The sequence below is a fragment of the Pristis pectinata genome, chromosome 5 (genome assembly GCF_009764475.1).
Source record: "Pristis pectinata isolate sPriPec2 chromosome 5, sPriPec2.1.pri, whole genome shotgun sequence".
Classification (NCBI taxonomy): Eukaryota; Metazoa; Chordata; class Chondrichthyes; order Rhinopristiformes; family Pristidae; genus Pristis; species Pristis pectinata.
In genome coordinates this window covers 100,488,067-100,556,643 of record NC_067409.1, presented here as the reverse complement: position 1 = coordinate 100,556,643, position 68,577 = coordinate 100,488,067, and the positions used below count along the sequence as shown (strand labels likewise).

At 40.0% G+C, this 68,577-nt stretch overlaps 1 protein-coding gene across 1 annotated transcript; it reads right to left on the bottom strand.

Annotated features, from left to right (window-relative positions):
• Positions 1 to 9,813: 9,813 nt before the first annotated feature.
• LOC127570254 (sodium- and chloride-dependent transporter XTRP3-like) lies at positions 9,814 to 60,908 on the bottom strand. The gene is made up of 11 exons (XM_052015598.1): positions 60,785 to 60,908; positions 54,685 to 54,825; positions 51,408 to 51,499; positions 49,493 to 49,720; positions 46,745 to 46,855; positions 37,029 to 37,270; positions 30,646 to 30,808; positions 25,448 to 25,655; positions 24,314 to 24,473; positions 17,438 to 17,603; positions 9,814 to 10,048 (listed from the first exon to the last, which is right to left on the bottom strand). Exons 1-11 carry the CDS (start codon positions 60,903 to 60,905, stop codon positions 9,908 to 9,910), a joined length of 1,773 nt encoding a protein of 590 aa, XP_051871558.1. The 5' UTR covers positions 60,906 to 60,908; the 3' UTR covers positions 9,814 to 9,907.
• Between the last annotated feature and the right edge of the window lie 7,669 nt (positions 60,909 to 68,577).

The window sequence follows — 68,577 nt, the reverse complement described above, 5'->3', positions numbered from 1 at the left end:
GTTGTCTTACATCTTGTACAAAGTGAGTTGAGCCTTCATATACAGATTACTATTTGAAGGGGTAAAGATGAAATCTGAATTTCAACATTGCATCCTCCAATGAAATGCAAATGGTGTTCCAAGTAAAATAGCTGGAGCATAGGATGCATGGAAGATGTATTAACATTTGTGAGGCAAGATCATTTTGTTGCACGCATTTTAGAATAGACTCCCAAAAGCATCAAGCCTGCACTAACCCTTCATTGCAGTCAATCCAGTTTTCTAGACTTTCTCCACATTATGTAATTTATTCAATGTATATATTCATTTCTCCCTTGAAACTGTTTACACACCTGTGCAGAACATCCCAACTCCTAACCATTTAATCCACAAAGTTTTTACTCATTGCTTTTGGTTCATTCCTTGATCATTTTAAAACTGTGCCATCAGCCGTTGTAGAGTTCATGCACTCTGTTTGAACCATTCATGATGTTGAACAATTCCATCATATCTCCTGGCTTTTTTTCCTTATGAAAACCCAGGTTATTTTTCTCCATGTAACAGTAATCCCCTCATCCTTTGAACCATTTTATTAATTGCCACCTAAGCTTTCACATCCTCCCTGAACTGTGGTGCCTGTAATTGGACAACACTCTTCTTGCTGAGACTGAGCAAGAGCAGGCAGTATTTCTGCCTCTTCAAAACCATTCTGTATCAAGGTTCAATATGAGTACAACTATTGAAGACTGCAAAGATAGTGTAACTACTTTGGAATGTAGCTAGACTATAAAATCAAAACATTAAAACTTTGTAAGGGATTCAGCAGTTTATCTCAAGCAGCAGGTAACCAGACTAATATTAATTTGGCAATTCCCTTTATAGTGAGGAGCTTGCAATGTTTTTATCTCCATTAGAGTGAATTTTGTCTCGAATGAAAATTGCTTTTTTCAGATTTCCAGCATCTGCAGTTTTTTATTTGCTTTTCAAGAGAATTTCTTTTACAATATTTTTATTAAATCCACGAAAAGAAATACAGAGTACATGCATCAAAAAAGAGGATAAAAAATTACTACTGAATACATTGTGTTAAATCATAGCTGAGATCACGATACTCTAAATTAATAATCACGTGATAATTAATAGAGAAAAAAATTGGAATAATTTTATTATAAACAAAATCTACACCCACTACCAAAAACTGAAGCTGTTTGATAAAAAAAGACAAGGAAAAACCCTTGAAACATAACAATGTCTACCAATGTCTGTATTTTAGTCACCAAATCAAAGGTTTTGAAAATAATTCGAAAAAGGTCCCCACAGGGTTTGAAAGTCTAAGTTAGATTCAAGAATTGAACAACGGATCTTCTCTAGATTCAGGTATGACATAACATCCCATAACCACTGAGCATGAGTAGGCGGAGTAACTTCCGTCCATTTAAGCAACACAGCCCTCCTGGCTATAAGAGAAATAAAAGCCAGAATGTGTAGATCAGAAGCCTTCAAAGTTATATCTTTTACTCCAACAATCCCAAATAATGCAGTCAAAGGATTAAGTTGAAAATTTATCTTAAAAAGCACAGAAAAAGTTTGAAACACCTCTGTCCAATATTTTTTAAGACTGACGTGTCCAGAGCATGTGAATTAAAGAAGCCTCTCCGTTACTGCATTTGTCACAATAAGGAGATATATCCAGATGAAAACGGGATAGTTTGTCTTTAGTCAAGTGCGCTTTATGGACCACTTTTTAAATTGAAGGAGAGGATGACGGGCGCATAATGACGAAGCATTAACCAATTTAAAAATTTCATTGCAAGTTTCCTCAGAAATTGACATCTGCAAATCTTGTTCCCAAGCATTTTTAATTTTATCTAGTGGAACCTGACTCATTCCTAATAACCTGTCATAAATATTAGATACTGAGCCATCGTGAAAAGGGTTCAAATTAAAAATTACATCTAACAAATTTTTATCAGGACTCATAGGAAAAGAATGTACTTGAGATCGAAGAAAATCTCTAATTTGTAAATATCAGAAAAAATGAGTTTTTGGTAAATTATACTTGGTTGACAATTGTTCAAACGAAGAAAAATTCCCTCCAACAAACAGATCCTGAAAACTCTTTAAAAATTACTTCATTCATAGAAGGTTTAAAAAAATAATTAGAAAAAATGGGACTGGACAAAGAAAAACTCAATAAACCAAAATATTTTCTGAATTGTAACCAAATCCTCAAAGCGTGTTTAACTTCTAAATTATCAGTTAGTTTATTTAATGATAGAGGAAGTGAAGGACCAAGCAGAGAAATAATAGAAAATTTTTTAACAGACTTAACTTCTGAAGAAACCCATACTGGACAAGCCTCTTGATTAATGTAACGTAACCAAAACGTAAGATTTCATATATTGACTGCCCAGTAATATAACCTAAAATTAGGTAAGGCTAAACCTCCGTTCTTTTTAACCTTCTGAAGGTGAACTTTATTTAGTCTTGGATGTTTGTTATTCCATATGTAGGAAGATATAATTGAATCAAGAGCGTCAAAGAAAGACTTAGGAATAAAAACAGGTAAAGCCTGAAAGAGATATATGAATTTAGGTAAAATATTCATTTTAATAGAATTAATTTGACCAGTCAATGATATAGAGAGGGGTGACCAACTTGATAAAACCCTTTTCACATAATACAGTAAGTTGAGAAAAATTTCTTTAAATGTTTATAGTTTTTAGTAATTGATAGCCCCAGATAGGTAAAATGATTTCTTACAATTTTAAAAAGAATGTCAATATCAAGTGGTACCAGGTTATTCAAAGGGAAAAGTTCGCGCTTGTGTTAAGTTCAATTTGTATCCTGAAAACTGACTAAAACAAGAAAGTAAAGCATAGGAGGTAACGAGGCTTCAACATTAGATATAAAGAGTAATAAATCATCAGCATATAATGAAACTTTGTGGTTAATATCTCTAGATTCTCGAAAAGAAGTAGCCAAAGGTTCTAAAGCCAAATCAAAGAGCAAAGGGCTCAAAGGACAACCCTGTCTGATTCCACGTTGAAGTTTAAAAGATTTAGAGTTTTGAAAGTTAGAACTCGAGCAGAAGGGGATAAATAAAGTAATTTAATCCATTGGATAAAATCGGGCCCAAAGTTAAATTTCTCTAAAGTTTTAAATAAGTAATTCCATTCAATCCGATCAAAGGCCTTCTCAGCATCTAGAGATTCACACATTCTGATATTTATAGATAAATATCGGAATGTGTATTTATAGATACACATTTATAGATAAATATCGGAATTTATAGATATCCATAGAATAGATAATATTCAATAAATGACAAATACTAAAATGAGAATATCGATTTTTAATAAAACCAGTCTGATCATCGGATATAATTGAAGGTAAAATGTTTTCCAATCTAGGAGCCAGAACTTTAGATAAAACTTTAACATCCACGTTAAGTAACGAAATTGGTCTGTATGAAGCACATTCTGTTGGGTTCTTATTTTTCTTAAGAATGAGTGAAATAGAGGCTTCATAAAAAGATTGTGGTAATCTACCCAATTTAAAAGAATCGGAAAAACAGCACATAAATGAGGTATGAGCAAAGAGGAAAAGGCCTTATAAAATTCTTCAGGAAATACATCAGGACCCGGAGTCTTTCCAGAGTGTAAAGATCGTACAACCTCGGTGATTTCCTCATATGTAATAGATTGATCCAACTGTTTTCGGTTATCAGTAGAAAGTATAGGAACGTTAAATTGATCAAAGAAATTATTCCTTACAGTATCATCTTTAGGAAAATTAGAAACATAAAGTTTAAAATAAAATTCTCTAAAAGTATCATTTATTTCTAAAAGATCAGTGGCCCTCTCACCATTGGCTTTCGAAATTTAAAAACTTCCAAAACTAAAATTCAGATGCTTTTTGTTGGTTAGGAGCATTTTGGGTTACAGAACCAAGGTAGTTAGAGTTATGATACAGATAAGCTATGATTTAATTGAAGGTTGTAACAGGCTTTGAGGGGCTGAATTCCTCTTGTTCCTACACAACAAGTAACATAGTTAAGTGGAAAGTGAGCTTTGTTCTCTTTCTCTACTCAAATAAGGAGTGGAATGAAAGGAGATTTTGGAAGAATTAAGTTCAAATCTACAATTGAGGCAATGCCACGATTTTTATATTTCCTTTCCATCACCCCTTTCCCATTTCAGTCACTGAAAATGGAATTAAATTACATTACGGTGTGTTTGAGTTTCCACTTGGTATAATGATGACAGTATCAGTGAGTTGATGGATATGAACTTTAAGTAAAATATTTTTGGAGGTGTACTTGTGCATTGCAATTTCTCATCAACATGATTTTGCATAAATTACTTTTCCAAAGTGTCACACTGCAACCCAGGCTCAAACAGCCCTGTCACCTGGCAAAACACTGGAGAGATTTTCAATGAGTCTTTACGTTGACAACTCCACAGTCAATGAAAAGAGGAGAACCTTCAGTGGGTTTGTTAGCTACTAAGTACCTGTGGATCCTCAACACTAGATTCTGAAGAAAAGAGGAAACCCTGTGTATGGCAAAATTATCTAATGACAAATGAGCTGATTTTGTGTTATGTGCAAGCAGCTCACATCAATGCACTTGCAAAAGTGAGCCTGGATCTCAATAAAATATACATCCCTGGGCTTGGTCCTGGTCTTTAGCCTGCTAAATCTGAGTTCCTTCTTCTCAGGCAGTCATTTGTGGTTAAGGATGACTTAATTTCACTTCAGTTCTGTGGGTTTTGAAGTGATTGGTGAGACTAAAATAGGACCTGCAGACCTTGCCATAGGTTGGCAGGAGGTGTTTGGTCTTTTTCACTTTTGAGTGGTTGTAGGCCATGGATTCCCACATGTGGTGCAGACTTTCTCATTGAAGTTTTGAGAAATCCTTCACCTCTTTGTTCCTCTGTCCACCTGGTAATCTCTTGCCCTTGTCGTGGATTACCGAGATTCGAGAATGACCAGGAGACGCAGAAGATTCTTCAAGAAGTTAAACCTTTATTTGCAAACAAAGGCTGTGACGGTCAGAGAGCTAGTCACTGATCGCCCCTGGACAAAGCCTCACAGCTCTTTTTATAGCCCCTTCCTAGTCCAGTTGGCATAATCAATCATGTCAGTTTCAGCTGCACAGTGACATCTAATTACAGACCCCCCATTCCTCAACCCACTGCATTCTGCCACAGTTGTATTCACAGATGTTTTCTAATCTAATCACAATATGCTTGTACTTCGCCACAGCTTTTCTAATCTAGTCACAATATGCCCTAGTCATTTCTGCAGTGCAGACATTATTACCAGACACAGGGTTGCGCTTAGATCATCGTGCTCAGTCACCCGTGAGTTACCTGACTCTTCCCATGTGCAGGCTTTCTCTTCCCTTCGATGAAGAAGAAGGAGCCAGCGCCATCTTAGACACAGAACAGATTATGAGTAAACGTGTGTGTAGCCTCTATTTTCTATATATTCTATATCTATATCTCTATTTTCTATATATTCTATACCTTGAAGAACTCAGTAGAGTATCTGTTTTGGGAGTCTGGTGCTGGGCATGCAAATGGTATAGAATGCCTATCAGAGCCGACTTGAGTGTAATTATCGCATCAATGCTGGTGATGTTAGCCCAGGAGAGGGCGCAGGTGTTGGTTTGTTTATCCTGCCAGTGGATATGGATGATTTTGCAGAAGCAGTGTTGGGGGTACCTTTCCACTGCTTTGAGGTACCTAATCTAAGTAGACTATGTCTCAGAAGCATTCAGGAGGACAAGGATCACTGCTGCACAGTAGACCATTAGCTTTGTGCTACAATTTATGTTGTGATCTTCAAAAACACTTCTCAGAATGCCAGAGTCTGCAATGGTGCACTGAACATGATGGTGAATTTTATCTCTGACATCTGCCTTCATTCATAGGTGGCCCCTGAGATATTGGAGGTAGTCTATGTTTTACAGAGTCTTGTAGATTTTTATTGTTGGGTGCAGTCTTATACAATGACAGTAAGTTGGGAGTGGCCTTAGTTTTGTCAATGTTTGGTGTGTTCTCATTTATTTCAGTCAGTGAGTTGATGACTTGGATGTTGGGCTCCGAACACACACATATGTAAGTGCTGCCTCAGTACTCCAAAGGTTGAAGTTGGGGTGACCTTGGTTCCAGAGCAGAGACATATGTTGAATAGTTTACCATTTGTCCTGTAAATTAGTTCCATTCCAGTGTGAAGTTCAGTGAAGGTGAGGTGCAGCATTGCTGTGAGAAACATGATGAAAAGTGATAAGGTGATGATGCAGCTTTACCTGACACCATTCTGCACTGAGATTAGATCTGTTGTGACCTGTTATTTAAGATCAGAGTATGATCCCGTAAGATGGAGTTAAATGTTTGTCAGCAACAAAAGTTGGGAAAAAATGCTCCACATTCACACTCAATAGACAGAGTTAACAGTTTTTAATTACATCAAAAAGATCCATATACAGTGGCATGCAAAAGTTTGGGCACCCCAGTCAAAATTTCTGTTACTGTGAATAGCTAAGTGAGTAAAAGATGACCTGATTTCCAAAAGGCATAAAGTTAAAGATGACACATTTCTTTATTATTTTAAGCAAGATTACCTTTTTATTTCCATCTTTTACAGTTTCAAAATAACAAAAAAGGAAAAGGGCCCGAAGCAAAAGTTTGGGCACCCTGCATGGTCAGTACTTAGTAACACCCCCTTTAGCAAGTATCACAGCTTGTAAATGCTTTCTGCAGCCAGCTAAGAGTCTTTCAATTCTTGTTTGGGGATTTTCGCCTATTCTTCCCTGCAAAAGGCTTCTGGTTCTGTGAGATTCTTGGGCCGTCTTGCATGCACTGCTCTTTTGAGGTCTATCCACAGATTTTCGATGATGTTTAGGTCGGGGGACTGTGAAGGCCATGGCAAAACTTTCAGCTTGTGCCTCTTGAAGTAGTCCATTGTGGATTCTGAGGTGTGTTTAGGATTGTTATCCTGTTGTAGAAGCCATCCTCATTTCATCTTCAGCTTTTTTACAGACGGTGTGATGTTTGCTTCCAGAATTTGCTGGTATTTAATTGAATTCATTCTTCCCTCTACCAGTGAAATGTTCCCTGTGCCACTGGCTGCAACACAAGCCCAAAGCATGATCGATCCACCCCCGTGCTTAACAGTTGGAGAGGTGTTCTTTTCATGAAATTCTGCACCTTTTTTTCTCCAAACTTTCCTGCATCCTCACCACAAAATTCAGTGTCAGAAGTTTGCAAAGGAACATCTAAACAAGCGTGATGCATTTTGGAAACAAGTCCTATGGAATGATGAAGTTAAAATAGAACTTTTTGGCTGCAATGAGCAAAGGTATGTATGATGGAGATAACAGAGCGGATTAGGCAGTTATCAGTCTAACAGTCATCGGTATCTGTCACAGTGACGCAGACATCCTTGCCATCTCCTTCTTCAGTGATGATATTATCCAACAGGTGAGAGTGCCTGGACTGGAGGTGTTGCCATCATGTCTAATGCTTGTCTCTCTAATGAAACGGTGTTGGTTATGACAAGAGTGTGCTCGAAGCACTTTGTCGGGAGGAGGACACTGTTGGCATTATCTTTCCCTATTCCCTCCTTGCCACTCACACCAAAGAGTTCTTCTTTTACGACCCTGATGATTGAAGTCACCCTGGAGGATTAGTTTATCTCCCCCGTGACATGAACTAGAATTATTTCCAAGCCAATGTAGAAAACTGCCTTGGCCTTATCTGTAGCTTCCATGCTGGGATATGTGCTGATGGTTATAACATGTCAGGTTCTCATTTGTGTGAGTCCAAGGGTAAGGTGGCATTCACTTTTTACACAGGGGTAGTTGCTGAGACACCAGACTAGCTCATCCTTGACAGCAAAGCCCATGCCACAAAGACAGTATTACTCTTCCATTTGGCTGGGGTCCCTATCCTAGCTGTGAAAACTGGAGCCTGGGTTCCTCCCACCATCCCTAAGCTCCTGTTGCTCCCAAGACCCACCTATGAATCTCACATGCTTCTGTGAAAGTGGGGAAGACAGCTTCTACTGAACTCAAGGATGCTGACCTCAAGTCCAACCGATTACAAAAGCTAGTGTAAAATGTCTAGATTAAATTTTGAACTGAGCAAAAATGATCACTCATACTAAGTGTTAAAGAGTGACTTTAACCACCTCGCTGACCTGCTGCTGAAACCCACATCTGTGCCTTCGTTACTTGTAGACTTGACTTTTCCAAAACATGCACAGCTGGACTCTGCAACCTGTGTCCTAACTCACACCAGTCATCCATCATCTTGTGCTCACAGGCTCACACTAACTCCTGGTAAAAAAAAAATTGATTATAAAGTTCTGATCCTTGTTTTACACGAGTAATACCTCTGGTATTGCTCACTCCCTATCTCTGTATTCGCCTGCAGCACTGCAGTGCTCCGAGGTCTCAGTTCTCCTCTGTTTTTGGCCTCTTGCTCATTCATTAATTTAGTTGCTCCATGAGGATGGCCATATCTTCAGTTGTCAGGACCTGAAGCCCTGGAATTCCCTCCTTAAGTTTCTCCACCTAGGCTTCTGCCCTCTTTCTTTCCAGTCCTGGTAAAGGGTCTTGACTCCATAGATGCTGCCTGACCTGCTGAGTTCCTCCAGCATTTCGTGTGTGCTCTATGTAGCTTTTCATATTTTAAGCTCCTCCTGTCACAAACCAGCAACAAAAGAAACACACTGAGCATGATTCAGTGTTAAAAACTATTTTATTAATCACTACTTATGATAATACGTAAAATAAAAGTAAAAATGTTAGTATGTTAGAATTCAAAAATGTTAAACCTCGAACGTTAACCCCAAAACTAAACTCTTCGTGTGTGTGTGTGACAAAGTCCAAAACTCCCAGTTCCTGAATGGTTCTTAAAGTTCAGTTCCGCAAGCCATAAGGTGAAACATGAGCAAGGGCTTCTTCAACAACCACCGTTGTCTGAAGATAAGATGTAGATGTAGAAAAACATAGAGAGAGTACATACAAAATCCAAATGTTCCACGATGGAACCCAAACGACACTCCAGTGTTTACTCGGTAGTGACTTCCTCACCCCGAAAAGCATCCGAACCGTGGTCGTCCACACACAAATACCTGTTTCCTTCTACAGGTCAGCAACAAAGTGAACTCCACCGGATTACTTCCAACTTCCATACATGGATTTCAATGGCAAACACAGTTATTGTTTCTCATCCATCGATAGAGAAAACAAGCAGGCTGGTGTCTCTCTCCCTTCTCTCTCTCTCTCCTTCTTCTTCTTCTTACTTCTTCAACAACGTCATTACGTCCTTTATCTTCTATTGACGTAAGCACGCCCCACACACACATACACACACACTCTCTATCTTAAAGGGACTTTCACTGAGTCCGTAACACTCCTTAAATCCTAGCTCCTTAACCCCATGTCTCCTAATGTTTTCTTTTGTGTCAATTTTTGTTTAATAATATTCCTGTAAAGTAACTTGGACATTTTAAAATTTTATATGTTTTATTTAAGTAGAGACAATAGTAGTTATGAGGTAACATGCTTGGCAACCCAACATGTAGAAAATTTCAGAGCTGCCCAGTCTCCCAAGATCACAAATGCAGTTGAATAATAGTAAAGCAGAACTTGCATTTATGACCGTCCCAAGTTTACAATGCTTCCCTTCCAAAATTTCACACAGTCCATCTTACAGCAACAATATAATTTCCAAAATATATTAAAATAAGCAGATATAACTCTTTTTAAAACCAATTTAAAGTAAGTAAGAAGTAATTAATATTTGCTCCATAGAACTTTCCAGTTATTAATGCCAATATTTACAGTAAATTATAGTTCGGAAGGAATGCTTTTTTAAAATACAGTTTTAAGATACCCAAGTTAACTTTTTAACTATAGCAGGCTTCCTTTTTTCAGTTGCTTCCTTATATACACAACTATTGCCATCAAAGGAATGCAGCTTATTGAAGCAACAACGAGAAGTCCAATGATAGCCAAGGCATAAGTAGGATATTCCAGCGTCACAGATCTTCCCTGGAAAATACAATATCACAGCAACTGTCATATCTGCTCAGAAGTAAGGATCTCAAAACTCAACACCACCCACCCCCCCCACCCAAAAAGTTCACAAATTCATTCCCAGTGTAAAAATTATTACTGAAATTCCACAGACTTCAATGTCACAAAATCCCTTTTCCAACTGTGTGCAGTTCTACATAAGAAATAGGAGCAGGAGTAGGACATCATAGGACATCAAGAATACATTGGATAGATACATGGAAGGGAGAGGTCTAGAGGGTTATGGACTGGGTGCAGGTCAATGGGACTAGTGGAATAAAGTTTCGGCACAGACCAGAAGGTCCAAATGGCCTGTTTTCTGTGCTGTAGTGTTCTATGCTTCTATCTGGCCCATCAAGCCTGCTCCGGCGTTCAATAAGGTCATGGCTGATCTGGCCGTGGACTCAGCTCCACCTACCTGCCTTTTCCCCATAACCCTTAATTCCCTGACTATGTAAAAATCTAACTGTGTCTTAAATATATTAATGAGGTAGCCTCTCCTGCATCCATGGGCAGAGAATTCCACAGATTCACTGCTATCTGGGAAAACCAGTTTCTCCTCATCTCTGTCCTAAATCTATTCCCCCAAATCTTGAGGCTATGTCCCCTCGTTCTAGTCTCACCAACCAGTGGAAACAACTTTCCTGCCTCTATCTTATCTATCCCTTTCACAATTTTATATGTTTCTATAAGATCCCCTCTCATTCTTCTGAATTCCAACGAGTCTGGTCACAACATCACAGAAATCAGGTGATATCTCCTGAGAGGGTGCAGAGCAGATTTATAAAGATGCTACCAGTGCTAAGGAAATCTGGCTATGAAGAAAAATTGGCGACCCTAATGGTTCATAGAGTCATACAGCACAGAAACAGGCCCTTTGGCCCACCACCTTCACACCGACCACTAATTCTATTTACCAGCACTCGGTACGTAGCCTGCTATGGCTTGATAATTCATGTGCTTGTCCAGATGCTTCTTAAGTGTTCTTAAGTGCTTCCACCATTTTCTTAGGCAGTGCATTGTAACCAACTTGGTGAAAAATATTCTTCCTCAGATCCCCTCTAAATCTCTTTCACACATTAAAGCTATATCCTCTGGTCTCAGGCATTTCTGCCACGGGGAAAAGTTTTTTACTATAAACCCTCATTTATGCCTTTTGTAATTTCATATTCCTCTCTCAGGTCCCCTCTCAGCCTCCTCTGCTCCAAAGTAAACAAATCCAGCCCATGCAGTCTCTCCTCATAACTACAGCATCCTTGCTATGGTATGGTGAGCAGAACTGCACACAATATTCCGGCTGTGGTGACACCAATATCTTTGTAACAGGATTTCCATGCACTTACATTAAAGGAAGCAAGTTTGCTGTATGCTTTCTTCACCTCTACTTGTGCTGCCACCTTCAGGAATCTTTTGACTTGTACACCCTGGTCCCTTTTTCTGCTCAACATTGCCTTGGGCTCTACCAATCATGTTGTACCCTAATAAGACCACCGGAAATGCCTCACCTCACATTTATCGGGATTAAATTCCCCCTGATGTTGCCCCACCCAATTTACCAGTTAATCAATATTAGCTGGTGAGTTCCGGCTGAAGACTACCTTCCTCACTATTAACACCACCGCCAATTTACTCATCATATCTCCTACATTCATGTCTAACTCATCAATGTATCCAAGAAACAGCAAGGGTCCAGCAACAATCCCTGGGGTACAATTCTGGTCACAGGCATCCTATCACCAAATCAACCCTCCACCATTACCCTCTGTATCATATTACCTCACCAATCTTGGATGCAATTTTCCAATTTGTCTTGGATACAATGGGCTTTAATCTTTTGGACCAGCCTTGCACGTGGGACCTTGTCAAATGCCTTACTGAAATCCACGTAAACCACATCACCCACACTGCCCTCATCATTATATTTAGTTACCTTTTCAAAAAAACTGTTAAATTAGACAGGATCTCCCACCAACAAATCTGTGCTGACTATACCAGACCTTCCAAGAGTGGGTTAATCCTATTCCAATAATTTCCCTACAACTGACATCAGACTAACTGGCCTATGATTACTGTATCTGATTTTTCTTGCTGCCCTTCTTGAATAAAGATACCACATTTGCTGTTTTCCATCACCTTGAACTTGCCTGAGGCCAGTGAAGATTTAACTCTATCTGTCAGGGTCACAGCCATCTCCTCTTTAATCTTCCGTTGCATTTTGGATTACATCTCATGAGGTCCCGGGGATTTATTCACCTTTATACTCATTAAGACATCTCATATAGATCCTTCCTCTTCATTCCATCCAGGGCACTCATAACTTTATACAATTGAGTTAAATCTCACCTGAACCTGTGGTTTTCCAAAGAAAATAACCAAAAGGGAATAGATTTTCTTTGGAAAACCACAGGTTCAGGTGAGATTTAACTCAATTGTATAAAGTTATGAGTGCCCTGGATGGAATGAAGAGGAAGGATCTATTTCCATTTGCAGAGCGGTCAGTAACTGGGGGATGTAGATTTAAATTAATTAGTGGAATGTTCAGAACTGAATTAAGGAAAAATATTTTCAGCTTGGAATTCCCTGCCTGGTAAGATGGCAGAGGTCAAAATCCAATCACATTGCGAAGTATCTGGATGAACAATTGGTGAATTCAGTGTTGCAGACTTGGAGCTGGATAGTGGGAATAGGCTCAATAGCTCTTTGCTGGCTGGCATAGCCACAAAGGGCCAAATGTCTCTGTGTTATAATTGTGCGTAAATGGATGGGTACAATGGTCAGCATGGACATATGGGCCGAAGGGCCTGTTTCTGTGCTGTGAGACTCTATGACTGTAAATTCTATGCTTCTGTTCCACATCTCCCAGTTGCTCCTGGGAAAAGACTTCATGAAACTCAGTCTAAGGTATCTTGGAGTAAAAGCAAGGAACAAGCAGCAGTGACCTTGATGATACAAGTAAATGAAATGTTGGCGGGCTGAGAAAACAGAGAATTTCAGAAAAGCTGGTCATGAAGGGACATTACAGCAGTGGCCTTGGGAGGTCTTGAAGATACATGAAACATTTTAGAGAAATGAAAGTTTTTTTACATATATACACCTGTATATCCATAGGATGAGGATTGTATTTAATCTCATATGATTAAAGTTTTGGACACCAAGGGATTAGGCAGGATTGTTGTGTAGTTCTAGCTCAGAATCAGCCATGATCTTGATGCATGTTCCAGCAGCCTTGAAGGATCTTGTGTGGCTAGATCTTGCTTTTATTTCTTATGTTCTTATGTTCATAACCAAAACAAACTTGAATAAGAAAGAGACTATAGAGATGTGACAGATAGTTTGGATGAAAATGCTATCATGTTCATGCCTTTTTCACAATAACATGTCATTCCATTATGAATCACCACTGATAATATTCCTGAGTTTTGGTCTGTAAAGAGCTTGTTTCCCTTTAACAAGACACAGGGGGAATTCATAAGTAAGTGAAAATCAAAAAAAAACTGCATTTGCTGGGAGAGACATTACATCAGTTCTGATGAGGGCTCCCAGACCTGAAATGTTAACAGTTTCTCTTTCCACAGATGCTGGCTGACCTGCTGTGTGTTTTCAGCATTTCCTTTTTCATTACTATAGCAAATTCAGTTCAAAAGCAACGACAAGGATATAGGTTAGAAATACTCCATTGTCACCTGTGTTAAATGAGCTATTTGGTAATAGCGTATTCTTCTCTCGTAATTCAAACTTTGGGAGTTGAGTACTGTATATGTGTCAATGTGTGACAAATTTAAATAAATAAAGCAAGGACAGTTTAGGACATGGCAGGGCAGTTTGAGTGCCTGGATTGCAGCAGGGAGTTTGTGGATGATAAGATGTCCCCAAGCAAACTAATCTGCAGGAAATGTTTCCAGCTTGAACCTTTCAGGTTCAGAATCATTGAGCTGGAGTGCAAATTGCAGACTCTCTGGTGCACGAAGGAAGAGGGGGAATTATTTGGCCGATATTAGACAGTCATGCACCAGATGAAAGTATATTTATGAACGGCAGGGAGTGACTGTTGGTGAACTGAATAGTGGAGGTTTATGAGATACTGAGAAGGGGGTTCTGTCGATGCTGGTTCTGTCTAAGGATATCCTGAGGAGGTCCTGGAAGTGTTCCTTCCAGTGGGTGCTGATTGTCTCTCTATCCTCCATAAGCTTTCCTCTGTTCTTGCTTTTGCCTTCTTAGTTAGACCACTTTTATACAACTCTGGTGATTGTATGAGGCAAAAGGGAAGATGCAGAGAATATTTACCTGAAGTGGACAACGTTGTTGAACAACTATGGAGATTACAGGGTGATATTTAACAGTATCCATTGCTTACTCACAGGGTTTAAATGCAAAACCAATTGGAGCCAAACTAGTCCAGTCACATGCTGAATATGGATGAGGAAAGTCAGCAATATTAGATAATTAGTATATGAAGGGACCTGTAGTCATATAACTGGATTACCTTAAGGTATGGATTCAAGCTACACTAGACAAGATATGACAAGTATGGATAAACGTCTTTGCACACACCATGATGTAGAGACAAGTACCAAAGAAGTGGAACATTAACTATCAGAAGGTCTAATAGATCTCATTCTCAACCAGGTCTCTGAAAAGATTTTAAAAGGATGAAGTGAGTTGGACAAATGTGTAGCTGAAGACATGAGACTGTACTGTATGCAATGGTATTAGTTGCCAACAGTAAAAGCTTCTATTAGGTCAAGACGCAGAGCTGTCACATCAAGAATATTGAGAAGAAATATTTCAGAAGAGCCTCATGCTGAACATTCTGGACTGTGAGCATGCAGACAATTGCCAGAAGTGTTGTACCTTGGCCTAGAAAGATAATGATTTTGAAAAGCAAGTCAGCAATGCAGTATCTGTCAAGATTGAAGAACCAAGCCAGCAAAGGCAACTTTATAAAGTTGTCAAGGAAGTGGCCAAGGAAGCCTTTCTAACAGTACACATTTTTTTATATGAGAAGGGAATTGATAACTTCTTAGTATTTCGAGACAGTCACTTGAAGTGGATTGAAGCAAAAACATTGGCTCCTGTACTGTAACAGAATGTACAACAGAAAAGCTGAGAACTATTTTCTCATGGGCAATATGAAGAATTAATCTCAGATAATGATTAATTTCCATTTGAGTGCTTTATGAAACAAAATGGTACACAGCATACACTTCACCATATCATCTAAAATCAAGTGGCGTGGCAAAGAATTCAATGAGAATTGTCAAGGAAGCAGAAAGAAAACAGAATTTTAAGGGTACTCAAATTTAACAATAGGACATCCATTGGAAAACCTTTTGTTCAACTCCAGAACAATGCCACAATGGGTTTTACTTTTGCTGAGTGACTACTGCAGAGAATATGTAGAAGATTCAGAACACAGCTGAGCTTAATTCAGCCAGATCTTGAGTGGAGAGTACAAGAGAAGCAGTTGGGGCAAAAACAATTATTATTCAAGCCCTGGAGAGAGACAATACAAATAACATTTTAGAGTTTTTGTGCTAACCCCACCTAACAAGTCTAAAGGTTAGAAGTGGGATGTTTGAATGATGGAGCAAGTATGCTTGTGATGAGTGTGTGACACTTGCACACATGCACAATGCAGTTGGAGGGAGCAACATGTGTTTTAGCACTTCTCCATGTCTTTCAGTGATTCATCATTTTTACCTCAAACAGTTAGAATAAGAATTCACACACAGATCATAATCCTCTGTTCTGAATTTGCTGCATTGATGGAGGATCGCCTTACTTCTGTCCAAGACGATGTCATGGAGTCATAGAGCGATACAGCCCATTCAGCCCAACCAGTCCATGCCAACCACGTGCCCACCCAGTTAGTCCTAATTGCCTGCGTTCAGCCCACATCCCTCTAAGTCCCCCCCCTCCTCGATGTACCTATCCAAGTGCTGAAAAAGTTGTCCCTCAGGTCCCTTTTAAATCTTTCCCCTCTCACCCTAAATCTATGCCCCCTAGTTTTGGACTCCCCTACCCTGGGGGAGAAAACTGTTATCATCCATCTTAGCTATGCTTCTCATAATTTTAAACACATCTATAAGGTCGCCCCTCATTCTCCTACGTTCCAAGAAATAAAGACCTAGCCTGGCCAACTTCTCCCTATAACTCAGGCCTTCTAGTCCTGGCAACATCCTCGCAAACCTTTTCTGTACTCTTTCCAGTTTAACCATGTCTTTCCTATAACAGGGTGACCAAAACTGTACACAGTACTCCAAGTGCGGCCTCACCAATGACTTGTACAACTGCATCATAATTTCGCAACTCCTATACTCAATGCCCTGACTGACGAAGGCCAGTGTGCCAAATGCCTTTTTCACCAACCTGTCTACCTGTGACACCGCTTTCAATGAAGTACGCATTTGTACTGCTCGGTCCCTTTGTTGCATTACACTCCCAAGTGCCCTACCACTTACAAGTCCTACACTGGTTTGACTTTCCAAAATGCATCACCTCACACTTACCAGCACTGAAATCCATTTGCCACTCCTTGGCCCACTTCCCTAACTGATCAAGATCCCCCTGTAATCTACAATGACCTTTTACACTATCAACACCACCTAATTTCGTGTCATCTGCAAACTTATTGATCAAGCCTTGTGCTTTTGAATCCAAATTATTTATATAAGTAATGAATAACAAGGATCCCAACATTGACCCCTGCGGCACACCACTAGTCACCGGCCTCCACTCCAGGAAACAACCTTCAACCACCACCCTCTACTTCCTACCTCCGAGCCAACTTTGAATCCACCTAACCAGATCTCCCTTGATTCCATGGGACCTCACCATCCAGACCATCCTACTATGCGGGATCTTGTTGAAGGCCTTGTTGAAGTCCAAATGGACAACATCTACTACCCTACCCTCATCTACCCTTTTGGTTACCTCTTCAAAAAATTCTAAAAGGTTTGTCAAGCATGACTTCACACCCACAAAGCCGTACTGACTCCTTCTAATCAGGCTCTGTCTATCAAATGCTGGTAGATCCTGTCCCTCAGAATCCCCTCTAGTAACTTCCCCACTACTGATGTCAGAGTGTGTCAATGTCATTTAGTTCTCCGCATTACTACTGTTTATAAACACTGCATGCCTGGACCTGGCCAAATAGAGAAATTTGCAAATTTAGGTGGTCGTATTGATTGGCTTACACTCTGCGCTCACCATATGGGCTGGAGGGTGGTGGGGGAAGCTCATCAGTGAGAAGCCATGAGCTATTGCTATGTAAAACAGCAGGCCCCATTGTTGCTGGGCTTGTAGTATACATGGCTGATATTAAATGCTTGGACACAGCTAAATCAAGTCAGATTGTGCACATACCTCGGATGAATCCCACGCAATGTATGATAACCTTCCACTTGTGGTGTAATCAGCGACATAAAAAATCAGGAGGCTTACAATTAAAGCAGGGCTTATGAAAACCCAGGTAATGATCCAGTACAAATTTGGCTTGCGTCCCACCATCATTTCAATCTCACCCCGGAATCTGTAAAAGAAACCCTTCTCATTAATTATTATTCCATGATTACTGGTAATATCAAAAATATTTGCAATTGTGATTAATTGTATAAAACAGAAACGTGTGCCTTTTATAGTGCCTTTCTAGGCTAGAGATCACTTTGAAGCACTGTGAAAGCGTTGCCACTGTTCTGGTACAGAAAAAGAACCAGCAGCCAATTTGCCCACAGTAAGCTTCCACAAGCAACAATGTTATAACGTAGATAATCTGTTCATGATGCTTTTTGATGGGTAAATATTTATCATGACATTGGGGAGAATGCACTCTGAATAGTGCAACTGGATCTTTTATGTCTGCCTGAGAGAACAGAAAAGCTCTTGGTTTAAAGCCTTATTCGAAAGGTGGCACTTCCAACGGTGCTGCACTCCCTCTGTACTGCGTGGGAGTGTCAATCACGGTTTTTGAGCTTCGGTCTCTGGAGTGGGATTCAAACTCATAACCCTCTGCATTTGTGGTGAGGGCATAGCAGGAAATGTGTCATGAACAGGTACCATGATCGACAAAATGTCTGACAGTATTATTAGAACTCTCTTTGTTAACTTACTGAATGGTCACTTACTTCCACACAAGTCCACTTCCACATATATGCCAAATTATAAATGCAAAAAAAATCTACCCACTGCACTTTATCATTAACTTTATCAATTCAGTCTAAAGCAGTTTTTTTGAAGTGACAATGGAAGGATTGCATAATGAGTCCTTTAGCTCTGAGCACAAGAACAGCGCTCCACAGGGAAAAGTTTCTTATTATATACCCTATTGATCCCTGTCATAATTTTGTACACCTCTGTCAGTTCCTCCTTCAGCCTCACTGTACCAGGAAAACAAACCCAGCCTGTGCAGTCTGTCCTCAACTGAAATGTTCCATCCCAGGCAATATTTCTGGGAATCTATTCCACACCCTTTCCAGTGCCATCATGTAATGTTCCAGATGTGGCCTCACTAATGTTTTCTAAAGTTACATAGAACATAGAACAGTACAGCACAGAACAGTCCCTTCAGCCCACAATGTTTGGCCAGCATAGCTATTCCCTCCTGCCTACAGAATGCCCATATTCCTCCATTTTCCTCTCATTTATGTGCCCATCAAGGGCTGATCTTAAAAGCCCCCAATGCATTTGCCTCCACCACCCTATCAGGCAACGCATTCCAGTCATCCACCAGTCTCTCTGTAAAAAATGTGCCCCTCACATCTGTTCTGAACCTACCTCCTATCACCTTAAATGCATGCCCTCTGGTATTGGATTGCTCAATAATGGGAAAAAGATGTTGCTTGTTCACCCTATCTCTGCCCCTCATAATTTTATACACTTCCAACAGATCACCCCTCAGTCTCCACCATGCCAGAGAAAAAAGCCCGAGTTTGTCCAGCCTCTCCTGATAGCACATGCCCTCTAATCCAGGCAGCATCCTAGTAAACCTCCTCTGCACCCTCTCTGAAGCCTTGATATCTTTCCTATAGTGAGGTGACCAGAATTGCATGCAATACTCTAAATGCAGCCTAACCAGACTTCTATAGAGATGTATCATAACTTCTTGACTTCTATACTCAATACCTCGATTAATAAATGCAAACATTCCATATGACTTCTTCATTACCCCGTCAACTACACAGCCACCATCAGTGATCTTTTGACTTGTACACACTTTGTTCCTCAATACTCCCTAGGGCTCTACCATTCGTAGTATACTGTATGTTGGACACTTTTAGGACCCCTTAAAATGCATCACCTCATATTTATCAGGATTAAATTCCCCTCTCCATTGCTCTGTCCGATTTATCAGCTGATCGATATCATTCTGCAGCCCAAGACTACCCACCCCTCATTATCTACAACATCACCAGTTTTCATGTAATTTGCATGCCTACTACTCATACTTAGTTTATTCATATCTAAGTTGTTAATGTATATTACAAATAGCAAGGGTCCCAGCACCCTCTGATAACAGGCTTCCAATCACAAAAGCAACCCTCTACCATCACGCTCTGTTTCCTATTACCAAGTTAACTTTGGATCCTTTTTTCCAACTTACTTGGATCCCCTGGGCTCCAACCTTTTGAAACAGCCTTCCACGTGGGACCTTGTCAAAGGCTTTAATATTTAAATGGGAAGAGATAGCTAACAAGTGAAGAAGTACAGAAGGATCACGGTGTTCTTGTACATGAAGCACAAACTGTTAGCAGGCAGATTCAGCAAGTAATCAAGAAGGCAAATTTATTGTGTAGAGATTAGAATTTATTGTGTAGAGATTAGAATTTAGAAATAGGGAAGTTTTGTTAAAATTGAAAAGGGTGTTTGTGAGGCCACACCTGGAGTATTGTGCCAAGGTTTGGTCCTCTTACCTAAGAAAGGATATGGTAATATTAGACAGTCCAAAAGAGATTCACCAGGCTAGTTCCTAGGATGAGAGGATTGTCCTATCAAGAGAGGCTAAAGAGGTTGGAGTTTATTTGTGATCTTGTTGTAATATATAAGATTCTAAGGGGGCTTGACATGGTAGACATTGCAATGTATTCACTCGTGGAAGAATCCCACATGAGGGGATATAGGTTTAAGAAAGAGGGACGGGGTGCAGACGGTGGTGCGTCTCTGGAATTCTCTGGTCTAGAGAGTTGTGGAGGTTTGATTATTAGAAGTATTTAAAGTGGAGGTAGATACATTGTTGAAAGATTGGGTGATTGGGGATTTGCAGATCTGGCACAAAGGAGGCCTGGGTGGATATGTCATGGTTGTATTAAATGGTGCGGTAGGTGGCCTACTCCTGCTCCTTGTTTCTTGTGTTCTTGTGACAGCAACGAGGTTTGGGGGTGAGAGAAACAGGTGAAGGGAGAGGGTTGGGGGCTTGTTGTAGGGGAGAAGAGGGTGTGGAGCAGAAGGGGTGCACAGTGTGGACTGGGGAGGATATTGAAGGGTGAGTAAACTGTAGCATTTGTAATTAAATCCTCTGCATTATGGGGACAATGTAGATTGATTTTTAAATAACATTCACCCTACCAGAATAATAAAGTACTTCTGTAATATATGCTTGAAATAAATAAAAAGACAATTAGATTTATAGCCAATGGCTGAGCCAGGAAGAGTGTGGTGGAAATGAGCTTTCCTGAAAAGGGACAGCTTTCAATCAGTCAATTATTTACTTCTTTATGGTCATCATTTGCCCTACCCAGTCTTGATATCCACATAAAGATGAAATGATTAAAAAAAACCACTGCATTGACAGCAAGTACTCTGGGACAAGAAGGAATAAAGCTCTTTAAAATATTCTAACACAATGTCATGAAAGCCTAGAATAGTGTTGAAATCAAGTTTGCAAAAGATCCTGAGTATGTTTGTGTGAATTTTGTTATCATTTTCCATTCTATTCCTTGCTGGAAATGCAAACTCAGGCAGTAGTAAGATTAAATTCCGCCTTATAAATTATCAGTGAGAGATCATAATTTGACAAATTGCCAGAGGAATGTCTTAACAGAGTATTGTAATGGAGAGGCAGTACTTTTCCATTCTGAAACTGATTAAACAAAACATCAATGACAGGCCAGGGAAATATATGGGACACTTTTATACAGTTGGTGGGCTGGGGTGGGGTGGTAAGGGGGTTAAATTGAGATTGAGTGTAACCTTCATGTGAAGGTTTGTAAGGGAAGTAGAGTTTTAATCTCTTCAGTTTTGCATACAGTATGAACTTTGGTTCACCAGGCAGCACATTTGTCTCTGATGTGTGTGAATATGAATGAAATAAGAAAAGGGAATCACAGTGAATTTAAACATTGAAAGGCTGGAGTTACATAGTTCTTTAAGGGTAAACTAAACAATAAGTAACCTTATTGTAATAGTAGTTTTAAGTATATATTTCTGTTAATCAAATAGAGGATCCAAGGAATGCACATTCTGCACCATGTGGGATTTTCAGCATGCTCCCCATGAAGAGGACAACTACAGGGGCAGGGAACGTCTTTTGCTTGAACTTGAGCACTAGGTTTTGGAGCTTGAACAAGAGTTGAGGTCACAATGGTTAATATTTGAGTCTGGATTCAGGAGGTGGTCACCCCATGGGTCAAGTGAATGTAGGCAGAAAAGGAATGAGTGACAAATGAACAAAAAGGAGCAGGGAGGCAGTTCAGGAGATGGCTAAGGGCATTTTATTCTCTAACCAGTATTAATTTCTGAGTACTGATAGGAAGGAAGTTTCCCTTGAGGACTGCAACTTCAGACCATGGATGGCTGCACTGGACAGAGAAGGAAGAGAAAGATCAACATAGTTGTAGGGATTCTATAGTTAGGAGACGAGACAGGAGTTTCTGCAGTTGATGAAGTGATTCCACCATGACATTTTGCCTCCCTATTCACAGGGTTAAAGACATCAATGAGCAGCTGCAGAAATTCTGAAGTGGGTAGGGTGAATATCCAGATGTCACGGTCCATTATCAGCAGCTATAATGTTTTTGGGATGAGGTCCTGCTGGAAGATTGTAAGGAGTTAGGAAAGAAATTAGAAGCAGAGCTTCAAAGATAATAATCTTCAGCCTGGTCCTTGTACCATTCACCAGTGAGTATAGAAAGGAAAATAGCTTAGATAAGCACATGACTGGAGAGATGGTCGAGGAGGGATGACTTTAGGTTCCTGGGCATTGGGACCAATTCTTGAGCAGGTGGACCTGTATAGGCTGGACAAACTGTACCTCAACAGAGCTATGACAATGCCTTCATGAGAATGTTCACTAGTATTGTGGAGGGGATATTCAATCGAATTTGACAGGCGTTTGGGCAAAGAAAGATAATGTTGAAAAGGAGAAATAAACTACAAATGTTGGGAGAGATAAACAGCACAAGGACAAAAAAAGAGAGCACTTTTAGACAGAACCAGAATATATATGAATGAAAGAGAGAGAGAGAGAGGGAGAGGGAGGGAGGGAGGGAGAGAGAGAGAGAGAACACAAGACAGAGGACAGGTACATAAATGCAAGAGACTTGTTCGACAGGGTTGGTGGGCTGCAGATCTAATTAAGCACATGGGATTATGATAGTATGGAAATAACAGCAACCTAGCTTTAAAAAAAAGGGAAGGGATGAGTTCTACATACTCCTGTGTACAAGATGTTTAGGAAAGAATGGGAAGGGAAGAATGTGGGGAAAGTTGTTGGGGGGGGGGGTGGAGTTGTTGATTGGCACTATTGGTTAAGTAGAACATTGTAAAGTAGGAGACAGGGTAGTTCTAGAGCAATCGATGATAGAATCTACCTGTTTAGAATGATTTCAAGGATGAGGGATGTTAGTTATGTGTATAGAGTGGAGGAGCTGACATTATTCTCTTTGGAACAGAGGAGGTTGTGATCTGATAGAGGTGTTCAAAGTCATGAAGTGTGTTGGCAGTTAGAGAGAGTACATTCCTGTTGGCAGAACTGTCAAGAAACGGGACAGAGGGTATAGGTAGCTGGCAAAAGATTTTTTTTTATATGCAGCATGTGGTTAGGCTCTGGAATACCCTGCCACAGGGAGCAGTGGGGGCAGAATCAGCTGTGGGATTCAACAGGGAGTTGGATTAGTATCTGAAAGGACTTTGGGAAGACGGCAGAGGAGTGGGACGAGCTGGGTTGCTTTACTATAGCGATGGAACAGTTTGAATGGGCTGAATGGCCTACTTCCATGTTGTAACCATTCTTTGAATCTGCTTTTTGAAGTGTGGTCTTTGTTGTAAGATGGGAAATACAGCAGCCAATTTTGTACAGAGAAAACTCCCACAAACAGCAATAAGGACCAGACAGTCTGCTGTTAGTGACGTTTGTTGAGGAATAGGTAATGTCCTGGAGGATATGATATAACTTACAATTTCACCAGTCATGATTCAAGTTTTCAGAAGTGTAGAAGTCCCTTTTGGAGGCCTATGTGTTGGAGCGAGTGGGGAGGCAGAAAACTGGCAGGAGTAGAGGGTGGATAGCATCAAAACATGGTACTCAATAAGTTGTTAATAAGTATCAATACCTTTAAAGTCTTTTTTCTGTATCGTACTATGCTTGCTCATGCCCGGCAGTGTGCGATGCTCTGAGTACTGGGACTAAGAAATTTACAAGATATACCCTTCATTCCTGTGTGTCTACTTTGTTTCCCTTAGTTTTACAGATACAATAATGGCATTCTTTGATAACAGATTAACTTAGTCCAATTGGTGACCATGGCTTTGAGTCCGAAGGATGTGGGTTCAAGTTCCACTCCAGAGACTTGACTATAAAACAAGGACAATGCTCTACTACAGCAATGAGGGAATACTGCACTGTTAGGGGTGCTGCATTTGCAATAAGATTTTAAAGATCTAAAAGCACAATAGCGAAGAAGAGTAAAGGAGTTCTCAGTTATCTAGCCAAAACTTATCACTGTAATAGAATATTCACATTGTTATTTGTGGAGCTTGCTGCGTGCAAATTGGCTGCTATGTTCCCTGCATTGCAACTGATACTGCATTTCAAAAGTATTTAATGTGGTGTAACATGAATTGGAACATTCTGAAAAGCATTTTAGATATGCAGGTACGTTTTTTAGTTAATTTTCCTTTACTGATCTCTAAATGTGAATGAAAGTGCCATCGGTGTAGCCTTAAACAGAAATAGTTGTCCAATCTCTACACGAATTGCATTCTGAAGATGCATTGTCATTGATCAGGAAAAAAGCTTAATGTGCTCACCTTCTTATTCCGTGGATGTAGCAGACTCCAATGATTTCAGTCAGAACTATCAGTAGAAGTGCCAGGGTTGCTGCATAGTCATTGAATATAACAAACCAATAGTTGCCTGCTTCAGTGGTGAAAATAATTCCTATAACACAAGCTATAAGGCATGTAATACCTTAAAAGGAAAGAAAGACAGTGCATGATCATTAAAAACTGTAATATAAAACACATCTACCCCAGCCTGATTTATCATGGCTCTTGTTATGCAGTAATCTATGTAAATCTCCAGTTTCAGTAATTGTGAAACTGTATCGAACACCCTCTTTTACAGTCAATGATCTGAATTATAAAAGCAATTCAGTTAAAAGCTTGCTCTCCTTTCCATAGTTTAGAACTTCTTTTGTTTCCATAGCACTGTTATTGAGGGGAAAAGTGCCATGATACTCCACCAGTGTATTATAAGATAAATAATTTATGCTGAGCCATATGAGGAGACATTAGGGCAGACAACTGAAAGCTTGGTCAACCAGAGAGGTTTTAGTTTGTTACTGGGAATCACAACAAATGAGATAATCATTGTCACATTGCTGTTAGTAGGAGCTTACTGCGCACAGATTAGTTGCGATGTTTCCTCCATTCCACATGGCAACATTTCCAAAATGCCTAATTGGCTGTAAAGTCCTTTAGAATGTCCTGACAGTTTTTTTTTGTTGGTTTTATTTGAGCTTCTGAGTGAAACCATCACAATGAATATGTTCATGCAAGGATTGTAGCAGGCATAGGAAGGTTGGCAAGATCTTGCAGAAGATTATTTGACACGTGTTTTGCCAGCATCAGGAAAATTTGCTGCAATTCAAGTTTTGTAGATTTGAACAACAGGTTAATTTACATTTAAAACTTGGAGCACTCCTACTCTATAACACTCTGGCTTATGTAAACCTTGAACATTTTACAAAGCAATGTCTATTATTCATTAAATTCCAGTCAAGAGACTTGAGCACAAAAAAATAGACCAACATTCCATTGCTGCACTGTTGGAGATGTTGTCTTTTTCATTAGATATAAAACAAAGTCCCTTTGCTCTTTTGGGGGAAAATGAAAGATCCTGATGCCCTATAAAAATCAGAGTGTGAACAGATCAAGGCTTACCTATCATGAGCTCCCTTGGAAGATACTTTGAAATGATCTTCATGTCACTGAGTGGAGTGATGACCCCCGCCATGTTTCCCAGCATGCTGCCAATTCCCAACATCAAGACCATCGAAAAGTACAATATCGACCAGATCTGCGATGGTCCTGGCATGTGCACAATGGCTTCAGTGTAGACTATGAATATAAGCCCAGTACCTTCAGCAGCCTAGTAAAAGAAATGGTAAAATTCCATTAGAATACAGAGCACTGGAAAGAATCAAGGAATCATAGAAGGATAGATTATGGGAAGAGGCTATTCTCCCCATTGTGCCTGTGCCAGAAATTGCTACCTTTCTAATTTTGTTTTTGGCCTACAAGTTTTCTGTTCATCTAATGAGGGAAATGGACATGGGATCTGGCTGAGCACACTGATGGATGTGACAAATTGGAGAGTTGCAGAACATCTTGGAAAGGGATGGTGAAGAACCAGAAGTTGCAGACAAAAGAGACTGCAGATGCCAGAGCCTAGAGCAACAAACAATCTGCTGGAGGAACTCAGTGGGTCAAGCATCATTTGTGGGGGGAAATGAACAGTTGACATTTAGGGTCAAAACCCTACAGCAGGACTAGAAGTTGCAGTCTACATCAGTACCAAAGACAAAGGTAGAAAAAGGAATGAGGTCCCTTAAGGAACTAGGTAAGAAATCAAAAAGAACTTCACTGATAGTAATATCAGGATTACTCCCAGTGCCACAAGTACAGGAATAGGAGGATAGTACAAATGAATGCATGGCTGGAGGAATGGTGCATGTAGGAGGGCTTTAGATATCTGAGGGTCTGGGACTGTTTCTGAGACAGGTGAAACATGCACAGACTGGATGGGTTACACCTCATCAGGACCAGAACCAATATTCCCGTAGAGGTGGGTTGCTAGTGCTACTGGGGAGGAGGTTCAAACTAGCTTGGGTGGAGGATGAGTACCTCAAAGAAAATTCAGGAAGGACGGAAACAAAACAATGGAAGGTGAAAAAGTAGTAAGTGAAATAAATTGTAGAAACAAAGGCAAATAGTAAATGGAGATCAAAGTGTGGAAAAATGTTAAAATGGCAAAATTAAATATGCACTACCTAAATGCTTGAAGTACTTGTAACAAAATAACTGAATTAATGGCACAAATTGCCATTGCAGAAATGTGGCTGCGGGTTGTTCAAAGAAAGGTACTGAATACTCAAGGATATTTAACATTTGGGAAGGAAAGGCAGAAAGGAAAATGAGGTGGGGTAGCACTATTACCAAGGGATGAAATCAGCACAGTGGTGAAAAATGGATTGGGTCAGCAAATCATGAAGTAGAATTGGGTCATTCTAAGAAACAGCAAAGGGCATGAAACATAAGGAGAAATTATTTATTGGACACTGAATAGTAGTTGGAATGTTGGGCACTACTCAGGAAATTAGAATAGTGTGTAACAGTGGTAATGCAGTAGACTTCAATCTACATATAGGTTGGACAAGTCAAATTGGCAGTAATAAGGTGAAGAACAAATTCATGGAAGGTATATGACATAGGTTTCTAGATTAAGATATTGAAGAATAAACTAAGGAGAAGGCTATTTTAGATCTTGTTTTGTGCAATGAGAAAAGATTAATTGATAATTTTATTGTAAAGGGGCCTTTAGTGAAGACTGCCCATACTATGTTAGAAATTTACATTGCATTTGAAAGTGATGGAGTTCAGTCTGAAACTATGGTCATAAATCCAAACAAAGGAAACTATGAAGGTATGGGGACAGAGTTGGCTGTGGATGATTGGGAAAATAGATTTAAAGTTATTTTGGTGGTCAGACAATGGGTAACATTTAAATAAATAATGCATAATTTGCAGAAAAAAATACATTTTATTGAGGACCAAAACCCAAAAGTTAAAGTAGTCCATCCATGGCTGACAGGAGAAATTAGAAGTTGTATTAAATCCATGGAAGAGGGCTATAAAGTTGCCGGAATTAGCTGTTGTCCTAAGGATTGGGAGCATTTTAGAACTCAGCAGAGGAAGATCAAGAAATTGAGAAAGAAAGACAAGAGAGAATATGAGAGTAAACTAGCTAGTAACATAAAAATGTACTGCAAGAGCATGTATGGGTGCATAAAAAGGAAAAGACCAGCGAGGGCACGTGTAGGTCCCTTAACGTCAGATGGGAACTTCATAATGGGAAATAAGAAAATGGCACAGGAATTGAAGAATTTGGGTGTATCTTCAGGGAAGGAGACACAAAAAGCATGTCGGAGATACCAGAGAAACAAGAATCTAGCACAAATGAGAAACTGAAAGAAATGAGTATTAGAGGAACGGAGTTGACGACATAATATTGCTCTGTTTCTACTGAGAAATTTTAGTCCAGTTTTTTTTCTGTGTTTTTTGAATTTTTTTTCTTTAGCTTAGTTGGTTTGATATATTGTTTATAATTTTTCTTATTGTTTTGGGGATTTTTTTTCTTTCTTTTATATTTTATGATAAATCTTTTTCTTTTATATTACATTCATTCACTAACAGATCGTTGGATCTACAGTTTTTTTATACTTCATTGTTCTTTATGATTATCCATGTCATGATTGTTCTCCTGATCTCTTTGTATTACATGTATAAACATTGATATATTAATCTGTATTAATTTGAAAACTAATAAAAAGATTGAAAAAGAAAGAAAGAAATGAGTATTGTCAACAAAAAGTATGAGCAATGTTGGCGAGACTAAAAGCCAATAAATCCCATGGACCCAAAGATCGACATCCCAAATTTTTAAAGAGGTGACTATAGAGACAGTGAATGCACTGGGTTTCATCTCCCAAAATTCTACTGAGTCTGGAATGATTCTTGCAGAGAGCAGCATGGCAAATGTGATCCTACTATTTAAAAAAGGAGAGAGCAAGAAAACAGGGACCTGCTAGCCTATCATTGGTAATAGGGAACATGCTGGAATCCATAATGAAGGATGAATTACTGAACATCTTGAAAAGAATGATAGATTTGAGCAGAGTCAGCACTGGATTTATGAAAGGAAGATCATATTTGACTCATCTACTGGAGTTCTGATTTTGCGATTAGTAGAATAGATAAGGAAGAATCAATGGATGTGGTGTATTTGGACTTTCAGAAGATTTTCAAATCCTCTGCCACAGAGCTATTTGGAGGTTCAGTTGCTGAGTTCATTCAAAACAGTAATAGATTTCTGGATATAAAGGAAAGAGGGATATAAGATAAGATAAGATTTCTTTATTAGTCACATGTATATTGAAACACACAGTGAAATGCATCTTTTGCGTAGAGTGATCTGAGGGCAGAGCACGTGTTGCCACACTTCTGGCACCAACATAGCATGCCCACAGCTTCCTAACCAGTACGTCTTTGGAATGTGGCAGGAAACTGGAGTACCCGGAGGAAACCCATGCAGACACGGGGAGAACGTATAAATTCTTTACAGACAGTGGCTGGAATTGAACTGGGGTCGCTGACACTGTAATAACGTTACGCTAACCGCTACAATAACCTGCCGGTGTTGGGGTAGATGACAAGCCATGATATTGACAAATTATAGAACCATGCTCAGTGGATTAAATGGCCTACTCCAGCTCCTAATTCTTGTTTTCAAATTATATCTATGGGTTTATAAAAGAAAAACCTCCATTGTAATCAATGAGCTTGTGGAATGTTGCAGGTGACCAGCCTTCAAATGCCACTATTGCCTAACTGCTTAAAAAACAAAATTTCTTGATGGTGCAATTTCTTAGTATTTCCTGTTAGCAACAAGTCCTCAAGGGTTTACCAACTAAATGAATAATTATCTCACAAAACAGATAGGTGTGTGTAGTGTTAGTGGTCAAATAGGGAAGCATGCCAGAGTTCTTCCTACTGTCTCCCTAATATAGGAGAATTGCAATAAATTCCTTCCTAATTCAACTGGTGCTACTTTGAATGGTGTCAAACTTGGCTTTGAATACCTTCACTGCTGAAGGATATAAAAGGTTTAGAGGGATATGGGCCAAATGCGGAGAAATGGGACTAGCTCAAGTAGACAACTTGGTTAGCATGGATGAGTTGGGCTGAAGGGCCTGTTTCTGTGCTGTATGACCTATGACTCTGAAAATATGGAGTCCCTTCCCATACTGTTTACAATCATTCCAGAATGGCATAATCCAGGAAACTGCCATTTGTGTATGTTTCATCTTTGAAAGAGCAATCAAATTGGTCTCATTTCTTATTCCATGTGTTTTTGTCAAATTGCCTTTAAGAATTCAGGTGGTGTATGCCAGGCTATAATTTAGGAAGTATTCTCACCTCACCGTTTTTTTAATTGGCACCATTCACTAATCTTCTGCCACTGGAAGCAGCTACTATCAAACTCCTCTTGATTTTGAACATCTTTTGCCCTCCTCTGCTCTGTGGAGAACAACACCAGCTTCTACAATCTCTCTATGTAACTGAAGTCCTGCATTTGTGATACATTCGAGCAAATTTTCTCTGCACCATCTCCAAAGCCTTGATAAGTTTTCTGAAGTCTGTTGCCTAGAACTGAATACAATGTGTACCAGTTGAAGCAAGCATAACATTTGTTTTTGTACCCTATATCTGTGTATATATAACTTTCTAAATAGCTGCATCAACTTGTCTTTCCATTATTAAAATTCCCTGTACCAGTAGCCCAAGGTCTCCTTGTACTGGTACATTTAAAATTGTCCATTTTGGTTTACTGCCTCACCTCATTCTCGTCTCAAACTACATCTCTTGCTACTTTCACGATAGATTCCAACAAGTTCATTACAACTCCAAGGAGGATAGAATAGTGGAATAGCACTGCTGTCTCACAGCTCCCGAAGTCTGGGTTTGATCCTGATCTTATGCGTTTGTGCGGAGTTTGCACATTCTCTCTGTGACTGTGTGGGTTTCCTCTAATTGCTCCAGTTTCTTCCACATGCCAAAGATGTGTTGGTAGGATAAATGGCTACTGTAAGCTATGATTACTCAACAGCAATCCACTGTTAAAGTCAAACCAGAGCTAATGCCTTTTATAGGTGTTTTGGATATCAAAGAATATAGGGTTAAAGCAACAATGTGACACTGAGCTAACAAAGCAGCTATGATGTTATTCCATGGTGGAGTAGGCACAAAAGGCCGAGTAGCCTATTCCTGGTCCTATTTTTTAGTTCTTACAATGCTATTACCGTATCTAAATGAGACTGCAGGTCGCAGGTTTCAATTTGTGAGGAAATGGTGGCAAACTTGTCTGGTGCTGTTGAATTCAGGTGTGCTGTCCACTTGTCGAGTGTGTCTGATGTTATTGCTGTTTCCTCCAGGTCGAAGGTGTTTGTTAGTAGAAGAATCATCCTGCAATTAGAACAACAATGCTTAAGGTTCCAAAGTTAAGCATCCAAGTATTTTTTCAAAATTACAAGAGTAAAACAATAACCAGCCATGATTACTCAGCAGCAATGCACTGTGAAAGTCAAGCCAGAGCTAATGTCTTTTATAACTGTCCTTGAATAGATTACAGTCTGAAAACAACTTCTTGATAACAATGCTGTTACCGATTTTATCGTGACTATGCACAACTTTACAATTGATCCATTAGCCTCGTCCTTATACACTTTGCAGACTTTGTCTGCAGCTCAGTGGGTAGCAGTCTTGCCTTTAGCTGAACTTGAGTTTCTCTCCAGATAACACGGGTTGAGAGAGTCCTACATTGCTGGAGATGCCAGCTTTTAAATGAGTTGCTAAACACAGGGCCTGACTACACTCTCAGGTGGACACAAGAAAGGTGACATCATTCCAAGGAGCATCTAATGTTCAGCCCTCTGGAATAAACCTGTTTTCATAGTGATGCTGTTTCCACCCTTGAATTTTTGTTTTCCTCAGGACCTTTCCCCAGCCCCACCTCCCAAACTACATCCTGATACTGTGGCAACATCCATCTAACCTTGCCTTCTGATGAGTCTCAGCTCCAGACTCCTAGTCCAAGTCCCAATCTTGCACCACCCACCCGCTGATCTCCAGGAACCACCTTTACATGCACACTTCAAGGCTTTGATTTTGACCCTATTGCCTGCCATGTGAATTTTATTCCTTCACAGATACAGACATCACTGAGCATCTTGAAATGTTTCTAAACTGAAGAGGAAGTTAAGAGTCAACCAAATTGGTGAGTTCATAGTCACATATGGGCCAGCCCAGACAGGAAAAGCAGATTTGCTTCCCTGAGCGCCATGAAGTAACTAGACAGATTTTTACACCAATCTAGTCATTTCATGTTCACCATGACCAAAACTACTTTTTTTTAAATTCCAGATTTTACTTGAAATTAAATTCCCAGATGCCATGGTGGGATTTGAACACGGGTATCTGGATCAATGTCCAAAGCTCCAGTTGCTGGTCCAGTACATTAACTATGATACTTTCAAGCCATTATTTGATCATTATGATATGCCCGTGTGGGAAAATGTAAGAAATAGAAGCAGAAAGAAGTCATTGGCCTGCTGAGTTGTTTTCAACATTCAATAAGATCAAGGCTAATCTGATACTTCAAATCCAGGTTCTTACCCAATTACTATCCTTGTTAATTCCCTTAGTGTCCAAAAATCGATGGATCTCAGCCTTGAATACACTCAGTTATAGATATCCGTGGCTGCCAAGGCAGTAAGCTCAAAACATTCACAATATTATGAAGAAATTTCTACCTATCCCAGTCATAAGTGGCCAAACTGTTATTTTGAGACTGTGCCCCCATCCCACCTGTGACTCTCCAGCCAGAGGAAACAACCTTTCACCATCCAACATGTCAATCCTGCTCAGAATCTTGTTTGCTTCATAGTATTCATAACACATTTATATTCATTGGAAATTTGAGTCAGTTTTACTCAATATCAGCCCATAGGATAAACCCTTCAATTCTGAAATCAGTCTGGTGAATTTATCTTGTGGTGTGCATATTTACTGCCACGTTTCCCAAATTACTTCAGTAACTCACTTCATAAATGATTTGGAATATACAAAAATTGAATTGAAAGGTGCTATACAAATGCAAGTCTTTCTTTTTACCTTCTAAAATTATTGATGAATAAAGGTTGGCCAATTACATTGGTGTACACATTGAGGAGTCAGCCCAGCTGGTCTGTGCCAGTGTTTGATTCCCTGAGGCCTCTTTATTTAACACTAACAGCGTCATCACTTTTCCTTTCTCCCTCAAGTAGAAAAGCTGATATTAAGGTCAGATTTATTAAGGAGTATTCTGCAGTTTGGCAGAATACTCTTCAATAAATCTGACCTTAATATTTGAGTTTAATATTTGAATTATATTTGCCTGCCATGTGAATTTTATTCCTACACAGATACAGATATCACCGAGCATCTTGAAATATTTCTAATCTGAAGAGGAAGTTAAGAGTCAACTAAATTGGTGAGTTCATAGTCACATACGGGCCAGCCCAGATAGGAATAATGTTTGAATTTCGGTGTGAAATGTTTGGGAGAAGGGGACTAATATGCAAATTCTGTTATGGGTTTCAATATTTATGCTTTTTTTCTTCAGATTTGCACTGTTTAATGCACCCAAAATATGCTCATTTTCCTTGGTTCTTTTCATTTTAATTACTAGAATACACGTTCCAGGGCAAAATCTCTGAGAGCCATCTACAACTAATAATGTGCTGGAACCGCCATTGTTCTCTTCTGCCTGCTGCACGAATAAGAAAGAAACTGGTTGCTTGATGCCACAGCAGCTCTTAGTCAGGATGCAGAGATGGTGGACAATACTTTGCCAGCTATATTTTCCCCTCAGATCTCTTTTACAGGGCAAAGAGCAGATGAACATTGTTAGGGGGCCAGGATATTGCTTAAGCACCTTAGAATATGGATCACACTGGCAAGGTGCTATTTTAATTTCCATCCCTGACTGCTTTAGGGGACAACAATGTCATTTGGGTCCACAGCCACAAGAGAACCTTTTGGGATTTTATGATGCTATCTCAGATTACAAATTATTTCCATATAATTATAGGTCATTACAAGTCCAAGGAGGTGACTTGGCCTTTTGAGTCTGTGGAGACTCCCCACCTCCTCCAAGTCTCTGCCTTTCCTTCGACTTCATGTATTTATTCACTTCCTTTTTAAAGCTACTATTGAATCCCGGCTAGGAAACAACTTCTTAAACCTAACCACTTAATTTTTTTGCTGTACAGGTCCTCCCCAGGTTACGATAGGGTTCTGTTCCTGAGAACTGTTCGTTACCCGAACGGTTTGTAAATGGGAAATGAATAAGAACGGTGTGTGGGAGAAGATCACAGAAACTGCTGTGATGGGAGTGTGAGCCCATGTGGGAAGCACGCCCATCAGCCAGCCTCATTAACTCAGTGAAGAGGACATGAGTCTGCTCTGTGCTCCCAGCTCTGCTCAACTTGGTTGTTGCAGCTCGGGGGCGGGGAGGGCTGGGGGGTGGGAAGAGAAGGCACTCAGAAATGCCCCATTATCTCCTAGCAGATCCCTGGAGCCCTGTAGCAGCAGGCAGATCCATCCTGCCAGTCTCCCAAATGCTTGTTCATATATATAGCGCGTCCGTAAGTTAGGCAGTCGTAACCTAGGAAGACCAATTTGGATCTGCCTTTCGGTAGTCCAGATCTATCCCTCAGTCCTGAAGCAATTGAAATGTGGAGTGTTATGCAGCAGTTTTAAGGTAGCAAAATGTGCCAAGGCTCTTCACTGGAATGCTATCAAACAAAAATAGACACTAGACCATGTAAGGAAATAATAGGCTGGATAAGTAAAATCCTTGTTAAAGAACATCGTAAAGGAAGCAAGAGGGTGAAATGCTTTCAGTTGTAACTAAGCGGGAGTGGTGTAAAATAGTCATAACTCAAAGTTGGTCAAAGCTTTCATGATTTGGAATTTGTCCTCTTTTGTGTCACTTTGCCCTTTGTGTCATGTGCACCATGTATATAAACAAAATAGCACTGACAACATGCAAAAGATAAGAAGACTCTGACATACAACAGACTGGAACTGATGTTGCCAATTCCCTTCCCTTTGAAATTAGTGAACTAATAGGGATCTTCTGGAGCAAATTCAGATTAACTGATTCACAATAACGTAGCAGAGGAAACTGTTCAGTCCAAGAACCTGAGCCAGCTCTTTCTAAATGCAATACAGTTAATCCCATCCCCTTATATTTTCCACAACCCTGCAATTTATATTAGGCACTCTCAATACAGTGAAAATTAATCTTTTTTCATTACAAAACGTCACTCTAGTTCCTATTCAAGGTCACTAGGTTTCACAGAATGTACTCTAATCAGTTTAATTGTCTTGATTATCTATTTCAATTATTTTATAGTTTATCTAACATAGCTGTTAAAAACAAAATAGTCTCATGTTCTTCAGACAGTCAATTAATTGATTACTATTAAACAACAAAGGTAATGCTTTCAAACAATAAACATGTTGAGAGACTGCAGGAGCAGCCTTATCCTGATGCCATTTCTGTGACCTACAAGTTATAAAGGAATTGAAGCATGTGTCCAAGTCAGATTAGCAAAGTTCAGATGCTGTATGAATCGGATAGAACTGACAATCTTTTGTAAATGTGAAAGGCCAGAACTCTGGATAGCTTATTGAACAAGACATTTCCACAGGTTTCATAAGGAACAATGAACCCTGTAATTTCATTATCCTGTCACCATAATTTTCGGTGGGAGAGTAGCTGGTAAAAAAGAGGGCAGTACCCCTTATGGAATAAAACCTCTGGCTTGTCCCTCTCTATCTATGTAATCTGCCCCACGTCTACAACTTGCCACGATATCTTTAAATGTTGGTTTTTGATCATCTCTGAAATTAATTGTTCCAGCGTTGGTGGCCATGTCTTCAGCTTTCAAGGTCTAAGCACTAGAATTTCCTCCTCAAATCTTTTCACCTTGCTTTCCTCACTTTTAACTTTTAATGAACACAATCCCGTGAAATGTCTAAGGACATTTTATGAAGTTAAATGCACTAAATAAAGAGAGTGTTATTATTAGTGGGGTGGAGGATCATCCAGAATTTCCCTAAATGAGGATTAAAATAGACAACACTGGGAACACTCAGAATGTCAGGCAGTATCTGTGGAAAGAGAAACAAAGTTAATACTTCAGGTCCAAGACACTTAATCAGGTCTTCGAACTGAGACATGAACTCAGTTTCTCTTTCTACAGATGCTGCCTGACCTGATCAGTAGTTCCAGCATTTTCTGTTTTTATTTCAAATTTTCAGTACTTTCAGTTTTTTTTATTTTTCTTCCTACATCAGGACTTCCTACCTGCATAGCTCAGAAAAGCCAGCCTAATATTGGAGTGGAGAACGTCAAGTAACATGGGATGCAGTGCCCTTCAAAAGGGTGAAAGTGTGTGGCTTCTGGTTCTGGAGTTCAATCTATAGAAAAAAGGGAGATTTTAAAAAAAGTTCTTAAGCCAATACTGGGCCAATGCAGCTTTTGCCTCCAGTGATAAGCAGGGATGTAAAGTGGCCACTGCCCTAACCAAATTAGCTTTCTTTCACTGAGGCCACAACTTGGCAATGAAGGCCAGAACTGTTGGGGTCACATCACCACGATTTTCAGGCCTGTGCTTCCAGCTAACTTTTGTATTCACAGAGTGAAGTTTAATAGATTTTATAGATGGCAAACCTCTGAAAGACTGCGAAAGTTTTCCCCACTGTTCCTCAATCAATGTTGTTAAAACAGATGACCTGGATATTATCACTTTGCTGTTTGTGGGAGTTTACTGTGGAAAAAAAATGCCTGGTGAATTTCTCACATCACAGCAGTGACAATACTTCAGTATGTATTTAATTGGCTGTAAAACACTGGAGGATTGAGAGGTTATGAAAATTTCTGTATAAACAGTTAAATATTTCTCAACAAGGAAATAACAAGGGGAGAGTGTTACATGTCAGTAGTCCATCACTACTCTCCAGGACACTTCATAATAATGAGAAATGCTTTTAAGACTGCAAAGATACAGAATGCAAAATTGGAGTATGTGAGATACTAGACAAGTTCTCTAATATATTGAAATAACTTGCAGGCACTGAAATTATTAATGGATATTGTTGTTTGTACTTTATACATCTGGGCAAAATGTTATTGTATCAAACAATATTGTTTTTATTGCTCTCACTTAATGACCTGGGCAATTTTTATTATTTACTATCTCTCCAAACTGACACCTAGATCTTTCTGGTGGCATAGCGAAACGGGGTTGGGTTGGGGGAATGAGAGGGTGAGTCAATCTGGCCATGCAGCTGTCACCCATTCAATCTAGGCTGGCAGAAACATAGGTTAAGTATTGCAACTACTTTACAACGTTGCAACACTGTACAAGTGGCTTTTGAGTATCACTCCTGTACAGCAAGGAAACAGAGACAGTGAGAAAATCTGTAAAGAAAATTAATTGGGTAAAAAAGTGCACACACACACACTTCAGGAATGTAAAAAAACAAGAAAATGATAGAAAAAAAATGAGCAAGGAAAGATGAGAGAGAAAGAACTAGTGCAGGAATTGAGATTCTCCCTAAATAATACTCTTACCTTTCAATACAGCTTTCATAATTATATGTAGCTTTGAAACCATATATGGCAAAAGTGACAACGCTGGCAAATACAGATGTCAGACTGTTAATTAAAGCAATGATTACTGCTTGTATCTCACAGTTGTTGTTTTTCTCATTGAAACTGGCAAACGCAATCAGGCTTCCAAATCCCAGGCCGAGTGAGTAGAAGATCTGTGTGGCTGCATCAATCCAGGACTTTGGGTCTGTCAGCTGCTCAATCTGAGAATGAATTACAATGAGCTTCATTGAGAGGAGCACATCATGACATGAGTACACATTAAACAAAAAAAGTTGAACACCAAAGCCTGCCTTGGAAACTAATAATTCAAAGAAAAAAATAGGCAGAATAAAGTTAAATATGGTTTTTATCTTTTTAATAAGTATACCTAAAGTAAGGAAAACAGAATATGGTGGAAATATGTAGGCTACAGGGAAATAAGTAGGGGAAGGGGAAGGGTTGCCCTGGGAACCAGCATAGACTTGATGGGCCATAAAGAAAGGAAATATGGAGATTCACTGCTCTGGAAAAATGAGTGTCAAGGGACTCAAAGACCCCACACAGGAATTAATCTAGGCCACGCAGACTGCCTGGTGACTTCATGAACCTTTGTTGCATTTCCCTCTGTCACAAATGTATCCTTGCTTAGGCAGGGACACCAGAGCCATACACAATATTCCAGATTCAATCTCATCAGGGCCATTTATATTTTCAGTAATATGTATTTACTCAAATCCTCTTGCAATAAATGCCAACATACAATTTGCCTTGCTTACTTTACCTGCTCCTTAAGTTTCAGTGATTGGTGTATAAGGACATTGCAGTCCTCTGAACACCGATACTGTTCTATTTTTTTAACATCATAGATGACTTCACATTTTTCCACATTATTTTCTATCTGTCATATCCTCGCCCATTCACTTAACATCTCCAAGAAGCCCCTCTGCATCCTCCATGCAACTTGCACTGTTGTGCAGTTTTGTACCATCGACAAACTTGGATATATTACATTTAGTCTTCTCATCCAAGTCACTGATGTATGTTGTTAACATCTGGGGCACCAGCATCAGTCATTGCAGATCACCATTGTCACAGTCTCCCAGTCTAAAAATGACTTGTTTATTGGAGATACAATAGACTGCAGATGCTAGGATGCGGAAAATAAAAAACAGCAGGTTAGGCAGTATCTGTGGAGGCAAAGAGCTAGTCAACATTTCAGGTCAAGGACCTTCATCAGGACTGAGAGTGTAAAGGAGAGAGAACCAGTATAATGAGATGGGGGTGGGGGGGGGGTGAGGCACGAGCTGGCAAATGATAGGTGGATCCAGATGAGGAGGGGTTGAGGGGCAAATGGAGCCAGGTGGGGGAGGGAAGGGTGGAGATGGCAACAGAGGCTGGGAGGTGATTAGTAGAAACAACAAAGGGCTGCAGATTATGTGCCCCCATGCAGTAATAGGAAAATAGAGCATAGTATAAATCTGGAAATTAGACTTGCACGTAAGAAGAGTAATACAGTAATCATGGGGGACTTTGATCCACATATAAGATGAGATAAATATAGCCTGAGCAAAGAAAATTAGCAATAACATTTCTGGAGGACATGTTCATGGAGTATATGGGAGGTGATTTTCTGGATCAGTGCATTGAAGAACCAATGAATGATTCACCCTCTCATTCCCCCACTTTCTTAATAATAATTTCAGCATTTTTTTCTCTGCTGATGCCAGGCTAATAGGTCTACAGTGCCCTGTTTTCTCTTACTCATTTCCTTAATAGCTGCATTACATTTGCTACCTTCCAACCTTTGGAATCATTCTAGAATCAATAGAATTTTGGAAAATGACAACCAATGCATTCACCATCAAAACAGTCAGTTCCTTCAAAATCATGTTGCCGTGTTCTGCGAGTTATTGCCTTTCAGTCCATTAACTTATCTAATTATAGTATTTTACTAATGCTATTTTTTTCACCTCCCAGTTTAGGCTGGATCTGTTCTCTTTCAGTATTTCCAGAGACTTTCTGTACCATGAAGACAAATATTTTAAAAAATCTTTTTAAAATTTCTCTGCCAGCTCCTTATTCCCAGATAATTTCTCCTACACCCTTTATGCTTCTTGCTCACTTACACTTTTATTCTACTTTTCCTTTCTTTATCAATGTCATGGTTCTCTTTTACAAAATACTGATATGTTTCCAGTCCTCAGACTTACTACTTTTTTTAGCAATGTTATAAGCATTTTCCTTTGATCTTATACTATCTTTAGCTCCTCTTGAAAGATATGGTCGGATTTACCTTGTTAGGTTTTTGCATCTTAAAGGGGTACATGTTACTTGTAAATTATGCATTAATTATTTAGAAGTTACCCACTGTTGCTTGCTGTCATTCCTTTTAATGTGGTTTCCTCACTTACCATAACCACCCATGCTTCATTCATTTGTAGCTTGATTCATTCAGACTTAAGAGACTGCTTTCAAATTGAAGTGAATCATTTTTAATCTTTTTAGAAATTTCCATCATATTCTGTGCACTTTTCCCAGAAAGCTCATTAACTACTGGATCATTAATTAGTTCTTCTTCATTACACAATGATAGATATAAAATCATTCATTCACTCATTGGTTCTTCAATGCACTGATCCAGAAAATCACCTCCCATATACTCCATGAACATGTCCTCCAGAAATGTTATTGCTAATTTTGTTTGCTCAGGCTATATTTATCTCATCTTATACGTGGATCAAAGTCCCCCATGATTACTGTATTACTCTTCTTACGTGCAAGTCTAATTTCCAGATTTATACTATGCTCTATTTTCCTATTACTGCATGGGGGCACATAAACAGCTTCCTGCAAAATTTGCTGTTCTTGTTTTTCCTTAGTACAATCATTTCTCAGGAAGAGTGGCTAATTGTACCTACATCAATGGGGCCAAGTGGCTGTAGAGTAGGGGTAGTTTGTCATACAGTGCAGAAACAGGCCCTTTGGCCCACCATATTCATGCCATCATTACATACCTGTCTATACCGTTTACCAGCACTTGACCCATAGCAGAGAGAGGGATGGTGGGGGGTATGGAGAGAGAGAAAGAGATGTATTGGCTAGTCTAACCATTTTTTTTAAATCAAAAAACTACACATGCTGAAAATGTGGACTAAAAACAGAAAATGCTGGAAACATTCATCAGATCAGGCAACATCTGTGGCAAGAGACACTTCATCCAAAATGGAAAGAGAGAAAAGAAGTTCATTTTCAGTAGCAGAGGGGGTAGGGCAGGATAAATGGAGCATAGGGACTATCTCTGATTTTTTTTTCTCTGACTCATGTAGTTTTTGACTATTCAAAATACAGCCATAATTAAATTCATCGTATGTCATGGGTTTGGTATTTAGAACCTTTGAGAATGCTCATAGCCAAAAGCTCTTGGGTTAAATAAATATTAGAAAGAATGCTTTAATTAAACAAACAAAGGCTACAATTAAAATCACTGTTGTGTTTCTGAAGGACTTTTTTTCTTTACAAAGTGACATTACACGTTAATCTGCAGTTAGTTCATTTCAGCAAAAAAATGTAGATGGGGATATTTTGAAGTTTGTATTTTTCTACCAAGCATGCTACAATGTGAATATGTAACTCAAATGAAATTGCCTTCCTATCTTAAACACCATTGAAGAGAAACCACTTTGTAATTTAAAACTATAGTAACTATTGAAATTGTGCTTGGTCACCTGGAATATAATTCAACATTCTGGCATTGTAACATATTAAAATTATATGAAAGTTGCATGTAAGATAGGCAATCCAATAATGAAGGAGGATTTTAATTTATACATGGACCGAGCAAACAAAATTAGCAGAAAAGGTTCTATATTTTTTGGAATAGTATATTGGGGAATCAATGGACAAGTTAATTATTTATAGATCTAGTACTGTGTAATGAAGAACAATTCACTGATGATCTGGTAGTTAAGGAGCCTTCAGGGAAAAGTGGTCATCGTCTGATAGAATATTATGAAAAGATTAAAAGTCATTTATTCAATGTAGGCTGAGGTTCTGTTTGCCCAAATTGGGAGAGGAGAAAGGAGTGCAAAACTTAAGTGTTTGATCAAAGGAGGAGATGTAATTTCCGCTGTTAATGTTAAAAGTAAGACCTCTCAGTCAGGAGGGAACTCGAGACCTTGAAGGGCAACCTGGTCAGTCAGCAGCAGATGGTGACAGTCAGACAATTGAGACTGAGGCTGTAGTCAGGAAACAGTGACCTCGTCCGTCACCAGAAGTTACATCTTATCAGATCATTGGTGAATTAACACCTGAGACAGCAATAAGTACGTGGGCTCAGCCCATAGCATGGAGAGGTAGAGAGAGAGAGAAGGATATCATATCGTCAGCTTTTACATTAAGGTTGCTGTAAACTTTCAATCTCAGGTAAAGGTATTTCACCATAGAATAAGGAATCACGGTCTTTTGTCACTTATTAAACACCTAGTTAGGATTTCTGACAACCAACAGTAATTCAATTACTCACCCATTGTAAGGGTATGTTGTCAGGGAAGACACCAGTTTTACATTAACTCCACCCAAGATGATTCTGCAACTTGATTTTATGAGCTTGGATCCTTCCTCTCTACTGTCTTTATCCCATTCCATATTCAGCCTAATCCAGCTCTTACTGCATTTTGCCCATCACTTCTAAAAGTTAAGTATCCTGGAATGTTTACTTCTCTATTTTGGTCACTTTGCAACCATGTTTCTATAATGGCGGTTTGATAAATTTGTGCCATTAATTGATCTTCCTTGTTATGAATGATACTTTCATTCTGATAAAGAGCCTTCAATTTTATCTTTTTATACTATTTTCCCCTGTTCTACCTTAACTCTAATTGGAAGGATGGTCTTATGTTCGTATGCTCTGTCCCTTCCTGGCAGACTCAGCTTTTCTTACTTATTTCCTTCTGCTGCATCATCAGTGTCCTTTCCCTTTAACTTTCTTCATTTCCTCTCACCAGAACCCCGCACCTCCTCCAACCCCACCTCCCTTCCACCATTTATTTTATAGCTCTGTCTACAGCCCTAGTTATCTGATTTGCTGGTACACCACTCCCAGCATGATTCAAATGAAGCTTGGCGTAACAGAAATGGGCACCAATGCTCCATGAATTGAAACCCATTTCTCCCACCAGTCCTTGAGCCACATACTTAATTCTCAACCTGATGTCAATTTGCATATGACATGTGGTAATTCAGAGAATATCGTCTTTGTAGTTCTCATTCTTAAATTGGATCTAAGTTGCTCTTATTTCTTCAGTCAAACCTTCTTGTTTGTCCCATCCATGTCACTGATTCCCACATGGACCATGGCAACTAGATCTTCTCCCCTCAACCCTGTGGAGATTTCCCTAACCCTGGCACTGGGGAGGCAACACAGCCTTCAGGACTTATGGCGGCTGTTCAAGGGATTAATATTTGTTCTCCTGAGTATATTGTCCACCATTATCCCTACATTCCTTCTCACTCCCATGCCTTGAATGGTGTCCTGTACCACAGTTCTATGGGCAGTTTGCTCATGAAAAGATGTAAAAAATAAGAGCAGGAGTAGGCTATTTAGCCTTTCAGGCTCCCCGTCAGTCAACACGATCATGGCTGATTACTCACTTCAATTCCCACCTTCTTGAATATATTTAATAACAAGCTCCTACTGCCTTCTGTGGTGGACAATTCCACACTTTGACCACCAAATGGGTGAAGAAATGTCTCCTGTTCTGGCTTCTAAATGACCTATCTTGTATCCTGAGGACATGACCCCTGATTCTGGACTCTGCAGTCATCTCTCTGCATCTAGTCTGTCCAGTCCTGTTAGAGTTTTATAGGTTTTTATGAGAAACCTTCTTATTCTCCCAAACTCCAGATAAGGAGACAAAACTGCACACAAAAATTCCAGACATTCTCGTTCCTGTACTGAAATCCACTTGCAATGAAGACCAGCATACCATTTACCTTCCCAATTGCTTGCCACACTGGAATGCTTGGTTTCAGCAACTAGTGTACAGGGACACCCAGGTCTCATTGCACCTCCACTTTTTCCAACCTATCACCATTCAAATAATAACCTTTCTTTCTGATTTTAGAATCAACGCAGATAACTCCACATTTATCTGCTTTAAATTGCATCTGCCTTGCATTAGCTCACTGACCTAACTGGGGCCTCTTTGCATTCCCCCCTATCCCCTAGCCTCAGCTTTGAGCAATCTGCAAACTTGGAGTTATTAAATTTACTTCCCCCATCCACATTATTAATATATTGTGAATAGCTGGCACCCGAATACTGAATCTCCATAGTACCCTAATGGTCACCGCCAGCCACCCAGATAAAGACCTATTTATCGCTATCCCTGTTTCCTGTCTGTCACCCAGTTCTCAATCCCATGTGTTTTAACTTTGCACACTATCCTTTTATGTGGAACCTAATCAAAAGCCTTCTGAAAGTCCAAATAGGCTACATCCACTACTTCTCCCTCAACTATTAAACTAGTCATATCCGCAAAACCTTTAGCAGAGTGTTAAGCACGATTTTCAATTCAGAACCCTAACTTTGTCCAATCCTGTGAATGGTTTCCAAGTGTTCTGTTATCACATCTTTTACAATAGATTATAGCATTTCCTCCCACTACTGATATTAGTTTATAGATCTAAAATTCTGTTTCTTCTTCCTTTTTTAAATAGTGCAGTTACAGTAGATTTGCCATCCTCCAATATGTAGGTGAGGTTCCAGTGTCCGAAGAAATTTGGAAGATGACCATTAATGCATCCATTATGTCCATGGCCACTTCTTTTCATACTTCAGGATATAGGTTATCAGGTCCTGAGGATTTGGTGACCTTTAGCCCCGTTACTTTCCCCAATACTATTTCGTTTCTAATATTGATTTCCTTCAGTTCCTCTCTCTATCTAGATTCTTGGCTGCCTAACATATTTGGGAGGTTACCTGTGTCCTTCTATGTGAACACAGATATATTTAATTCTTCTGCCAGGTCTTTGTTCTGTTGTAGATTACAACAGAATATTGATAGAATGCAGAGCTGGGCTGAGAAGTGGCAGATGGAGTTCAACCCGGATAAGTGTGAAGTGATACACTTTGGGAGATTGAATTTGAAGGCAGACTTGATAGAGGTGTACAAGATGATAAGAGGCATAGATTGAGTGGACAGTCAGAGACTTTTTCCCAGGGTGACAATAGCTAACATGAGGGGACATCATTTTAAGGTGATTGGAGAAAGATATAAGGGGGATCTTAGATAGATCTTAGAGCAGGATAAAATGTTGGCACAACATTGTGGGCCAAAGGGCCTGTACTGTGCTGTGATGTTCTATGTTCTATTTTTTAAAAATCTTGTCAGCAAATCCACATTCTGGACATTGTGCTAAAAGCATATTGTCCAACAGATTTACATTCCAGCTAACAGCACAATTGCCTGATTTTAATTAGCTAGTCCTACCTGGTTATTCAGTTCTCCGGGAGTCTAAAGACAACTTCATATCATTGCACAGTTAAGGGAAACTACCAATAGGTCTAACTTTAACCAGAGAATTTCAAAATGAAAAGAAAGTCATCCCCTTAATAACCCAAAATACATTCTCCAGTGATGCCATACTTGTATAGACACAATGCTAAAAATACATTTTTATGGATGTTGGAAACAAGAGTCAACTAGGATTTTCAAAATGGTATTAGATAGACCAGGAGGGAAAAGAATTTTCAAGGCTAAAGGGAACTTGTGGGGGAATGGATAGAATGGATGTTCTACAATGAGTTAGCACAGAAGTATTGAGTCAAAGTATTTGAAACTGTGCATAAAATATTTTTGAAGACTGGTCACAGTTGTTATGTAGTAAGTGCAGCAACTAATTTGCTCCTAGCAGACTTTCACAAACAGGGAGCAACAGTTCACCATTACCTTACAGAATAAAAATCCAGAAGTTAGGTGAAAGTTAGAAAACCAATAGAGGCAAAGGAGGCAATAAAGATGGTCAAATAAATTATTATGATATAAGATGTATGATGAATCAATAGAAATATGACAGTCTTAAAAGGGCTGTTTCCTGCCTGATTTTGTTCATTGCCAATCCTAATTCATCCAAATAAAAATGTTATGTTGAGGGAAAATTCATTGGTTCAAAAAATAAAGAAGATGGGCATGTATTTCTAAAGTTCAAACTCGGGATGTCCTAAAGTGCTTTACAGTCATTGAAGTACTTTCTAATGTGTGGTCAGTGTTATAACATTGAAAGTACATCTGCCAGTTAACACAAGCTCCCAGAAACAAAAATTGTGCTAATGGTTGTGTCTGTTTTGGTAATGTTGACTAAGAGATACATTTTGGGCTGGACTGTTTAACCAATCGACCAGCAGTTGTTGAAGTATCTGCCAAGATTACTTCTGTTTTCATTCAGAGGTGGCTGGATCAATGGAGTTGCCTGTTGATCACTGATCCAGCCACCTTCCAAGTTCCTGCTTGCTGGATCCTCACCATGCTGTGGGGAATTGGAATTTCCTGGCGTTAGCATCAGTGGGCAGCTCCCATCTTTCAGCAATCCAGCTCAGCCGAGTTTTTCAATGTGACTGGCCTTTACCCAGTTCTCTGATTCACTCTTGGGACTCTTGGAATGCGTGGGTAGTTGGGGGAAGCCAATTCAATGAATAGTGCCCATATAATTACTTGCTCAAAATAGCAGCCAACAAGAGAGGTATTTTTGGGCAAACAATTAGATGAATGCAGCAGCTGGCCCTACTCTTCAGGAAAAAATTGAAAAACTCTTTCTTCAAATTCATGCTTCCTTCAGATGATTTATATGGAAACTGCACTGACATTCTGCAGCTGTCCTTAGATAGAGTAAACAGCCAGCGCCTCTTCCCCAGGGCACCAATGCTTAATACAAGAGGGCATGGCTTTAAGGTAATGGGTGGGAAGTTTAACGGAGATGTCAGAGGGAGGTTTTTCACCCAGAGAGTGGTTGGTGCATGGAATGCGCTGCCTGGGGTGGTGGTGGAGGCTGATACGTTGGTCAAGTTCAAGAGATTGTTAGATAAGCATACGGAGGAATTTAAATAGAGGGATATGTGGGAGGAAGAGGTTAGATAGTCTTAGGTGTGGTTTGAAGGTTGGCACAACATGGTGGGTTGAAGGGCCTGTATTGTGCTGTATTGTTCTATGGTTCTTTGTTTAGTTGGTGTCAGGCATGAAGTCACCCCAAGAGTGGACACATTAGAGAGAGAGGTCATCAAACGTTTTCATGTCAATCACCTGGGAAATGATGGAAGTGACATGTTTAGCACTGTGAAGTCTGTTCATGTGAAACTACCTTCTCTGATGAACGTCAAGTAGTGTTCAGCCTGTCGAATTCAGCTGGGAGTTTAGCAGACTTGTTGAACAGTGAACTACGTACATTGCAGCCCAATCTACTGGGAAGTCATGGGTGGATGTCCAATCAGACAATTTGACCCATTGGACGGGACAATGGGGATAAATCCTCTGCTCTTCTTCAAGATAGTGTGATGGAATTTTTGTCCACCCAAGGTGGCAGGTGGGACAAGGGTTTAACAACTTATTGAAAAATGGATCCAGACGTAAGAATTAATCAGAGCATTGTCTCTGAGTGCAACCTTATATGAATTCATTTTCAAAGATACTGTAGGATTTTACCTTTGGAGTGAACATATATAACAGACCATTCTTTGCTCCATGTAGTGTCAATCCTCGAATTAGATATATAAGCAGCACTGCATATGGAAAGCAGGCCGTAACATAAACCACCTGTGTCAAGGAGAAGTACATTAGTAACAGTCTTTCACCAGTCACGATTGGTTTTATGTGTTTTATTAACCTCTATCTAGTACAAAATGGTTCAATCTTCCAATGTTCCATTATTCATAAAAGAAGTCCAGGGATGTTAGTGGGGAAATACTGTGGGTGGGCATTGCTGATAAAGCATCACCCTGAGCCCTACCTTACATTGTATTGCCCAATTTTGAAAATTCACATTTTAGACCACACCTGTTTTTTTTTAATACAAATCACATCAACTTATTGTGGTTTTAAGATTTATATTTAGTGAAGGCAAGCTTGTTTAAGAAACTGAAAGAATTATACCATTCATAAACTCGTTACATAGGAAATAAGAGTGTTTATTCAATACAGTACTAATTTCGGGTTAGGATATTTGTTTGGCTACCATTCCTGCTTAATAGAACAATGCTTGCACAAACACCCATGATATTCCAATCTTTAATATATTCTTTGCTCTTATGTAGCCAAAAAAAGCAGCACTTTTGTTGTTGCCAAACAACAATTGATGGACGGTTATACAAGGAGGGCAAGATTATACAGGATTATAACAAGAAATGAACAAGGGTGATGGGTGAACAAGGCTTATAGTGAGTTATGATGAGACAGCAGAGAACTGGTTAACTTTAAGCTTATAGAGAGTAGAACGATGGCTGCCAGCCAAGAGTACATTGAAACTGTCATGGTTCAAGGCAACAAGGACACGAATGTGGGTTTCGGTAGCAGATGAGCTCATGTAGGGACAGAGACGGTCAATATGACAGAGGTGGAAATAGGCAATCTCTGATGGGGTGGATAGAAGTCCCAAAATTCACCAAGCTTTGAACGGTCTGTTATATTTCAAACAATTGTCAGAGAGAGGGCTGTAGCTGAGGAACAAAGATTGTGATGGTAACTAAAGAGAATGGCTGAAAATTTCTCAGCATTTAGTTGGAAGCAATTTTTGGTCATCCAGCACTGAACGTTAGACAAGCAAATTAAAGACAGTGTAGTGGTCATAGAGCTATTTTCGCTGAAGTGTCAATTTGAATCAAAGGTTGGATATCAAATATTGTATTATATTTTACTACACTGTCTGAAGTCATGGTGCATGATGGTGGAAGATGAAATTGAATGGGCTGGAGGATCATCTTCCCTGTGTTCCTTTCCACCTCTTCACAAAAGGGGAATTCACTGCCTGAATCTTCAACAGTGCCATGGCAATTGAGTGGGAGAAGGTAAGATCATAAACCTAGTTGATTTGTTGTGGTATGTTTTAAATATCACTGAATCCAAGTACCACCAATTTACGAGTAACAGCACAGATTGTAAGCTGGGAAATTGCAATGGAGAGACAGGGGGAGAAACTGATGAAAGCTAATGGACTCTTTCTTCAACCTCCTTTGCAATTTCCTGGAGGAACTGAAACTCAAGAAGAAATTTAAATGTCACTTTCTTCTTCACTCTGCTACTCTGTTTGGTGCTGTTGTTGTGTTACTTGTTCACTATGGTAGGCCCTCCTTCACGGGGCAGAGACCCTGTCAAATGTCTCTGCATTAAAAGACAAGACCAAGTCTAGAAAACTGTGTGGCAATCAGGGTAGGGTTAAGGCCGTGGTGGTAACCTGCCAGGATTGTCATGGGGATGCCAGGAATTAAAGACAATTCTCCCAGAGGTTTGCTTCAAAACTTTGGTTTATTGGTTATAAGGATATTGAAGATCAGGAAAAAAATGACTTTTTAACAGACAGCCCAAGAATCATTCCATTGAATAACTTAAGTGTATGTTCATTCAAAAATTGGAGTTGCCAAAAGAACGGGCACTTATTATTCATTCATGAGATATGGCTGCTACCAAAACCCATGTTGCCTTTCCCTAAGTGCCTATGAGGAGTAGGTGCTAAACTCCCTTCTGAAACGACTGCATTTCGTATGGTAAAGCCACCCTTCAGCACAATGATTTTCATGCAGTATCAGTGAAGAAATAGCAAACTTCTTACGGGTCAGGATGGTGTGTAAGTTGGTTGGAAACTTGTATGTGATGGTATTCCAATGTACCTGCTGCCTTATCCTGGTGGTAGAGATTGTAGGTTTGGGAGATATTGTTGAATTAGTCAAAGCGAGTAACTACAACACTTTTTGCAGCTAGGGCACATTGTGGTCACACTGTGCCATTGGTGAAAGCAATAAATGATTAAAATGGAAGATGGAATGTCAACGAAGTGGCTTGCTTTGTCCTGGATGATGCCAAGCCTCTTGAGACTTTTAGGAGCTGAACTCATCCAGGCAAGCTGCTGGTATCCTTCACTCTCCTGACTTGTGACTTAAACCCTGTGACTTGGGGATCAGGAGCTTGTACACTTCACTCATCACAGGATGCATGGCTGGTTCAGTAAGCTTCAAGTCAATGGTGATTTCCATTGGGGAATGTGAAGGTGGACATCAATAATGGAAGCATGGGAACAATGTGCTTGGAAGGGAGTGATTTTGCTCGAAGGATTCGCTTGAAGGTTAAAAAAAATGAAGAATTTTTGCTACAGGTAAATTGGAAAGTTTCCAGAATGAAAGAAATAATTTAAATATTCCAAATGTTTTACCCATCAGAGCGTAAAAATCCAGCAATAATTACCTTACCAGTAGATTCAGTGCCTCGAATTATGCAGATATAGACGATAAGCCATGACAGTATGAGACATAGAATCATTCCCCAATGGATAATTCCAGTATCATTGATAGATGGAGAGATATTTAATGTCTTTCTATACCAGAAGTATTCAGTGGCAGAACTTTTTGCGCATTCCTCAATTAATCCAGTGTTGTTTCTGTTTGAAGGGCAGCTAGACCAAGGTAGGGGATTCTGCAAAATGGTGAAATAAAAGAAAAATACTAATTCTTAACTCAAACACATGAATAACTCTAACAAACACTCTAACAAACTTCTACAAATGTACTGTTGAAAGTATTTTAACTGGTTGCATCATGGTCTGGTACAGCAATTCGAATGTGCAGAAAGCTGCAGAAAGTAGTGGACTCTGCCCAATACATCACGGGCACATCTCTCCCCACCATCGGTAGTATCTACAGGAGGTGCTGCATCAAGAAGGCAACATCCATCATCAAGGATCCCCACCATCCGGGCCATGTCATCTTTTCGCAGCTACCATCGGGCAGGAGGTACAGAAGCCTGAAATCCCACACCGCCAGGTTCAAGAACAGCTACTTCCCTTCAACCATTCAGTTCTTGAACCAACTGACACAACCCTAGAGTTTAGCAACACTATGACCACTTTGATCACTTTGCACTAAAATGGAATTTTTTTTGTTCCAGTTGTGTCCTTTTATTGTAAAAATTGTGTTTTATTTATGTTTAATTTATGTTTTTCTTGTGAATGCTGCTTATATGATGATATGTGCCTGTGATGCTGCTGCAAGTAAGTTTTTCATTGCACCTGTGCGTACATGTACTTGTGCATATGGCAATAAACTTGATTTTGACCTTAAGTAACATAAGCCAAGTAACTTCCTTTGGACTTTCAGTCCTTTGATTCATAGCAGTTTGTTTTCATTTGATATTGTTAGAAGGAGAGCATCCATCAATCAGGCAGATAATAAATTCATCATTATTGATTGGACAATAGAGCCAGGACTTGCTACATTGTAAATGTATGTGCAAACAGTCCAGGATAGACTCAGGGATGGACGAGGGGGAATTCTCCTCAAGAAGTTGCAATGTTTTATAGGATTGGCACATGCATTTTAAACTGGATTCAGAGTTGTTCACATTTATTTTAGTGGTTATCAGAGATGGACACTCTGCTTAAACTTTGGCCTCAAGTCCAGTCCCCTGTGATTAATATGGGGTCAAGCCTTTAGACCAATGTTATCAGTGATGAGGCCAAAGGTATTAGTTGTACTGTCTTCAGGTTTGTTAATGACTAAAGAATTTTGTGTGAAATTTAGGACTTTGGATAAAAGGAGAATGAGGGCTTTTGTTTAGAGGCATTACAGGGGCCCTGTTAAATGCAGCAAATTACAACTAGGTTAAGGCAATTCCAAGTATTTTTTTTTACAAAACAAGTTATGTATCCAGGTAAGATGGTGTGTAACTTGGAGGGAGACTTGGCAGGTGTTCCCAGACACCTACTATCCTTGTACTGTGAGTCTGAGGGTTTGGGAGGCACTGTTGAATCAGCCTTGGCAAATAACTGCAGTGCATTTTACAGAGTTATGCACTGCAACTGTGGTGTGCTAATGGCTGAGGAAATGAATGAATAGGGTGGAGAAAAGTATGCCATTCAAGTGAGTTGCTTAGTTCTGGATGGTGATAAGCTTCTCGGGTGTTGTCAAAATTGCATTTATCCAGGTAAATGGAGAGTATTCCATTATACTTCTGACTTGCTGCTGGTAAGTGGTAGAAAGGATTAGAAACGTGCCAGGAAATGCCCAGCTTCTGACGTGCTCTTGTAACCATGGTATTCATGTGGCTGGTTCAGTTAAGGTTGTGATTAAAATTCAACACTATTTCAACTCTTCTTTTCACATACCTCAAATGAATGAAATAGATACCAAAGGCTCCAGGAATTGATGGCATTGTAGTACACGGAGACAAGAAATGATATAACAAGGCTTCCTGCACCTGTTTGAGGGAGAAAGAGTAGTTGACTCAACAAGTTCAACCGGCTTTCTTAGAAAAACTTTCAAGACAGGAGTTTCACCTTGCAGAGTCAGGAGTTGGCGCGAGATTTGGAGCGGGACCTTTGAAAAGAGGTGACTCTCTGTGCCCGTGCTTGTGAGTTTCACCTTACAAATGTCTAAACGAGGCATATTTGCAAATTGTTACCACTTGATTGGCTTGTTAACAGCAGCAAATGGAAAGAAGACAGGTATGAGTGAAGTGGTCATTTGGGGAGTGGGTAGTGTTGGGGGGGGGGGGACGGAGGAGGAGGAGGATGAGGATGAGGATGAGGATGATGATTGAGGCTTTGATTCAAGAAGCTGTGGTGAGAAGAGGTGAAGGTAAGTCTCTGGTAAGTTCCTTTCTTTCTTTGCTTTGATGTTTCCTTTAGTGCCAGTCCTGAGTAATTAGAATGGCTCCAGGGTTAGTGGTGTGTTCAGATTGTAAGATGTGGGAGTTCTGGGAGACCTCCAGTCTCCCTAACTATATCTGCATGAGGTGCATCCAGCTGCAGCTCCTTAACAGACTGTGTTAGGGAACTGGACCTGCAGCTGGATGACCTTTGGTTCCTATGGGATACTGAGGAGCACATCGACAAGAGCTACAGGGAGGCAGTCACTCCTAAGCTACAGGAGGCAGGTAGCTGGGTGACTGTCAGGAGAAGGATAGATAATAGGCAGGTAGTGCAGAGTATCCCTGTGGCTGTTCCCCTCAGTAACAGGTATACTGCTTTGGCTACTGTTGGGGGAGATGGCCTACCAGAGGAAAGCTGCAGTGACCAGGTCTCTGGCACTGAGCCTGGTTGTGTGGTGCAGAAGGGAAGGGGGAGAAGAGGAGAGTGGTAGTGATAAGGGATTCCATAAGTAAGGGGGGCAGACAGGAGATTCTGTGGATGTGAATGAGATTCCCGGATGGTATGTTGCCTCCCTGGGGTCAGGGTTGTCTTGAATCAGGTCCACAGCATTCTGAAGGGGAAAGGTGAATGGCCAGAGGTTGTGGTACACATTGGTACCAATGACACAGGTAGGAAAAGAGATGAGGTCTTGAAGAGGGAATATAGGGAGTTAGGTTGGAAATTGAAAAACAGGACCTCAAGGGTAGTAATCTTTGGATTGCTGCCTGAGCCACGTACCAGTGAGGGTAAGAATAGGATGATTTGGCAGATGAATGTGTGGCTAGGGAATTTGGGCAGGGTTTCAGATTTATCATTGGGAAAGGTATGACCCCCACAAAAGGGATGGGTTACACCTGAACTGGAGGGGGACCAACATTCTTGTGGGCAGGTTTGCCAGAACTGAATTGGGGAGGGTTTAAACTAGTTATAAAGTGTGGATCAGGAAGGGTTCTGGAGAGTTGCAAGGTAGCCAGGAGTGAGCTTAAGAATGGCGTTAGGAGAGCTAGAAGGGGGCATGAGCAGTCCTGGGCAAGTAGGATTAAGGAAACCCCCAAGGTGTATGTGAAGAATAGGAAGATGACTAGAGTGAGGGTAGGACCGATCAGGGATGAGAGGAAACATGTGCCTGGAGTTGGAAGAGGTAGGGGAGGTCTTAAATGAATACTTTGCTTCAGTATTTGACATGAGGAGGGAACGTACTGGAACTTTTGGAAAAACATTAGGATAGATAAGTCACTGGTGCCAGACAGGATATATCCAAGATTATTACAGGAAGTGAGGGAAGATATTGCTGTGCCTTTGGCAATGATCTTTGCATCCTCACTGGCCACAGGAGTAGTGCAGATGATTGGAGGATGGCAAATATTGTCCCTTTGTTTAAGAAAGGGAGTAGGGATAACCCTGGGAATTGCAGATCAGTGGCTCTTACTTCAGTGATGGGAAAATTACAGGAGAAGATTCTTGGAGACAGGACTTATCAGCATTTGGAGAAGCAAAGGCTGATTAGGGACAGTCAGTATGGCTTTGAGGGGCAGGTCATGCCCCACGAGCCTGACTGAATTCTTTGAGGATGTGATAAAGCACATTGAAGGTGGAGCAGTGGATGTGATGTACATGGATTTCAGTAAGGTGTTTGATAAGGTTTCTCATGGAAAGCTCATTCAGAAATTCTGGAGTCATGGGATCCAGGGAAACTTGGCTGTGTGGATTCAGAATTGGCTCACTCATAGACAGGGTGGTGGTAGATGGAGCATTTTCTGCCTGGAGGTCAGTGACCAGTGGTGTTCCATAGGGATCTGTTCTGGGACCCCTGCTCTTTGTAATTTTTATAAATGACTTGGATGAGGTTGTGGAAGGGTGGGTAGTAAGTTTGCTGATGATGTGTTGTGTATAGTGTAGAAGGTTGCTGTAGATTACAACAGGATATTGATAGAATGCAGACCTGGGCTGAGAAGTGGCAGATGGCATTCATCCTGGAAAAGTGTGAAGTGATACACTTCAGGAGATTGAATTTGAAAGCAGAATACTAAGTTAATGGCAGGACTCTTAACAGTGTAGAGGAACAGGGATCTTGGGGTCCATGTCCATAGATCCCTCAAGGTTCCCATGCAGTTGATAGGGTTGTTAAGAAGGCATATGGTGTGTTGGCCTTCATTAGTTGGGGTATTGAGTTCAAGAGACATGAGGTAACTCCTGTTAGACCACACTTGGGGTATTGTGTTCATTTCTGGTCACCTCATTATAGGAAGGATATGGAAGCTTTAGAGAGGGTGCAGAGGAGATTTACCAGGACACTGCCTGGATTGGAGAGCTCGTCTTATGAGGATAGGTTGAGTGAGCTAGGGCTTCTCCCTTTGGAGAGAAGGAGGATGCGAGGTGACTTGATAGAAGTGCACAAGATAAGAGGCATAGATCGAGTGGACAGTTAGAGACTTTTCCCAGTGTGACAATTGCTAACATGAGGGGACATAATTTTAAGGTAATTGGAGGAAGATATAGGGGGATGTCAGGGCTAAGTTTTTTTTTAGTGGTAGGTGTGTGGAACACTGCCAGCAGAGTTTGTGGGGGCAGATACATTAGGGACATTTGAGTCCCTTAAATGGACACATGAATGAGAGAAATGGTGGGGGGGGGGGGGTGGGCTATGTGGGAGGGATGTGTTAGATTGGTCTTGGAGCAGGATAAAATGTTGGCACAACATTGTGGGCCAAAGGGCCTGTACTGTGCCGTTATGTTCTATGAAATCACATACCAACACCGATCAAATATGGGCTTACTGCTCTCCAAGCACCAATGCTTCCCTTCCTCATCAGCTGCCCAAGTGAGAGCTCCAGATAAAACAAAGGAAGTCCTTCCACAACTAACATTATGACGTAAGGAATTAAGAATCCACCTGAAAAAGAAAAATGCAAATTATTTGGAAAATATTAAAATCTATGGTTCATATTTTACACAGCTGCAACTATCACAATTTATACGTTGCTTTGTTTTTTTCCCTTCAGAGTTTATTCTGTGCTAAGTATGTTTCCTTCTGAGATGAAAGGCTGAAAATCTAGTCCAACACCTCTTAATTTTGTTCCATTATTGACTGCTAGGTGGAGCATGACACATCTGAAAATCAGCAAATAATTCAGCACTGGAGGAGGCCATTCACCCCACCAAGTCCAGATTAGCACACTCTCAAAGTGCCAGCAGGTCTGTCCCACTCCAACCCTCCTTTCACATAAACATATGAACCACAAGTATGCGCACAGCCAGTCAACGGGTTCTAACTTCCCTCAGCCTGACGAGAAGGGATGCACTTCCCTCAGCCCCTCTGTGGAAGGGCAGGGGCATATCAGAAAGCCCCCAAATGGTGTACAATCTATGTGCATTACTCAATATGACAGTGTGATGGATAGTCTTACCCTCTGTCATCACTTCACCTTCAATAAGATTGATAACCCTCAAAGTACATTGTAACTAATCAATTAACTGATGACATCTGCCATTTTATTCATAGTCCAAGATACAGAATATCAGTGCAAATATGAATGGCTTTTCTGGGTTTCCTGACCCATACCAGCTTCAGGTTAAGCAATAAATCAGTTTTAATATTCTCATCATTGTTTTCAAAATACCTCCATGATCTCCCCTCCTTTCCTCATAATGGCTTCTTGTCCCATCACCCTCTGAGATGCCCTCACACTCTACTTCTGACATTTTGACCATCCCCACATTTAGTTGCAGTGAAACTAGAAGCCATGAGTTCAAATACCAAGACCCACAAGCTTCAGAAATGCTTCCCTAAATCTCTTTCCACTTTAATGATATTCTTTATAACGTACCTAAGTATTTAACCATCTATGCTTTTGTCTTCTTGTGTGGTGTGGTATCAGTTTTTGTTTGATTGTAGATATATTTTTGGTTAATGGCCCAACATAAATGTAAATTGCTGTTGTTAATACTTGGGCACAGCTGGTAGAGCTGCTGCCTCCCAGCTCCAGTGATTCAGGTTCAGTTGTGACATCCACTGCTGTCAGTGTGGAGTTTGCATGCTCTCCTTGTAACCACGTGGGTTTCTCCCTGGTGATCTAGTTTCCTCCCAGATCCCAAAGATGTGCATGTTGGTGGGTTAACTGACCACTGTCAGTTGCCCCAAGTGGATGTGTGAGTGGTAGAATCTGGGGAAAGTTGATTGGAATTGGCGGGGTGGGGGTGGTTGCTGAATAACATAGGATGTGTAGGATTGGTGTAAATAGGTGCTTGATGGTTGACATGGATTTGGTGGGCCTGTTTCCATGCTGTACAAGTTGATGATGACAATTACAGGTGTTAATAATTGAGGCACCTTCACGGTAAATCATTTTACTGCTTCATGTGTCCAAACTGCAAATGTTAACAGTGCCCTTCCTGTATAAGGGATTCCATAGTCACAGGTGATCCTATTAAATTCAGACAGAAGTGAAAGACTTCACTCCAGTGAAGTCAATTTGAGAGTTAAGAATATTTGAAATAGGAACAGGTGTAGGCAGTTTAGCACCTGTAGCCAGATCTGCTGTTCAATTATCAGTTCTAATCCTTGTATTCCTTCATTGCCTTAGTGTCCAAAAATGTGTCGCCCTTGAACATGCCCAGTTACTGAGCATCCACAGTGCTCAGGGTAGAACATTCCAAGGACTCTTCATATCAGTGCTAAGTGGTTGACTCATTATGGTGAGACAATGACTTCTGGTTGAAGGATTTTCAGCTGAATGACCCAGCCTTTTAACATTTATCCTGCCAATTCTATTTTATGATTTAATGAGATTACCTCTCACTCCTCTATTTCTCAGTTTCCTCCTCCACTGGGCAAATCCCCTCAACTCAAACATCAATACATGAAGTGTCCATAAATTGGATTTAAGCTCCATGTGGTAGACTGGTGAGATGACATCATTTTATATTTAGCACAGTCCCTTTTGACTTTGGCTGAATCCTCCTGAAAGGTAAATGTACTGACTTGTCAAATGTATGATCTTATCAACACTGTTGCCTTAGATTTTGGGAACTGGAGGCTGGGAGAAGTAGCTATTAGAGAAAAATGTTTCTCCTTCCTAGAAAAAAGCTGTTCCCTACTTCTAATGATAAAACAGTAAAACTATTTAAAATTAACCAATTTGAGAAAGTCCAGTAGATTAGTTCTATACGTTCTCCCTCAGCTAACATTAGAATCTGAAATCTGTAGCATGTTTAAGGCTTTTCAATATACAAGGTGCAAATTTCTACAATTATTAAACAAGATCAGGGAATTGTAAAAAAGGTTGCATTGCAGAATATACTAGCTCTCTTACAAGCTCTAAGAATTAACTTGGTTTCACAATTACTATTTAGATAATAACAAAATACCCATTACCTTGAAGCCATAACAGATTTATATCTTATTAGTGATGCCTGACAGGAGTAGTAAAGCCCTGAAGTAAATATTGTACAGCTGCTAGCTAATGTCCACAAATTGCATTCCAAAGAAAAGCCCATTTGTAAAGGATTAACTTTTGAAAGGTCCAAAAAATTATTCTCAAAACCTATAAAATAAACTGTTTGCTATCAGTTAGTCTTAAATGAAAGTGAATGATTGATGGCAAATTGGGTTTGGATCTCTTAGATGAAATGAGTTTGGAGAGGGCAGGGAAGTTGTTGGAGAAGAGCAGCAGAGGGATAGGTTTAGATCTGCTGTGAGGGCAGCAACTGGAGCTGATCAGGGTAAGGTGAATGGAGAACACACCAAAGCAGAGGCACAACAATCTTAATTTTAGAAACAAAGCAACCTTGAACTAGATGAGGGGGTGAAGAAGAGAAGGTTTAAGAATATAGCTGGTGAAAGATAAAAAAGAAGCAATGATTATCCTACCCTGGGATGGCAAAAGTAGATGGTTTTGAAAGAAATACTTGCACTTATGTAGCACCTTTAAAATTACCTTCAAGCTTCTGCAAACAGCTATGTGATGATAACCAGATAAACTGTTATGTTATGTTCTCGCATCTCCAACTACTTCAATTACAGCAAAGATCCAGAAGCATTTCTCCCAATCTCAAAACAAGGCAAAAGGTTGAATAAATTAGTGCACAGTTAATGAATGGAAACTAGTCCACAGCTCTGAGCTCTGGCATGAATTGCTCAGCCTCCAGGTCACTAACAGTGACCACAGCCAGGCTGTGGGCTGGGCTAGTCCAGCAAATGATTGAATGGGAGGAGACCAGTCTGCAGTGAGCTGGTGCCCCAGGCCTGCCCCAAGATCAGCAGGAGCTGGCAGAGACTGGGGAAGTTGGGGTGGGGTTGTATTGTTGGATTTGGGTAGGTGTTGGAACTTTCCAACTTTGGAAGAAGAATTGTCATTGTGTGATTCCATATCATTCCTATTTATCCAAGAAAGCACATGAATCAGATCAGTTCAGGAGGATAAGCAAATATTGAGACAGGTGGATGAATGGTCAGATATTTGTGTTTTCAACTTGAGTCTACAAAGTCACTCTGGCAGCAACCACTTCCTGTGTTTCAGTTTAGTCTGTACCAATCAGACTGTGCTGAAATCATTCAAGTATTTCAGAGATGTAAGCTGACTGAATCAAACAAAAATTGACGCAAGGACATATTTGGTGGGCTGTGGTTAGTGGCAGAGTGCCAAATGGGATTGGAGAATAGTGAGGCAGAACATCATCTCCAAAACATGTATACAGTATAAACAAGATAGCAGTGGAAGTGGGAAGAAAGTCTACAGAAACACATGATACAGTGCAAAGTAATGCCCAGAATTTGCAACTACATCATGCCAATAGACGTTTCAAAACCAAATGGGAAATATTGGGGGAAAAAGATGCAAAAGTGTTACACCATGAACTAGACTCTTAAAATATTGTTAGTATAATAGTTATATCTTTCAGTTGCCTGTAAATTTATACCATATCATACATGTTCTTAAGAGCCTGAGTATCACAACAGCTCTTCCATAATTATTATTTCTGCCTTTCCAAGTATCTTCTATTTCTGGTAAACGTGGGCTTTGGGATGATCTGGCTCAGATGAGACAGTTGCTGATAGAAATGAGAGGCAAGTTCATGCCTTGCTACATTAGCTACAAAGTGATGTTATTTACCAATTTCTTAGAAATATTACCAACAACTTCCAATTATGCAAAAAACTTTAAAAACTTTATTTAGCAGGGTAACAGGTCCTTCCAGTCCAATGAGCTGGCACTGCCCACTTACACCCATGTGACCCTACTAACCCAAGTCTTTGGAAAGTGGGAGTCTTTGGAATGCACCATTCACGGGGAGAATGTACAAACTCCTTACAGACAGCAGTGGGAATTGAATCCTGATCACTGGTGCTGTAACAGTGTCACCAACAGCCTGTCCTGGTCAAATCACATAGATGCCATGGCCAAGAAAGCTCACCAGCACCTCTACTTCCTCAGGAGGCTAAAGAAATTTGGTTTGTCCCCTTTGACTCTCTCCAACTTTTATTGATGCACCACAGAAAACATCCTATCTGGATGCATCTTGGCTTGGTACGGCAACTGCTCTGCCCAGGACCATGAGAAACTGCAGAGAGTTGTGGACACAGCCCAGCACATCACAGACAGCAGCCTCCCCTCCTTGGACTCTGTCTCTACCTTGTGCTGTCTTGGTGTAGCAGCCAGCATAATCAAAGACCCCACCCACCTGGGACATTCTCTCTTCTCTCTTCCATCAGGTAGAAGATGCAAGAACCTGAGGGCACATACCACCAGACTTAAGGACAGCTTCTACCCCACTGTGATAAGACTATTGAACGGTTCCCTTGTATGATGAGAAATGGACTCTGACCTCACGATCTACCTTATTGTGACCTTGCACCTTATTGCACTGCACTTTCTCTGTAGCTGTGACACTTTATACTGTTATTGTTTTTACCTGTACTACATCAATGCACTTTGTACTGACTCAATGTAACTGCACTGTGTAATGAATTGACCTGTACGATCGGTATGCAAGACACGTTTTTCACTGTACCTCGGTACAAATGACAATAATAGACCAATACCAATAATAATGTCACACTAACCACTGCGCTACTATTTTATCATGTAAACTTGGAATGACTGAAAAGATATAGAGAGGTGGAAATGATTGAATAGTCAATGAGAAAGATTTGGGAGAAAACGTTTGAATGCAGAGTGTATATTCGAGTTCCAGAGCTCCGGATAGTAGGACTTTGCTGTTTGAAGGCTGTGAAGATCCTAACCCTAGCCATAAATTCAGAAAGGATGGAGTTAAAAAAGTAACTTCAAAAGTTCCCTCAATTATTGTGTCCTTTTCGTAGAACTGTCAGAGTCAACTTCAGATTTGAGAGTAGCCCTTACTTCATTGCCGCACATATCATTCGCTTACAGCGGTTATAGAGCATTATAATGCATTTTAAAAAGTTGACATGGTATTTTACATTGCCAGTAATTACAATATTATGTCTTTTAATATAGTGCTCTATGCTTAATGCCAAAATAAATAGTGGCCAGCAACGCATTTTACTGATCCACCTTGGCGTGGAGGTACATACGGATGGAGGTATCCACCATTGATTTTATTGATTCTCAAGTTAAATTTAAAAAGAAACTTATCCATACTCAAACCACTTTTGTGCTCGGAATTGAACGCGGCAAGGACGAGAATCCATTGCCTTAGACTCCACTTCTGCTGTAAACTAGTTGGACTTCTCTATTAAGAGTTGCGGAGAGCCGATACACTTGCACGTAGAGGAACTGATCGACTTTGAGATTTCCCTGCCAATAAGAGCAATCGATAGAGTTTACTTATCTAACAGGGATGGATTGTACATAAACACGGCACCAACTCACCTCCACCGTGCATCTGACAGAGGTAGGGGAAACGCCATACATTGCCCAGCCCGACCGCAAACGAAATACAGGCGAATATAAACTGCATGGGATTGTCCCACGAAGGTCTGGCGTCTTCCATGTTTGAGAGTGTGGAATCTTTTAGCTGCCAGATGTCTTACACTTGTTACTGAGCCGGTGAAAAGTTAAGGAACTGTCCAGGAATCTGGCACTGGCAAAACCAGATGTTTAATTTTTAATCTTATTAACTACTACGGTACGGTAAATAGTTAACAAGGAGGAATGGCTCTCCTACGGTTGTGCTGTGTAAAATATCCGACCACGATAATTATTCTCGCAGAATGCCTACAAGCTATTGGATGGAATTGGAAATGGAGGATGGGCAAGTTTTCGAGGTTTATAAACTTGGATTCAATGGTGTGAGTTAGCTGTGATTGCCATAGAAAGCTGATGACCAAAGGGGGCGTGCAGTACAGAACATTTAATAGATTACCAGCTAATCTGCTGACATTCCGCCAAACACACTGTTTTATGAGCATGTTTACATAATGCTGCACAAAACAGCATCACCAATGCTTCATGGAAGTTGGTTATGACTTACAATCGAGTTCAAGTGTTACGCTGAAAGTGATTCGATCCAGCGAAAATCATCTCCAGAGGAACCTTCCTACCACATTGTTAAGGGGCTGCAAGATTAATTTCGGGTTCACTCGACCTGCTGAAACACTTAATAGAGCATCGGGATGAAAGAAGACTTTACATCATAGCTTTGCTGATGACAGTACGCCTGTTGCATTACGAAGAAGCGTAGCAAACGACAGATCTCACAACGAAGATTATTAAACACTTCCAAAATTGACAACTTGAAGAATGTTTCTTATGAACAAAGAAACTATACTTTATAGCATGTGAACTTTTGCCCGTATGTAAACATGCTTTAGATGTATGCAAAGAGTGATATTTAACAGTTATTTTATTTGCATGTTTCTACGAGATTATTTTTTCGTAAAATAGATTATCCCCATGAGGATTTATAAATATCAATATTTCTTGGAATTTTTAAGGAACATTTACTTTAGTATTGTATGGAATGCTTTATTCACAATGGATAGGACTAGGCAATTACTTAATTCATGACATTTAGTTGAACTGCAATTTAAATATATGGAATACTGACTGAAAATGAGGAACGTGATTAAAATATTTACAATAGGAAATGAAAATAAGGATCTCAGACCTAGCATTTAAGCTTAGATACTTGTATAAATTTTCCCCTACAGGGTATAATTGCATCCTCTGGTTCCTCCCACATCCTAAAACGAGCTGGTTGCGAGGTTAATTGGCTAGTATAAATCGCCCCTAGCGTAAGTGCTTGGTAAAAGAGAATGAGGGGTGGCAGGAGTTAATGGGCATGTGAGAGAGAATGAGTTATAGGGAAACAAGTGGGAAATAATGCAAATAGCCTCCTTCTATATCATTGGAGAAATGGAATCAAGGGATATGGTGGGGGGTTTGATGGAAAAGTGGACCTTGACACATTTGATGGCGGAGAACGTTCCAGAGACAGAATGACGTAAATTTTCCATTTCTTCTTTTCTTATACCTACACTAATCCTTCCCTAAACTTGTCTGGGTTTTTTTAAAGCCTCTCCTTTAAAGGAAGGCACATTGAATATTTTAAGACTCCTGTTGCTGTAATAACCTCCTTTATGAATCATTCAAATAAAGCGATACTGCTCCTAGTCATATTATAGATCTGGATTATGGTGCAGAAACTGAAGTCCACAGCATTCCTCAGTTTTTTGCAATCAGACAGCTCTGAGCTATCGGGGGTCCTTTCATTGACACCTTAAGCATTTTGTAGCATGAAGTATGTTCGACAAAGAGTTGTCTTGCTAAAAGCATAGGAGTATTTTTTTTTGCACAAGAAAATCCCATAAGAGCAATTGAAAGGCAAAGAACTGTAGATGCTGGAAACATGACAGGTCAGATATGATCAACAAGCATTCTCTTAGGCAGCACTGTGAAAGCAATTGAGTCATCCAGACAACTATAATCTCAACATAGTCAACATAATCATAGACAGTCCCTTTTATTCTCTTCACCTTCCTCTTTTCTGTAACTTAAAACATGTTTGTTTTCTCAGTGACATACAGAGTCATAATATCAAACACCACCAAAATGGGCCCTTCAGCCCACTATGTCCATGCTGACCATCCCATCAACCACCATTCTATGCTATTCCCATTTTCCAGCATTTGGTCCATAGCCTTCCGTGCCTTGGCAATTTAAGTTTTCATCCAGATATTTATTAAATGTTGTTAGATAAACAAATTGGAAGGAAACAGAAAGGGTTCCAATGTTGATCCCAGTGGTAAATCACTGCCACGGGCTTCCCAATCACAAAAACCCTCCACCATCACTCTCTGCCCTTTATTATCTCATGAATTTTAGATCCAATTTGAAAAACTTGCCCTGGATCCCATGAACTCTAATCTTTTGGACCATTTTCCTTTTTAGTAATCTGTTATAATTTTTTTTATGTGGCTTAAAATAATTTGATAACCCTCAGGTGAAAATACTTGGAATGTTTTACTATGGTAAAGACACATAGAACATAGAACAGTACAGCACAACACAGGCACTTCAGCCCACAATGTTGTGCCAACCTTTAAACCTCGCCTAACACTATCTAACCCCTTCCTCCCACATATCCCTCTATTTTAAATTCCTCCATATGCTTATCTAGTAAGCTCTGGAATTTGACCAATGTACCTACCTCCACCACTGCCCCAGGCAATGCATTCCATGCCTCAACCATTCTCTGGGTAAAAAACCTTCCTCTGATATCTCCCTTGAACTTCCCACCCATTACTTTAAGGCCATGCCCTCTTGTATTGAGCATTGGTGCCCTGGGAAAGAGGTGCTGGCTGTCCACTCTATCTATTCCTCTTAATATTTTGTACACCTCTATCATGTCTCCTCTCATCCTCCTTCTCTCCAAAGAGTAAAGCCTTTGGTCCCCTAGACACTACATAAATATGTTATTAGTGTTGTTGGTTTAAATCCCAATCTAGAGACTTCAGCTCTTTATTCCAATCTGACATCCCAGTAGTCAGATGAAATATTTTGGGTGTGGTTTTAACCAAAGACTGTGTGGCACAGTGGTACAGGTAGTAGAGTCACTGCCAAACAATGCAAAAGACCCATGTTCAATCTGACCTTGGGTGTTGGAAGGTGTAGTTTTTGTACATTCTCTCTGTGACTGTATAGATTTCCTCTAGGTGTTCCATTTTCCTCCCATATCCCAAAGATTTGGTAAGTAATTTGGCCACAGTAAATTGCCCCTAGTGAGTAGGTGAATGGTAGAATCTGGGGGTGGGGGGGGGGGGTGGGTTGATGAGAATGTGGGGAGACTAAAACAAAGGGATTAATGGAGGATCAGTGTAAATGGTCAACTTGACTGGATAGGCCAAAGGGCCTGTTTCTGTGCTGTATTTTTCTATGACCTTTCTGCTTTTCCAGTGAACATAAAAGATTTCACATCATTATTTGAAGATGGACATAGTGATTTCTCCATGTTATGCCTAATATTTTTTTGCAATGTTAGTTTTATCTGTAGCAATCTAAATCTTTTCTGAGTGTCATTTTGTGAGTTTTGATGATACTTTATGGAAAGTCAATTTCTGAACAAGTAGCATCTGGGTAGAGTAAACCATGATTAATATCCTGGAAGTTTCTGAGCTCCATATTGGCTGGCTATTTGGAATTTAAGTTTTTAAGTAGAAGCACAAGACAATTAAAACAAAAAAAGAACTGCAGATGCTGGAAATTTGAAATAAAAACAGAAAATGCTCAAAAAACTCTTCAGATCAGGCAGCATTTATTGTTAAAGAGTTGTGGCTTGCTGGCCATTGCTTTCCCCATTTCTCTCCTAGGTTAAGGTTTACACTCATTTCCCATGAGGTCTGGGGGATCCTATCTGGATGCATCATGGCTTGGTATGGCAACTGCTCTGCCTGAGACCAGAAGAAACTGCAGAGAGTTGTGGACACAGCCCAGCACATCACAGAAACCAGCATCCCCTCCATGGACTCTGTCTAAACCTCTCACTGCCTTGGTGAAGCAGCCAGCATAATCAAAGACCCCACCCACCCGGGTCATTCTCTCTTCTCCACTCTCCCATCAGGCAGAAGATACAGGAGCTTGAGGCACATACCACCAGGCTCAAGGACAGCTTCTATCCCACTGGTAAGTCTATTGAATGGTTCCCTTATATGATGAGATGGACTCTTGACCTCACAATCTACCTTGTTCTGACCTTGCACCTTATTGTCTACCTAGACTGCACTTCCTCTGTAGCTGTGCCACTTTACTCTGTATTCTGTTATTGTTTTTACCCTGCACTGCCTCAATGCACTGTGTAATGAATTGATCTGTACGATCGATATGCAAGGCAAGTTTTTCACTGTATCTCAGTACAAGTGACAATAATAAACCAATACCAATAATTCAGCGTGGGGAAAAGTTTGATTAAAAATTTGTTATATTCCCTCATGATCACGTTTCCATCACTTTTTATGGTTTGGTGATATTTGCAAATTTTGAAATTATAACATTTAGTTTGAACATTAAAAAAAATCGTATTTAAAGTATTTTAACACCATGCAAGTAAAATAGGTTGCTTGATTTAAAAAAAATCTTCACAGTTGGAATATTTTATATGGAATTTTATTTTTATAGAAAGTTTTGCAATTTTATACATAATATATTTCGTTTTTTAAATGTTTTATTCTCCTCAGCGTTTCTAGATAGTAAACCAGGTAGTGGTTGAAGTGTTAATATTGCTCTTGTGACGCTGGTACTCACCCCTGGGCGGCATAGCATCAACAGGTTCAAACTCCGTCTCAAAGCCATGCCGCGCGTCCCAGCATCAGGTAAATGTATCCGCGGTGACCTCATCGCAGTGGGTGCGTGAAGTCATTTCATCAGAGTGACGTCACAGAGACCGCGGGGGGGGGGGGAATGACGTCACAGCAGGAGGCGGTCCAGGTGAGTTCGGGCTGGCTCGAGAGATTCCACCTGGCCAGGTAGAGCGGGAGCTTGTCCCTTCGTGTCTGTCACTGTAAGACTGCCGTCTTGCAATTCCTTTTGTCAACTGGGGTCGAGGTTAAACACGACGTAATTTATAGGATGAATATTCAGACTATCTTCACCTCACGACGAATATTTACATCAATTTACCCAATGATGGATATTTACAACTAACTTCACCTCATGGTGAATATTTAGATCTAGCACTGAATAGTGAATGAGAGATTTGCAGATGCCTCTAAAGATGTTTCTAAACATAAGTTGCTTACTTTAGGTGTTTTTGTCCACCATATTTTGCAAATTTGCTGTTTAGGGTAACTTGTTTATTGCTATAATGTATTAAATAGTCGTTTGCAATTTGTAAAAGAGAGAGGCATAGAGTCCTACAGCTGATAAATTTGGTCATTGGCCTTTGAAGCTTGGTGATCCACATGCTTGACTAGATACTTCTTACATGTTGTAAGAGTTCTGGCTGTACCACCTACGCAGACAGTGTGTTCCAGATCTCATCCTCACCTATGTTCTCTGGTTTCCTGTAACAGTCTTGCCCTTAGTGCACTTATAAAATGGATTGGAATTTTCCTAAATCTTGTCCACCAGTGTTATTTTGTGTCCAGGCTTTGCCCTCCTAATTTCATTTCTAAGTACCCCCTGCACTGAAGGTCTATCCCTTCCATAGGCTTCCTTTTTTTTTAATCCAGCCCTTGAAATCCATAGTTCTCTGGATGTTGTCCTTGCCTTTTACCTTATGGGAATACATTGCCCCTGAACTCATATTGGTATTTGTCCTGGAGATTTACACAGGAGAGCAGGTTAAAATTGCAGACAAGAGTCTATTAGCCAGTTCTGACAGGTGAGTAACTCAGATAAGTTTAACTGGATTCCTGCCTTTTTGAGGCAGATTTCCTACTTTTGTAATACAAAAATACAATTTTTGTAAATCAAATTCCATATGTAGAGAACCATCCCAGAATTATATACAGAATATATTTCATTTGGAATACTTGCCACTGTTAAGGCAATTTTAGGATTGACCTGTCACTGTACTTTAAAGAAAATCCAGAAAAGCCAAAAAAAAAACATGCCTCCAAAGTTGCAAGAAGATTTTTAGTTTCAATGATACCTTGCATTTTAACCTTGCAAATTGCAACATCCAAACCTTTTCAGTTTTACAGTTCCAGCTGAATCCCCACTTTATTTCCTCAATTAAAGTCCAGCATTAAAGAATGCATTGAAATCTCTAATCGTATTATTGGATCTGTTTGGAATGTAAATCTATTTTGTATCACTATTAGCTGAACTCTGAGCTTGTGAAACATTGGGTGATAGAAAATTAATAACCTGCTGTACGATGCGATTTGTAGTTATTTGTCTTAATCTGTCCTTAACGCCAGGATCTACTCTAAGATCTTGAAGGCTATTCAATAATATTGTAAAGGATGACTGTAAAGAAGTAAGAAAATAAGGTCACATTCTTCCATGGCATGCTAATGGTTTGCCTTCCAATTTGCTATCATTTCTTTGTGAGTTAAGATGCTTGGCAAAAGAAGCAGAGGTGATATGAGGGGAAAAAAGAGTGAGTGTTTAAGATTGAGAATCCACTGCCTGAAAATGTGGTGTAAACAGATTCAATGATAGCCTTCAAAATGAAATTGGACAAGTAGTTTGAAGGAATAAAATGCAGGGATATAATGAAACTAATGAGGGAATGTTACTCTTAAGGAAAGCTAGTGCAGACTCAATGGAGTGAATGTCCAATTTCTGTGCCTTATTAATCTTTGATGCTTTGATTTTAGAGTTCAGTGAAAATGTCTTCCAAGATAGGAGAAGAAGCACAACTTAAAACTGCTGTTGGACAGAGTGATGCTATCTGCATACAGCCACTTAGATGCACCAGCAGAATTTCAGTCATGAAGAAGAGCAAGAGTTTTGATAATATTTCTGAACTGATTGGTCTGAAACTCAAGCAAAGTAGCAACCGTGGTGCATACTGTTACCTCCAGGCTGAACAAGTCAGCTTTCTTCAGACATTACCACTGGTACCGCTTACAAAAAATGAGGCTTTGCTTTATGAGTATGGGGAGGGAAGACTTGTTCCATTGCAAGAATGGAACCCATGTAATGTGGATAGCTGCCCCTCAGTACTAAGTGAGATAAGTAATCTTTCAGAACTTGATTTTGCTTTTGCTTTTATTGAGGAAAAAGAAGGTAAGATGCATTCTAAATGTGGGATAGACAAAGGTGGGTAAAACTAGTTCAAATTTGGGAAAGTGAGAATTTCTTGGATTTTTTTTCCACTTTTTTATTCCTAAATTGTTGCAACAGTGATTGGAACCATTATAAATAAAGGATGCTGATAAAAATGTGCTAGAGGTTTGAAGAAACCAATAGCCAGAGTGAATATCAAATTGTTACATGAAACCTTCACGCAAAGACCTGAATGAATATCTGATTAGGTTCAGGACCATGGGTTGTAAGCACTGAGAGAGATGATTAGAAAGTGTTTGGAATAAGAGAGGGCTCGTTTAGTTTTCAGTTTGACTTAATTGGTTATATTCATGCCTTTGAGTTTGAAAATAGTATGTTCAAACTACAAGACAATCTTAAAGAAGTAATCAGGGCTGACAAATATTCTGTTGCATTATTGGACTTGTAGTTTGGATAAAGCATCAGGCCAATCCTCCTGTAAACCTATAAGT

Bases quoted from the DNA above. Each gene is read 5' to 3' on its own strand.
- LOC127570254 (XM_052015598.1), bottom strand. From the start codon at position 60,905: ATGGAAGACGCCAGACCTTCGTGGGACAATCCCATGCAGTTTATATTC. The intron at 54,826-60,784 runs GTGAGTTGGTGC...TTTCTTTTTCAG, and splicing joins CTGTCAGATGCACGGTGGAG to GTGGATTCTTAATTCCTTAC. The intron at 30,809-37,028 runs GTAAGAGTATTA...TTCTAATTGCAG, and splicing joins TATGAAAGCTGTATTGAAAG to GATGATTCTTCTACTAACAA.